Genomic DNA, 52,387 nt, shown 5'->3' with positions numbered 1-52,387 from the left:
TCTTCCCTGTGCGGGTTAGCTGATTTGGAAAAGTCAACTTGAAAAGTAAATCAAATCAAAAGATTAAGATTTTAAATGTATTTGATGACTTTTCTTAATCTGTGGTAAATAATCTTAACTATTTTCCTTCCATGGTTAAATGTTTTTTCGTCCCCTGTAGAACAAAACATCTGAGCTGTCCTAGGCTTTTGTGATCTTGTCTTAAGATAGAAAAAAGTATTCAGAATTAAGTGGCAGGCATTAATCCACTAGGGAATTAGGAAATATTAATCTCTAAGAAATTCATGGGCCAAGTACATTGCAAGTATCTCCACCTCATTTCCACTCTCTCAACATAAAAGTAAAAATTACATAGCTTTCCTATTACAAATAAAGCACTAAGTTGTTTTTAGATAGATAGATCCTTTATTGTCATTCAGACCTTTCGGTCTGAACGAAATTACACCTTGAAAACGTAACAAAGGTCTTTAAAGAGTAAAGTAAAACTATTATCTGATGGTCTATTATTAAAAGAATTGTAATGCTTAGTTGAAGACAAAATTCCACTGCAATGGTTGTGGAACAGATATAACTGTTCTGGGATAAAGTGAATAAATCAATTCATCAATTAATCGAATTCATCGCAAAGAATTGCAATACACCAATGCAATTATAGAAAATAATAACCCTCCATCACTGAATTTTATATTTACTGCAGATGTTAAATTAATATAATTTGAAAAGAGTGGCTGGCCTACTCCATGACGCCAACGGCATCGCTGATCATACCTTTTCCGATTCTTGTCAGAACAATTTTTTTTTGTTTAGATTAATCTTTCTGAAAATAAGACAAATGCTGTTAACTAATGGCAACATATGCACAGAAAAATAACATTCATTTCCCACCAGCTGAAAAAACTGCTTAATACTGTTCATGTTATAATTTAAATTGCTGCTGACAATATGTTTGCAATGAAACAATTTCATAAGTACAAGCTAAAAAAAACACACTGGAATTTAATTTCCCCCCCCTTTACTTACTTGTAAGACAATATTAGAACGCAAAGGGTAAAAAAAGCTGTTCCAGTGTGGAATCCACTTAATTCATGATGGGGAACAAAGTCTCAAATGGCACCAATTCAAGTCTCTCAACATGGAAAAATCAGAATTTGTAGTAGCAACTTGGTGGAACAATACAAAAAACCCAACATCCACATTGGAAATATTCATAAATTGTTTATTAATTTGCATCAGGCTTACATTTGGAGGAAAAATTGAGTGAAAATGGAGAAAAAGATTCCAAACTGAGGAAAACTCCTTTAGGAAGCCTGTCCAATACTTCCAAATGAAAAATTGCAACTGAAAAGGTATCAGGTGAAGGAAGATACTCAATTGCTACTCTGGACTGTGTATAAAGGGATCGTGGCATTTCAATTTTGCGTAAATATGCGCAAAGTTAAATAATTACATGGACAAATAGGTGAAACACAACCAAATCACACACATTGAATTTTATTATACAAAAAAAACAAAAGTAAAAAGAATAAAGCCCCTAATGCATTTCCTGCTGATTTCTGGCAATGCCAGGTACAGCTCAGAAATACTAGCAATATCCACAAATGTTCTTGCCAGAGGTAGATGAGAAATCAGAAGTATACAGTAAAAAATATAAAAAGGTGCAAAACTACCACAGTGCACCAGCTGACACAATAATAATGTTCTTGATAAACTATGGAAAAGATTTTCTAAGTTTCCTTACCTGTCTAAACAAAATGTGTGATCAAACCAAAATAAACTCCAAGCTTCTGCACAAAATTTGTTTCACATGGGAATTATTATTTGGTGCTCAAGTAGATCGGTACAAGGAGCCATGACATTCAAACCCGTCCTAGATTAGAGAAGCTATTGAACAAATTGAATGGAGAATATAAAATTTCCAGTCTTTTAAAATAAACTTATTTCCTTCAGCCCGTCATCAATTTCAAAAAAGCAGCAACCAGCCAACTTCAATATTTCATGCAGAACAGCAATTCCCCCAAACCCTCGGTTCAGCAGAAGTTTCAATTATCCACATTCAAGCTCTTATGGTTTTTTTAGTGGTGTAGGGTAAATCTCTTGGGATTTTCTTTTGTTGAACAGTATGTAGAAAAGTCAGCAACAGAAAGATGGAAATATGTGGCTGATTGGGGGGAAAAAATGTTTTAATGGTTACAAATTTAAATTTTGTAACTTATTTGCCAAGATCAGTGGTCCCAAACTACTAAAATATCTAATTGAACTTGTATTTATCTTCAAGGGACATCAACCATTGTGATTCCTGCTGTGCTTACAGAAAAAGCAAGTACCAACAATATCAATGCACTTCTGGCTTCCAAGTATCAGGAAGTCTCAGGAAAATTAGCAAAATGCAATGGTGTAAAATGATAACATAAAACCATTGATAGCATTAAATCACACAGAGAAAGTTCTTAATGTCAACATCTCCAATAATATCAGTTTTCATTTTTGAAATTGAAATATTTTGAAATTACCTAGAAATGATTAACATTGCCCCACCCCATCTGTACCTTAACTATTCAATGACCTGATGGTAAAATTGCCTATTTAAAATGCAAATGAAATCTGACTGGTGAAAATACTGGGTAGACACAAAATGCTGGACAAACTCACCGGGTGAGGCAGCATCTATGGAGAGAAGGAATTGGCGACGTTTCGGGTCGAAATACTGACAGGAATATCGCACTAACATGTTCAGAGATTCACATTTTAAGTTTAACCAAGTGTGAAACAACCACCCCACTACATTTAACAAAGCCCACAATGACTAGGGATTATCTAAACTTTTTTTTAAATTGTTCACAGAACAAATGCAAGCAACTCTACATGTGAACTAAGATGAGCATCACTCGGACTCAACTGGCATTCAAAATAGCCCCAAACAGCCTCTTTCTTCTATTACTGTAAATTGGAGAAATATAAAATTCTGCTCCATTCAGAATGATATCACTGCATAGATACTTATACTAGACGTTTCTGGCACTTGCAGTCTGAAATTTAAATCAGAAGTGGAATATCTTAAATTTCTGCAATTAGTTCTAATAACCCATAGGTTTAGAACTCTCAGTTGCTTCTCACTGCAAGCTAAAGCATGACATATTTAGCTTTAATCAGGTTGTATTGTTATAAGATGCAAACTAAAATTAACAAATGGGCCTCAAGTTTCAGGCAGATATGTTAAAAATATAAAAACTATGCTTGGTGTGCCAAAGATAGCTTTAACAGTTCTTTTAATTTAAAGCAGACAGACACTAAGAAATATGAAATTATTTAAGTTTTATCTAAATTGTGCCTTTAATATAAATCACTTACAACATTGGTAAATACATTCAAGTCATGTCAATGGAATTGTATGGAAATCAGTCATAGGCTAAAATAAGTACATCTTAGCACATTTTGACCATTTTCTTGTATCCCTTATAACCAACTTTTCTGAGTTGTGAACTACGGTACAGAACCTCACGGAATTAGAAGAGAGATTTGCAAGTGATAAAGGAAATTAATGAAGCTAATAAATACTATTATATCTGTTTTGAAACTTCAAAGGTTAATCTTGGATTGAGATATTGACTTTCATATAGCACATGCACGAAAATCATTTTCTTCCTGTTGAGGATTGATAACTGATGTGGCAAGTAAGAAAATTAAATAAATCCACAAACCTTTGGTGGCCCACAATAGTTTGGACTATCACAAAACTATATTGCTCAGTAATGCTCTAAATAGTTTCTAATAGTGCTCACTTTGTTACTCACATTTAACAATTAATATGAAAAACCATTCATGGACATAAAGGATTAGATCCTTAAAGGAAAATGATATACAATGTCTGATTTAGAAATCAGGACAAGCAGGTTTTGTGAAGAATGTTTTTCTATGTAAAAATAAACAATTTTGCAAACGTCTTTGCATCTAATTCTTTGAGAAGACTTAAACTCCACCTGGTGATAAATATGTAACATTCAATGTAAATATTCAAGTTCAGTCCTCGATACTGCTCCATGGAAGATTTGAAGAACTGCAGTGTGGTCACAAAATAAATGGATTCTTGTTAGAAAAATGTGCACTGTAACAGAAAGAAGGTGGCTAAGCAGCCTGTAACCATTTTTTGTTTAAATGGAAATTTATTTGGACCTCTAATCAAACTACGTCTAGAGTTTTCCACCCATTCTTGAACATAATGCAAGGCCATGTTCAAACTCAGTGGCGTGAATCTTTTACGATAAATACAGAAAAATATAGGTTCTTCTCGGATGTGGAGTCTTTCATCACAACTAGGCATTCATTTTAGATATGGGAAACATTACATATACACCAATGGATGGAATTCCCATATCAAAATCTGAATCATCTTAGTAAACTTAACTGAATTAATTCCCTCTGGTGCAGAATGCATAGAAATGATAAAAGATAATTGATTCACACAGCCAAAAAGCCAACCTCTTCATTATCAGTGCAAACAAACTGAATGGGAGGTGTCGCTGCTGAAATATACATTTTGCAGATTCACTACTGTCCTCCATTATATGCATAATCAGCCTTGTTGTGCATGATCAACTTGCCATCAACAAAGTAAAAACTGTCGGATCGTGACTCATAAGGATTGTCCACCATCTCTTGAACTGCAAAGAAAGAGAACGCACACATTAGCAACGTAATAAAAGTTCATTGAATACATTAAACCCCCAAATGAAAATAATAATATTTTGAACTATTTAGAAAGCAAATACTTATTGTATAATTAAAAAAAGGGTATTTTGTCCTCTTATTAGCATTCTGCTACAGAGAATCCAGGATCCATCCATTGTCTCTGCACCTTATTGCCATTTTGGGCTGCAGGGTAGCACTACACTGTTCCCATAGCTCCAGCAACCCAGGTAATTTCTGACCTCCAGTGAGGTGTGTGGAATTTGTATCTTCCTCCTGTCCCCCCTTGGCTTTCCCCCTGGGTATTCCAGTTTTCTTCCACATCCCAAAGGTTAACTGGCTGCAGTTAAGAGCACCTAGTGCAAAAAATATGGACCAATAATAGTGCGCGGGTTGTAAATGGGCATGCGTGAGGGGATACATTACAGTGGGAATGGGACTGATGGGATTGGTCTGAAAGCCATGATTTTAACTAGTGGATCTACAGTAGACCAAGCTTGAACAGCAGAAGCGCTGATGCATCAAATACACTAAATTCACAAATCGAAGTTACGAAATAATAAAAGTTATTCCAGGTCATTGAGTCTATGTACTTGCAATACTGCTGCAAGCAAGACCTGTTGTACCTGTACCTCGCTGCATATGTCAATAAGCATGACGTGACTTAAAGATTAAAAAACAGTTCTGCGATGAAAATTAATGTCAGATTTTTCCCCCCATAATTTAAGGTCAGAATAAGATCACATAACAACACTTAATGCAAATTAGAAGATGAAATTTAAGGTAAAAATCTAGTAAAGGCACCGAGTCAAACCATTCGTTATCTTGCCTCAATGAAAGAGGGCGGCATGGTGGTGCAGTGGTAGAGTTGCTGCCTTACAGCGCCGAAGATCTGGGTTCGATCCCGACTACGGGTGCTGTCTGTACGGATTTTGTACGTCCTCCCCGTGACCGCGTGGGTTTTCTCAGAAATCTTCAGTTTCCTCCCACACTCCAAAGACATAAAGGTTCGTAAGTAATTTGGCCCGATGTATGTGTAAATTGTCCCTCGTGTGTGTAGGATAGTGTTAAGCTGTGGGGATCGCTGGTCGGCGCCGGACTTGATGGGCCGAAGGGCCTGTTTCCACACTGTCTCTCTGAACTAAACTAAACTAACAGATGAATTACCCACATCATAACTTTTTTAAACAGACACCCGATATTTAAATGTTTTCTATAAAACACAGGTAAAAGTTGCAAAGTTGCAAAGGTTTTTAGAAACTAGGAATACATACTGATTTCTTCAGAAAGTTGAGGGAATTCATATATGTGCTCGCATGTGTTTCTGCTGTTAGGAATACAGAATCCAAAGTCAAAATCGAAACTCTTCAACAGCTTCTCCCTGAAGTAATGTCTTTCAATCATTCTGAAGCTATTCACAGCCTTATCCCCAACAGTAAATTCTACCCTGTGAAAAAGGAAAAGGCAAAAAAAATACATAAGGAATGCAAGAACTTTGTAGAAAGCTAAAATGAAACAGTAACTACACGCATGTAAACAATACTGTTTTGATCACAAATAGATTTTTCAATACAATTATAATAAATCTGGGGTACAGGAGCTTCTGGAGAGACATGGGTGTGGAAAAAGGAGGAGGGGGGTTGCATTGTTGGTTAAGGAGAATGTCACGGCTGTGTTCAGAGGTGACATTATGGATGGTTTGGCCAGTGAGGCTATATGGGTGGAGCTGAGGAACAAGAAAGGGATGATCACCTTGTTGGTGTACTACAGACCCCCGAATAGTCAACGGGAATTAGAAGAACAAATGTGCCGGGGGGGGATTGCAGACAGCTGCAGGTCAAATAAGGTTGTTGTAGTTGGAGATTTTAACTTTCTCAATATAGACTGGGAAAATCATAGCGTAAAGGGTTCAGATGGGGTGCAATTCCTCAGAAGTGCTCAGGAGAGTTTTCTTAAGCAGTACGTGGAGGCCCCCACACGCGAGAGGGCAATGCTGGATCTAGTATTGGCAAATTGGGACGGGCAAGTTAATGAAGGGTGTGTGGAGGATCCTTTAGGGACCAGTGACCACAGTTCGATTAGGTTTAAGATAGTTACGGATAGGGACAGAGAAGGTCCACGTGTTTAAAATGCTCAACTGGGTAAGGCCAACTTTGAGGGTATGAGAGAAGATCTCGCTCAAGTTGACTGGAGCATGTTATTAGAGGGGAAAGGAACATCGGCCAAGTGGGATGTTTTTAAAAGTGTACTGAAGAAAGCTCAGGATGTGTTCGTCCCTGTTTAAGTTAAGGGAAAAGCAGGCAAACGTGAGGAAGCTTGGCTGACGAGGGAAATTGAGATGTTAGTCAAAAACAAGGAGGATGCATGGGATAGGTATAGGCAGCTGGGATCAAGTGCATTCCTGGCCAAGCTTCAGGAACTAAGGAGTAAACTAAAAAAGGAAATCAGAAGGGCAAAAAGGGGCCAGGAGATCGCTCTGGTTGGTAGCATTACGGACAATCCCCAAAATTTTATGACTACATAAGGGTAACTAGAGAGATTGTGGGACCTCTCAAGAATCAAAGTGGTCACCTCTGTGTGGAGCCACGGGAGATGGGCAAAGTCCAAAATGAGTATTTCTCCTTTGTATCTACCGAGGAGAAAGACAGTAGGATGGATGAAATTATAGCAGTCACTGGAAGCGTCTTGAGAGCAGTCAGGGTTACTGTCATAGAAGTAATGAAGGTATTGTCGTGTTTGAAGGTAGTTAAGTCTCCAGGGCATGATCTGATATATACGAGGACATTGTGAATCACTAGAGAGGAAATTGAGGGAGCCTTGGTTGAAATTTACGAGTCGTCCTTAAATACAGAAGAAGTGCCGGAAGACTGGAGGGCGGAAAATGTTGTACCTCTTTTCAAGAAGGGCTGCAGGTAAAATGCTGGGAGCTATAGGCCGGTGAGCTTAACATCTGACGTTGGTAAGTTACTGGATAATATTCTGCGGGATAGGATATACAGGCATTTGGATGGGCTAGGGCTGATTAGGGATAGTCGGCATGGTTTTGTACGTGGAAGGTCGTGTCTCACAAATCCATTTAAAAAAAAAGATTTGACGAAAAAGGTTGATGAGGGCAGAGCTGTAGATGTTGGCGTTCGACAATGTTCCGCATGGTCGGCTGCTCTGGAAGTTTAGATTGCATGGGATCCAAGGAGAGATAGTGGAATGGATAGCAAATTGGCTCCATGGAAGGAAGCGGGGTAATGGTGGAAGGTTGCTTCTCAGACTGGATGCCTGTGACCAGTGGTGTGCCTCGGGGTTTGGTGCTGGGTCCGTTACTGTTTGTCTTCTATATCAATGATTTGGATGACAACATACAGGCCAAGATTAGCAAGTTTGCTGATGATACAAAGTTAGTGGTTTTGCAGATAGTGAAGGTGGTTGGATTGATTGACAAGGTGAGCGGAGGAATGGTTGATGGAATTTAATACAGAGAAGTGCGAGGTGTTGAATTTTGGGACATCGAACAAGGGCAGGACCTACACAGTAAATGGTAGGCCTCTGGGGAGTGTTGTAGAACAGAGGGATCTGAGAGTGCAGGTGCATGGTACCTTCAAGTTCAAATCGCAGGTAGATAAAGTAGTCAAAAAGGCTTTTGGCACTTTGGCCTTCAACAGTCAGAGTATTGAGTATAAATGTTGGGAGGTCATGTGGCAGTTGTTTAAGACGTTTGTGAGACCGGATTTAGAATATTGTGTTAGGTTCTGGGCACAATTTTATAGGAAAGATATTGTCAAGCTTGAAAGGGTTCAGAAAAGATTTACGAGGATGTTGCCAGGACTAGAGGGTGTGAGCTATAGGGAGAGGTTGAGTAGGCTGGGTCTCTATTCCATGGAGCGCAGGAGGATGAGGGGAGATCTTATAAAGGTATATAAAATCATGAGAGGAATAGATCGGGTAGATGCAGAGTCTTTTTCCCCAGAGTAGGAGAATCGAGGACCAGAGGACATAGGTTCAAGGTGAAGGGAAAAGATTTAATAGGAATCCGAGGGGTAACTTTTTTACACAAAGGGTGGTGAGTGTATGGAACAAGCTTCCATGGGGAGATAGTCGAGGCTGGGAGTATCCCATTGTTTAAGAAACAGTTAGACAGATACATGGATTAGACAGGTTTGGAGGGATATGGACCAAGCGCAGGCAAGTGGGACTAGTGTAGCTGGGACATTGTTGGCTGGTGTGGGCGAGTTGGGCTGAAGGGGCTGTTTTCACACTGTATCACTCTCTGACTTACTAATCAGAATGCTTCTTAATTGAGTACCAATATGCTGCACAGGAGCAATAAAATCACAAAGCATCACCCTTGATTTAATCAAGATTAAGTTTTAATGTGACTGCTACAAATTATACTATATTTTGAAATTAAAGACTTTTTAATATTGAATGCATATTCTGAGAATCAGGTGGACCAAAATAACTTCAAGTACCCCCAGAAACAGCAATTTGAACAACTTTAAGCATAAATAACACATTGTGCTCCTGGCAGGCAGAGAAGAGGGGTTTGATGTTGTTAGTGGAGAAGATGGGCATTATCCTTGATCTCCATAAATAATATTTGAATAAAGGAAAGCTTTTGGCAAAGATGTGCAAGGCTTGTTTAATGAACATCAGTCAGATTTAATTATGAATTCTATGCAACACTTGAGAGAAGAGATAAACAGCTTTGATTAAATATTTAACGGTAGAATCTATGATTAGCATTGTGTATATATCACTATCTTTCAATCTTCAAACATGACATTGACATCTCTCATCTTGTATTTATGTACAGTACTATGTGATCTGTTTGGATAGCTTGCAAAACAAAGCACTTCTCTGTAACTCGGTACAAGTGGCAGTAATAAACCTCTGGCAGTTCCCACCTCCCAAACTAGCTACACCAGAAGAAACTCACCACGACTTTGTCTGGGACAATTAGGGATAGGATATACACGAGGACCTTGCCATCAATGCCTATATTGCAAAACTGAATAAACTCAGCCAATTTGTTTTATTATTTTAGATTTCCAGCATTTGCAATCTTTTTTTGATTTTCAGACCATGATAAATGGTTGTTTTTTTACAAATTGGAGGATGGAAGGCAGTGGTGTTCCCCAATGGTTAGTGAGTCTGTTTTGGGCATACAGAATGACATTTCAAATGTCCGATGATAGCAAACAGAGGGAAAGATGATACAAATAAACTGCAACAGAACGCAAAAGCTGGTAGAGCAGCCAGGAACATGGCAAATGAGGCGATGTATTTTGGCAGAAGGGATTGGTGTAAAGGTGATATGAACTAAAATGGTGCGGCTCTGTTAAAAGGGGGAAAGCAATGTCACCAATGGCTTAAGTTTGCTGCAAACAGATTTGAACTGGCAGTGGCTGGACTACAAAACCTAGATGCAATTGATTGAGAGCTATTTCATCGTTGTCTGAAACGTGTTTTAGCATACCTGTAACTCATGGTGCAGCTCTCATCAGTTTTGCAGCTCAGTTTTAGCTTCACTTACTGTTGTACACTGCACATCCCTTTGCACTCCCCATTGAAATAAAACTAGTCCCAAGGTTTGTGGATGATGACAGAATAATGGATATGCCACACATTACCAATCGGTGTGGAAAACAATTTTGTCCACAGGGTCCAATTCTGAGCTTCCAGTTCTGTTTTAAACCTATTCCATTAAGCATTGCAGCAGTTCCATTCAGTAGAATAATTATTCCCTCAATTTAAAGGCAGCACTGAGCATGACAATATATATTATCTTCCATAGTCAGGATTGTGAGGTCAACTCTTCTGCCAAATCTACTTTAGCTGTGTAAGAAGGCAAGGTGGGTGAAGTATGCTTTTCCATCTCTCAACAATAGGCTGGAAAAGGAATACACGTACTCCAAGATGGTGCTGGATATTTTCCCTACTCGCTGATATCACGCTGCAAACAGTCCAAACACAACTGTATGCATATGCCACAAGTAATTCTGACTCAATCTTAAGTGTGCAAAAAAAAGTGAACAACTCACGTTGCACCAACTGTTCTCAGTCTCAAGAAGGCAGGAGTGAACTGGTAACGAACAAACCGTCCAGAACTAGAATCCGTTCCGCCATTTTCATCGTCCTCATCTTCCAGCTCTGACAAAGTAAATTTGAAATTCATAAAGTACAGTAACATTTTGTAAACGCCCTGCTGCAAATTTAAAAAAAAAATCTATGACAAACTGATTATGACAAATTACAATGCGATACAAGTAGGCCACTGATTTTCCAGCACCCTTTGTTCCTGACCCGTGCCTGATTATCTGTCTTGCCGGATCAACGGTCACATAATAATACTTCAACAATATTCTAACCCACTAATTATATCCCCCCCCCCCCCCCCCATGTCTCTAAAGCACCATGAACTGCTAGAAACGTATATAATTATAATAATTAAAAACAATTAACTCTTTCGATACGGAGGCGGCATGTCTGTAAACTCATTTACAGGTATACGTGAAAGAGCGCACGTCACGTGCAATGTCATCTGTGGTCGCCCAATGAACAAGTCTGGCAGTGGTGGGAATTTCAAGTGCGCTCTCCTAATTAAAGGAAGTGCCGGACCACCAATTGACAGAAAATCGGTGGTGGACCCGTAGTCGTCATTTTCCCTTCATTGATTTTTAAGTACTATTTCAGAAATGCATGAACACTTATCCATAATTGCAAAATGAAGAATAATTTGTTTTTGCCATTTTCCCTGCAAATATTAACGTGCTAATTAAAAACAAAAAAATATGCCCTGGTCATATTAATAACTGATTCCAGTTGTCTCAACGAAATAGTGATGGTGCTTTGCCAGACAACAAATTGATTGATTTGTAACAATCAAATAATGACTGTAATCTACAATAAGATGACCAAAGAAAATTATCCCATCTGAAAGTAAGCTTTTGTGGTTTTATTGTGATACCAGATCAAGAGTTACTTTATTTACTGAATTGAGTTTCATTTATTGCCACAGAGCAGTAGAACATTTGCTTTTCCTACAAATTTTCTAAGAGATTAGTTTTACAGATTATAAAAACTTTCCATTGCCAATGTGGATGGCTATTGCGTGACATTTGAAAACAAATATTTGAGAGCAAGGATGCGACTGAGATGGGTAAAAATCAACTATGTCTTCATTGGAAATGTATGCATATTTACTTCAGCAAGATGTAATCAGAGCTTTTCTCGCCACCACCCTCTATAAAATTTAAAAACACATGTTGAGAGCAAATTGTTTTAATTGTATGCAAGTCTCCACACCCCTAAGGGAGATCAGCCCATTTGGAGCAAATTTAACATTAAACTTGTATCATTTCCAAATAACCCAAGATTACTCTCCAATAATCAGCCTCACAATCAAATTAAATTTCACCCATGTTCTAATTTAGGCACTTTATTCCTAGAAATATATAATCCGTCTTCGTAATAGTCTGTTTAAACATTAAAAATTGGAACTGGTATAGGCTGTGTGTAGCCCGTTGAATCTGCTCCAACATTCTGTCAGTTCATGGTGGGATTAATGGCTGGACATGATTCCACTTTCCTGCCCTATTCCCATAATCAAAATTTCAGGTCACTGACCTCTCACCAGAACAGATGAAAGGTCATCAACCAACACTTAAACTCTTGCCCTATTCCATGGCTGCAGCCTTACACAGTGTTATACTGCATTTCTCGGTTTTATTTAACAGTGTCACATCACTTAAATCTTATTACCATTGATTCATGTAAGACGTATAACACAGAATGAGGCCATTTAAACAACTACATCCACTCTGGTGTAAGGTAAAGCTTCCTCACCTCATTCTTCAAGAGAAACGCTTAGTCCATATCGCTTCAATTCTCAACACTTCAAATACATATCCACTTATCTTTCAAATGTAATGAGGACATCTGCACTAAAAACCCTTCAAGTCAGAGAGTTCCAAACTCCTACGCCACCCTCTAAGAATTATTCCCTTCCTAATATTCTTTCTACAAATAATTTAAAAACTATGCTCCCTAGTAATATATAATCCATCATTGTAATAAACATGTCTTAAACATTAGAAACTAGAGCTGATATGGGCTGTGTGTATATCTATGGAAAACTGGTAGTTCGTATTTATTTGATCTTGATCCCTCAATTTGTTTTTAAAACACATCTACGTCACCCTTGAAAAGAAAATAGCAAACGATCAGACGTTTCCACACTGCAGCAATTTTACAGTCCTGACATCACTGTGCTGGGACTTCTGCTGTTCATGATACATATAAAAATGACTTGGATGTAAACGTACACAGGTTGGCTGGTAAGTTTGCAGATGACACCAAGATCACTGGGGTCTTGGACTATGAGGAACGCTGCCAAAGTATACAGCAGTATATAGATTAGCTGCAGAAATGAATGGAGAAATGGCAGATGGAGTTTGATCCAAGGAAGTATGAGATTATTTAATCTTTTGAATGCTATTGGGCACATCTTATCGCTTATAAACTAGCAGAAACTAGGAAGAGGTGGGAAAAAATTTAAACATTAAGATTGAAAATACCTGTACTAAAATACTAAAACATAAGTATATTGAAGGAGAAAAACTGGACATGAAGTGATTATATTTACATATTTAAATAAGATCCAAAATTCAAAGCATATATTACAGCAATCGGATTGCTACCAATTTCCAAACAGTTTTGTTATATTTATTTTTCACCATCAATTTGGCAAAGTAGAACATAAAAACTTTCATCAAAATGTCAAATGCACTGAAGCCAAAAGTGCCATGTATGTAAAGGTGGATAGACACATCATGCAAACAATGAATAAAACTATCACTATCAAAACTGGCACCATCAAACTCAAATAGTGAATTACATGAAAGAAAGCTATCAACAATCTTTTGGCTTTAAAGATTGTAGGAGCGCTCTCACGTGTGTTACATACCAGAGGATGGTGGCTTGGCAATTTCAAACAAAACGGTCCCAGTTTCCATATCTCGAATCTTAAACCGTGTGAAGTCAATACCATAAATGTTGTCTTCGGGCTTGCACAAGTAGGCTGGAAAATAATTTTAGTTGAAAGTTTGTCTAATGTAACAAAGTTACCCGAACTTGCAGCACAAATGAAAAGTATAAAACATTTTGTTAAACCTAATTACTCAGCTCAATTAATTAATATTTGTCAGAGGAAATAGTCAAGGCAGGTATAACATTTAAAAGACATTTGGACAGGTACATGGATTGCAAAAGTTTAGGGGGGCATGGGACAAACAGAACTAATTTAGATGGGGCATGGACGAGTTGGGCTTAAAAGCCTGTTTCCATGTTCTATGACATAATTAAAATGACTTTGATCATGCATGGCAAATTCAAACCAGTATGTACAGCACCCGCACCCTCCATAATATTTGGGACAAAGACCCATCATTTATTTATTTGCCTCTGTACTCCACAATTTGAGATTTATAATAGGGAAAAAAAAAAAAATCACATGTGGTTAAAGTGCACTGTCAGATTTTAATAAAGGTCATTTTTATACATTTTGGTTTCACCAAGTGTTTATACATAGTCTCCCCATTTCATGGCACCATAATATTTGAGACACAGCAATGTCATGTAAATGAAAGTAGTCATGTTTAGTATTTTGTTGCATTTCCTTTGCATGCTATGACTGCTTGAAGTCTGTGATTCATGGACATCACCAGATGTTGGGTGTCTTCTCTGGTGATATTTTGACAGGCCTGTATTGCAGCCATCTTTAGCTTATGCTTGTTTTGGGGGCTAATCCCCTTTCAGTTTTCTCTTCAGCATATAAAAGGCATGCTCAATTGGGTTCAGATCAGGTGATTGACTTGGCCACTCAAGAATTGACAATATAACAATTACAGCATGGAAACAGGCCATCTCGACCCTTCTAGTCCGTGCCGAACACATAATCTCCCCTAGTCCCATATACCTGCGCTCAGACCATAACCCTCCATTCCTTTCCCATCCATATAACTATCCAATTTATTTTTAAATGATAAAAACGAACCTGCCTCCACCACCTTCACTGGAAGCTCATTCCACACAGCTACCACTCTCTGAGTAAAGAAGTTCCCCCTCATGTTACCCCTAAACTTCAGTCCCTTAATTCTCAAGTCATGTCCCCTTGTTTGAATCTTCCCTACTCTCAGTGGGAAGTTTGAATCTTCCCTACTCTCAGTGGGAAATGATTGCTTTGAAAAACTCCTTTGTTGCTGTAGCAGTATGTTTGGGATCATTGTCTTGCTGTAGAATGAATTGCCGGCCATGAGTTTTGAGGCATTTGTTTGAACTTGAGCAGATAGGATGTGTCTATCCACTTCAGAATTCATTATGCTGCTGCCATCAGCAGTTGTATCATCAATGAAGATAAGTGAGCCAATACCTTCAACAGCCATACATGCCCAGGCCATAACATCCCCACCACCGTGTTTCACAGATGAAGTGGAACGCTTTGAATCTTGGGCAGTTCCTTCTCTCCTCCATACTTTGCTCTTGCCATCACTCTGATTTAAGTTAATCTTTGTCTTATCTGTCGACAAGACCATTTTCCAGACTGTGGTTGCTCTTGAGTACTTCTTGACAAACTGTAACCTTGCAGTGTAGCCTTTGTATTTATGTTCATGAAGTCTTCTGCAGACAGTGGTCATTAACAAATCCACACCTGACTCCTGAAGAGTGTTTCTGATCTGTCGGACAGGTGTTTGGGGATTTTTCTTTATTATAGAGAGAATTCTTCTATCATCAGCTGTGGAGGTCTTCCTTGGTCTGCCAGTCCCTTTGCGATTAGTAAGCTCACCAGTGCGCTCTTTCTTCTTAATGATGTTCCAAACAGTTGATTTTGGTAAGCCTAAGGTTTGGCTGATATCTCCAACAGTTGTATTCTTGTTTCTCAGTCTCATAATAGCTTCTTTGATTTTCATTGGCACAACTTTGGTCCTCATGTTGATAAACAGCAATAAAAGTTTCCAAATGTGATGGGAAGACTGGAAGGAAAGACTAGGTGCTGAGAGCTCTCTTATACCTGCATGAATGAGGCAATTAAACACACCTGAGCAATTACAAACACCTGTGAAGCCACGTGTCCCAAACATTATGGTGCCCTGAAATGGGGGGACTATGTATAAACACAACTGTAATTTCTACATGGTGAAACCAAAATGTATAAACATACCCTTTAATAAAATCTGACAATGTGCACTTTAACCACATGTGATTTTTTATATTACAAATCTCAAATTGAGGAGTACAGAGGCAAATAAATAAATGATGGGTCTTTGTCCCAAACACTATGGAGGGCGCTGTACTTCAAACCCTGGATCAGGCTGGAGAAAAATTGCAAAAGCATTATTCAAGAGCTTTGTGCTAACTATGGGAACAATTTTTGTCATGACTATTTTTCTGCAAATTACTTTTGAGGTTTGCAGGCTACAAATACGACTGAACTCTTAAATAAAAATGGAATTACTGAGGTAGGGAGGTTGGACAAAATGTAATCAGTCATGTTGTGCGCACTTTCGGTACAATGGAATAGATTTGACCAAAGACAATTCCTATCATAGGTTTCGTGCAGGAAAATTTTACTAAAAAAGATTGGCAATGATTTTATTGAATCTTACAGCTGGAAAAGAAGCTTCTATTTCAAATGTTCTCATTTCCCAATAAATGGCAAGGCACTCTTCATGAGTTGCATTCAATTGAGAACACATATTTCCTGCCAGCATCTCACTGTGTGCAAACACCCTGGCAGTATTCAGCTCCAAGCTGAGGTGCAATTTTTTTTTTGCATGGTGCAAACTAATCTTTCAACATTCCAAGAAGTAAAGCAAGATACTGCAGATGTTGGTCACAAAACAAGCTATAATCTTAATGAACAGAAGAGCGGGCATTTAGGCTGAATCCTCAGGAGCTCCAGTTTCCTCCCACATTCCAAACACTTGCAGATTTGTAGGTTAATTGACTTCTGTAAATTGGCCCGAGCGTGTAGGATAGAACTAGTATATGGATGTTCGTGGTCGGCCCGGATTTGATTGACCACTGGGCTTGTTTCCCCACTGTGTCTCTAAAACTAAAAAAAAAAAAATTTAATTGCAGTAAGGCCATGCTGTTGTTGAGAAAGTCCTCTTTATGGTTTAGTATTGCACTCACAACACAAGTTAATAGTTTCCAGATTCTTTTGAGTCATTTCTTACATAACTCTTCTCACTGTACTCTATGATCCATGCTTAATACTGTCTGAAAGATCTCTCACTTCAGCAGTAGTGACTCACTTTTTCAAAGCTGACCTAGTTGTCCATAAGACCATTTCACCCTCCACTTTCAGAAGAAAAAAAATCCTTTTAAACATAATTTTAACATTTCTAATGCAGACCATTCACCCCCTTTACTATATACAAATGTTTCACCTACTAATCTATTATGCCGCTATGTACTGCACCATTGGTTCAAAACAGCCAACAAATGTTACAGCAGCAAGTAAAATGACTACTGAGTGGAAAAAGAGAACTCTAAGCAAATGCAAACACAGAGGATGTTATGAGCCCATTTTTACTGACATTTATAACTATAAAGAAGCATGTGCTCCAAAACTGCTGTCAAAATAATAGGCATTACCAGTCAGTGTACCGACTATAATTAAGCCTTGCCTCCACCCCTTTACAGCAGCTTTAAACTACATTTATACTGCATGCACCACAAATACATCATTCCCAAAGTGGAAGCCACATATCTTCAGTCAGAACAATTTGAAGATTGGTTCAGAGCAACTTCCACCTGATGACACCAATGAAGTTTTTACCCCTACCCCCACTCAAGATAGTAAGGAGGTGCCAATTATAGTGGGGATTGTAATATCAAGTCCCATAAGCTCAACTGAACAGAACCATTGTCTGAATCACATGACAGATTTCTATTGTTAGTTAGGGGAGCTGAAAATAAACTTCCTGTTGAATGAAATTTGAAAGCTTCACAATTACTGGAAATATTTTGGCACCATTGTAATGATTCAATCTTTTTTTTTGATGTTTGACATTTGCAAACTTGCCATTACAAGGGATCAAAAGTATCTGAATTCCAATGTGATAATTCCAGCATAATTGAAATCACTGGACTGATTTTGCTTCAATGTATAGATAGAAGACTTGGATGAAATCAATTCACTTTGCATCTGCAATTACATTGCATTCAACAGTGCATATAACATTAAAAGGCACATATTAGTTCCATTTTCATGTAAAAACTTACCAAATCCATCTAATTGCTTCACCAGAATATTAATCGTCAGTATTCTCCAGCATGAAAGCTGGTTTATTTTGTTTCAACAGTAAATTTGGATTATAGCGTATGAGCTACCATAATTTGTTATATTGCATTCAGGACCATGGCAGAGACAGCATTTTTCAAAAGATGATTTAATATTTGATTCAGATGATATTTGTAGAAATCCCAGGAAATATTTTATCATGAAATGTACAAATAAACATTAAATTTCAGCTTTAAATCTGATGACTAAACCCATTAATAATTGCTGACACCAGGCTCCCATGCCAAGATATATTAAATACATTTGACAAAACATGGAAATGCCTTTCTTGGTACAAAGCATAATTCGTTATATTTCCTGCTTGGTACAGAAAGTATATTTTCTTCAGGTACAAGAATCCTGCTTTTTTTAAAGAATCTATTTTCTGCAACCTTGTGTGTGCACCTGATTGTGAACATACGTTATATATTTCCTCAGCATCAAATATTATAGTGGTTTACCTTCCAAAGCAATCCTGGTATCAAACCTACCCAAGAACTGATTTCACAAGACTATTTTGACTGTAAACTGTTACGGTTAATGGAGTTCTACAAAGGGGGAAAAGGCATTAATTCTGCTTCTACAAATTAAATGACGATTTGTTCAAAAACAGCTTGCATGGCAGGTGTCTCTTTAATTAGAGCAACTTTATGAATGGCACATTTTCGGGGGAACCAGCTCAATCACCAAACAACTCAAGTTCTTTTTATTATGAATTCTCTAAGCTACCCAATCATTTGCTGTATTTACAGCCAAATCCAAATACACCATTCTGCAAACTTAACTTTACTTCATTTCTCCACAAGGACCACTTTAAAAAAAAAAATCTAGTTTATTCTATTATATGGTGGACATCCAAGACTGTTCAGAGCTTTTGTTTAAATGCAAAATAAAAAGGTCTGGATTAAAAATTCATAATTACAATACAGGTACTTATGTTTCTTTACCCAGTTAACCATGACAATGATAATAATAATAATAAATTTTATATTTAATGGGCGCCTTTCATACAAAATCTCAAGGACACCTTACATAGTAATCGAAATTAAAACATATAATCGGAGTAAAACAAGTAATTAAAGACATCACAATGACACAAATTAAAAACAGAATTCAATCCAAAAACAGAAAATCAAAAACACAGTGTGAAGAGAGAGCAGCGGCAACCAATTCGTGCCAGCGTCCACTCTCCCTTCACGGCAGCCATCTTGGACACAGACTTACAGGACTACAGTTAGACAAAAAAAAAAAAAAAATGATGATCATTTATGCTTCATTACAAAGTCCAGGTTCTTATGGCGGATGGGGAGCGATATCATGAGAGAAGACGAACGACAGTATGTCCAACATCCAGCATTCATCGAATGCTACAGAAAATGTCACAACTATTTTCTGCCAAATAAATGTTGCTACTTCCCATAAAAATCACCTAGAATTTGTACATAGGTTAATTGGCTTCTGTAAATTGCCCCTAGTGTGTAGGATGTGAAACTGGGATCACCTACCTTCACTCATCATACCTTTTCAACAAAATTATTTAATTTCATTTCCTCACCTGCAACAATCCATCTTACCATTCATGAAAAGCACCACATAAATTCCATTAATATCTTTTTAAATGATTAAAACAGCTTATCATTGCTCAAAAACAATTTACAGTGAGGAAACATGGCTCACAAAATAATATCACCTATAAAATAAGAAAAACTTGCTCCAATGTTCCAATGAAATTGAATTCTCTTAAATCATGACACAATGTGGCTCACGTTGCCTACTTCATTGTGGTGTGTACAGCTCAAAAAATGTATTTTCCGATGCGCAAACCTGTGAATGGGTGATATACATAATTGCACTGCAGGATACCTTTCAGTTTGTGGAGGCATTCTATAACCACAATTGTGCTTTACTGAAATTGCACATAAACGACTGGTTTTGTTAACCATTAAATTGTCATGACCCGAGTCAAGGCTGATTAATATCACAATGGATGACAACATAGGGCACTGAACTGGAGCTTTCTCTTGCCACCCAGCGAGATTGCAGCAGGTATTTGGAGTGACCTCAAACACTTACTGCAAGGTTATGTTCAGTACTGATAGGGAATCAAGGCTCATCAGACAAAGAGGATTTCTGAAATCCCAATTAATCAGCATCAGGTTTTTAGTTTAGATTAGAGTTACAGCATGGAAACAGGCCCTTTGGCCCACCGAGTCTGCACCGACCAATGATCACCTGTACACTAACTCTATGTTATCCCAGTTTCACATCCTACACACTAGGGGCAATTTACAGAAGCCAATTAACCTATGTACAAATTCTGTACTGACACCACCCATCCCGGGTCTCTGGCATTGTGCAAACATATTACAGGTACTGACTGTACCAAAAATAAAGCTCTGTGATGGATTCAGATACAAGGTTTTGCAAATTTTTTTGCAAGAATTTCAACATAATAGAAATTGACATCAGTTTTCTCGTTCCAACTTTGCCCAATTCATTAAAAGAATACACCACAAACTGAAGTTACTTTGCACAGAGCATTGTTTAAAAAATGTAGAAACATTTTCTTCTGTTCTGTTCTCCGGAGATGCTGCCTGATCTGCTGCGTTACTCCAACCTTTTGTGTCCTATTGTTTAAAAACAGTTACCTTACCAGTAGATGGACCTCAGCAATCAAAACATTAAAGACCACAGATGTTGGGACATCTGAAATAGTAAGAGAAAACACTACAAACACTCAGTAGGTCTACCAGCATTTGACTAAAGGTCTTCAACATGAAACATTAAGTCTATTTCTCTTTACACTGATATCATCTGACATTGCATTAATATTCCTTTCAAACAGTTAGTTACAAGGATTGATGTACATAGAATGAAAGTAGATTAAAGATAGATAAGGAATGGGTGACGTTTCGGGTAGAGACGTCAGACTAACAAAGGCAGATTCGGGTCTCGACTCGAAACGTCACTCATTCCTTCGCTCCAGAGATGCTGCCTGTCCCGCTGAGTTACTCCAGCTTTTTGTGTCTATCTTTGGTTTAAACCAGCTTCTGCAGTTCCTTCTTATACATGAAAGTATATCATCTGGTTCAGGAAGTGAATGAACAAGACATCAAAAATTACTGGTCACTTGCTGAATGCGTGAATGTTGCATTAGTTTTAATTATAGAATAGTATAAATTTGTTCCAATGTGTTATGCAAAGTTACATATTTCTGCTGTGAATTTTCTTGTTGGAACATTGAACCTCAACCTCCAATTTAGCTTCTCAATGGAATGGAACAACTCAACAGGACTAACAGAAAACTGTTCACCCTATGTCACCGCTACTCAAAAGTGAAGGACACACCAACCTCTGTGGTAGAGCAGCAGTAGAAACATTGCAAGTCATTGGTGGCTCGATCACTGAAGCAAATGAAGGATTGTACAGCATCTGCAAGCAAGGCCCTTCACCATTAAGACCTTGCTGTACAGTGACAATAACTGCCCTCTGACAATAACTGTTCATGCCAAGACCCTGGAAACAGTCCTCTTCCCATACATCAGGAGCTGTCCCGCTGAGTTACTCCAGCTTTTTGTGTCTATCTTTAATCTGCAACGGCAGATTCAAATTAGCATACTGTCTAACATACCATACACAGAATACAATTAAATTCCTTGTTCACACACACCTCATAGTAAACAGTACACATAAAGTAAAGATAAATACAAAAATAAAAACAAGTGCAAAACAGCAGAGTAGTTCAAGTTTACAGAGTGAAAAATATTAATGTATAATAATGGACTAACTGAATGAGGTAGAGTTGAGTAAAAGTGGCAGCTCCTGAAGAAATGGGGTGTGAAAGTGGTGATTGGTTCAAGAATCGGATAGCTGTGAGCTGTGACGCTATTCCCTAGATTGATGTCTGAGCTGTTCTGTAATTCTCAGCGCCCCGAAAGTCATACCAATATCAAACTTGACTTTTTAGTATACTGAAGGTTATTCTTGAAACCTCAGATCTGGACTTTAACAGAGTGGGAGTTTCCCTAATCATCCAAGGTTTCTGGTTAAAATTGACCTTAACATACCAAACTGAAGAAAAATGCACCAATATGTTGAACTGATACATTTCTTTTGATTTCCAATGAATCCACATAAATACCAGACAATAACACATTTAAAAATCAGGCCAGAAAATGAAACTCAAGCTTCAAATTTTAAAACTTTTATCTCACAGGGTAAAGTTAATTATTATACTCTATTAAATGCTAAAGGTAAATCGTTAGCAATTTAGGAATGCAGAGCCTTTTAATCTGAAACAGAGCTTCCTTTCTCTCTCATCCAGATTAATTTCACCTCCTGGTTGCTAATCATTTTACCTCCCCTTCCCATGTTGACTTTTCTGTTCTTGGCCTCTTCATCGCCAGAGCAAGGCCACACGCAAACTGGAAGAACAGCGCCTTGTATTGTGCCTGGGTAGTCCACAACCCAACAATCTGAACATTGAAGTCTCCAATTTCAAGTCATTCCCCATCCTCCGAGGAACGCATAGAATTATAAAAGGACTGGACAAGCTAGGCGCAGGAAAAATGTTCCATATATTGGGGGAGTCCAGAACCAGGGGCCGCAGTCTAAGAATAAAGGGGAAGCCATTTAAAACTGAGATGAGAAAAAACTTTTTCACCCAGAGAGTTGTGAATTTGTGGAATTCTCTGCCACAGAAGGCAGTAGAGGCCAATTCATTGGAGGAATTTAAAAGAGAGTTGAATAGAGCTCTAGGGGCTAGCGGAATCAAGGGGTATGGTGAGAAGGCATGCACGGGTTACCGATTGTGGATGATCAGCCATGATCACAATGAATGGCGGCGCTGGCTCGAAGGGCCAAACAGCCTCCTCCTGCACCTAATTTCTATGTTTTTATGTTTCCTAAGCCAGTGCACACACATTTCTCCCAATATCCTGCTCCCTTTCCCTCCTCTAGACACTCATCTCCCACCCTTGGCATTGCCAAGACCCCATTTCACTTTTATCCCCCTCAATCACCTTCCACCCATATCCCTCCTTCAGCTTCTTTTCCACCTCCAGCCTTTGTCCACCAACACCATCCATCTCCCCCCCATCATTTGCTAAGATCTGCCCCATCCCCACCTCTCTTTTTCAGCTTTCACCCCAACTACTCCATCAGTCTGAAGAGTCCTGATCCGAAACGTCTTCTGTTCATTCCCTCCACATATGCTGCGTGACCCACTGTTCCCTCACTTTGCTTTTTGCTCAAAATTCCGACATCTGCAGTCTTTTATGTCTCCACATAGTGTGCATTATTCTCTTGATTCCAAGATAGGATGCAAGGGGGAAAATGGTCACAAGTGGCAATTATATTGGTACATTAAGTGTACAAAAATCAAATTTTAAAAAGTCTGCAGTCAATAAATTAATAATACATGAATATAATAATGCATAAAATTGATTTACAGTTGAATTTCCAAACTCCAAAATTTACCTAGGTAAATGTACTAAAGCCAACTCCGTGACTCAATATTCAACTGACAGCCCACAATACTATGCCTTGAAAAGTGTAAGCTGCTTTCCAAATGTTACACTTTATTGCAAGTGGTGGCATAGGCTTACTTTTACTTATTGCAGTAATATTGATCCAAGTGTTCTTCAACCCTCATAAAATCTTCCTGTGCCATGGACTTTTTGCACTAATATTGGGGTTTCCAATGTATTGGGTTTTGTTTATTATGTTATCTAAAAGCACTGTATTTATTGATCTGTTGTACTGCAACAAGTAAGAATTTCATTGTTCCATTGTCGGCACATGACAATTAAACACTCTTGACAAAAATTAAGCTTCAATTTTTTTTTTTTAAATGGACCAAAGAATGCCCTTCAAATTTAAAGAATTCATCTACTAACTTCAATACGAATAAAATGTTAAAAACTAATAGAAAGTATAGGGGAAGGAAGTTTGGTTGTGCTAGCCATCTCTTCCTCTCTCAATTGATTCAAATCAATTGCAATGGAAAGTTTGCATCTCATTCCCACCTACTGGAAGATTTTAATGGAGCTACTGTATGATTTATTCTATAAAGTTCCAGCAAACAACGCAAACCTCTGCCAATCTCATATTCATTGGCAATCTTCTTCATTAAGGCATATCAGGATGACAAATGCGAGGCTCTTTTTCCATCCCCAACCTTGACAGATTTCACTCTGAAGATAAAAAAAAAAAGCTTATAAAACATTCCACCTTTTCTTCAAAAAGACACACAAAGTGTGGCACAATGTTAAAGATAACAATATAGGAAGGGACTGCAGATGCTGGTTTACACCGAAGATGGACACAAAAAGCTGGAGTAACTCAGTGGATCAGGCAGCATCTCTGGAGATAAGGAATAGGTGAAGTTTCGGGTCAAGACCCTTCTTCAGACAGAGTCAGGGGAGAGGGAACCGAGAGATATGAAAAGGTACTTAGAACAAATTAATGAAAAAATTGCAAAAAGGCAGATCAAAGCCAACAACGATGATCAAGTAAAGATAGAGCCCACAATGGTCCATTGTGGGCTGTGGGAAAGGTGATGATGAGTAATAACTGGGTTTTGAGTTCATCATGTTAGCAAAATCACTGAAGGTAAAGTTCACAATTTAAAGATTACATCTGGTACTAAACCACTTAATGGTTTGGTTGAAACGCAAGAAGCAATTGGGTTATTTTAAACATGGATGCAAATATCAGGCAGGTTTCATTGGTCACTTTATATTAAGAGCTATTAATGTTTAAAGTGTAATTAAGATTTTAAGATATCAATTCTGCCACGTTGGCCAAGATCAGTTTAGAAGAGTTACTCATGTGCAAGCTATATTTCAACTGATGCCATCATTTATGTTGTATAAACATATTTAGGATATCGGCTTACAGAACACAAAGCTGGCTTTCAGTCATTGTGCGGAGCAGAAGGATCCAGATAGCCAGACCAATGTTTTGCGGAATAGCTACCATTTACAATGTGAGTTGACTACAGATGACCTTTTGAAAAACAAAGAACACTTTGAACCAAAACAGAAAATGCTGGAAATTCACAGGAGGTCAAACCACATCTGTACATAGAGAAACTGGGTCAACATTTTAATTCAGAGATATTTTGTCTCCATTCGAAAAACATTGATGTTGTTTCTCTTTCCACATGCCTCCTGAACTTGAGTACTTCCAGCATTACCTGTTTCCGTTTTAGATTTCCAGCAACTGAAGTTGTTTTGATTAATGCTCAGAACCAATTGAGAGCTATCTTAAGTTTTTCTTCCAAAGTTGGTCCACAATTGAGCAAATTTTAAATCCTAAAAATTTTAAATCATGACTTGGTCTTCCACTCAATTCTATCATATGAGCTATTACGAGAGGTTGAGCAAGTTGTGAGTCTATTCCTTGGAGCACAGGAGAATGAGGGCTGATCTTAGAGCTTTTACAAAATCATGAGGAATAGATTGGGTAGACACACAGAGCGTCTTGCCCAGAGCAGGGGAACGGAGAACCAGAGGACATACCTTCAAGGTGAGGGGGGAGAGATTTAATGGAAACCAAGGGATAACCATTTCACACACAGGATAGTGGTTGTATGGAACAAACTGCTGGAGGATGTAGTTGAGGCAGGTACTATCACAACGTTTAAGAAACATTTAGACAAGTATATGGATAGGACAGGTTTAGAGGGATATTTGCCAAACGCAGGTAGGTGGGACTAGTGTAGATGGGATATGTCGGTCAACGTGGGCAAGTTGGGCCTGTTTTCACGCTGTATGACTCTATGATTCTGACACTAATAATACACCCACCCATGATGCTCCCTTAGCCAGAGTTCAAATAAATCCAAATCCTGAGATTTATTTGCTCGACAGAATCCCTCTGGGTCATTATAAATATCTACATTGACAAAATTGCAGTCAGAGTTGACACATTTTCTGTCAACTATTCAAATGGTTTGCAGGCTGCAGTTAAAATTGGAAGATATTTTAACAATCACTTACTGATCAGAGTTCAAGTCCTAGCAAAGCAGGTGTGGAATTTGAATAATCTAGAATTCAAAAGAAAATATCTCGAAGTAATGCAAAAGAAACCACCAGCCCGAATTATAATGTCTTCCTGCAGAGTGTGGTTGATCCCTGACATGGCTTCACATTTAGGGATGAGCAATAAATGCTGGATTTGCCATATTCTGAAAAGTAAATCATGCTGCTTCCAGAATTTAAAAAATACAGAAATATTGAAGGGTGGAATTGAAGAAAGTTTCCAAAATTGGGTATAAACATTGGTGAGATAATCTACAAGCAATTCTCAGTACCTGTACTCTCACTTGCTCTTATGCAAGCTATATTTCAACTCAGTCGTTTATTTTGTATAAACATATTCGGCATATCTGCTTTAATTACCTGAAGTACATAATCTAATTCTAGTGCATTCAATACTTTATGATCTCTGCTCTTCTGTATAACCTGCTTCATATTCTGCAGGGATAAGCTGAAGCACTCAATTCATGGATTAATAAAAACATGTCTTACATGGCATTCAATATCAACGTAAAGATCCGTCAAAATTATCTTCTCCAGGTGCTCTGTCTAAGACTGACATATCCAAGACTTGGCATTACATTAACATTCCTCTAGTCATAGTTGCCATGTAAACTATGTTTACAAGCCATAGCTTGCAATAACCATAAACTACAGTCTCATATGTGCTGTTTAATGGTGAATTTTATAGCCTTGCAGACACTGCTACACGTTCAATTGTAGATAAGCATACATCATCATACAGAAGTGAGGCAATAATTTAAGCTTAAGTTCATTGCAATCACTTTGCTGTTGCCTTAATGGCACTGATGTCTTCAAAAGGCTTCATGTGCATTATTATATGCATCTATTCATTGAATCCCAACAATTCATTACACCAATGGGCTTGTCAGAAGGAATCACACACAACGAAAAGGATGTCGATGAATAATAAAGTGTTTTTGAAACATTTACTGTACATAAGGATGTGTAGAGTGAAATATACTCTGTTTCAGCAAGTAATTACACAATGTTAAAGCTGATCCTCCGAAAGCATACTGGGACTACATTGCCAGTAACACCTCCAAGCTCCTGGACAGATGGGTCTGCCGCAGGATCCTCAATTTTCTGACCCGCAGCCCACAATCAGCCATGATTGGTGATATCCTTCACAATATTTGTCAACAATGGTACCTCGCAAGGATACGTTCAGTTTCCAAGTTTTCAGATAATAATAATAATAATAATAATAATAATGGATGGGATTTATATAGCGCATTTCTAATACTCAAGGCGCTTTACATCGCATTATTCATTCACTCCTCAGTCACACTCGGTGGTGGTAAGCTACTTCTGTGGTGGTTGGATCATGAACAATGACAAGATGGAGTACAGGAAGGAGACAGGAAGGAAACTTAGTAATATGGTGTTGGAAAAACAACATCCCCCTCACTGCCAACGATGAAGGAGCTAATCATCGACTTCATGAACCCTGTTGGAGTACATGCACGATTCAGCATCAATCATGCCAAAGTGGAAATGGTCGAGGACTTCAAGTGCCTTGGTGTAAACATTACCAACAATGTCGTGAACCTACGACATTGAAGTGACAGTCAAAAAGACACACCAACAACTGTACCTCCTCAGGAGTCTGAGGAAATATGCCATATCTCCAATACCTCTTATAAACTTTGACAGATGCACCGTAGAAACCATACCTTCAGCTTGCATCACAGCTTGGTTTTTAACAAGCTCTTCTCAAAATTGCAAGAAATTGCAGTGTTGCAGATGTATTCCAGGTTCTCACAGACCAAACTCCTCACCATTGACTCCATCTACACTTTACACTTCCTCGGGAATACAGCCAAAATAAAAGACTTCTCCCACTCCAGTCATTCCTTCATTCCCGCTCCCACTGAGCAGAGGACATAGAAGCTTGAAAGCAAGCAACACCAGACTCAGGAACTGCTTGTTCCCCTCAGTTTCAGGCTTTTGAGCAGTCCTCCCAGGGTGCAGTTCTATTCTCCTCAACCTCTGGGCAGACTGATTCTCTTCTGTCTCATTGCGGACCTTGTCTCTGGAACTGTTGCGTTACAACGCAGAGAATTATATTCTGCACTCTGTTTCTTTTCCGTCACTCTACCTATTGTACTTGAATTTGGCTCGGTTATATTTATGTGCACTATTTGCCTGGATAATAGGCAAAACAAAGATTTTCATTGTACACGTGACAATGATGAATCTAAACTGAGAATATCCACACATCAGCCAAGTGTAGTTTTGGATTAGCAGCATCAAATCATAGCGTGACTATTCTATTGAAAGGTCATCAGCCTGGAATGATAATCTTGTTCTTCTCTCCACAAATGCTGCCTGATCTGCTCAGTATTTCAAGCATTTTTTGTTTCCTCTCATAATTCTATTACCTACAGTATTTTGTTTGGGGGATAAAGTTTTGATAGCTTGACAGTAAACCGCGCATATCAAGACGATCAGCAATTGGCCTAGCAAGTGACCAAATTCACAGAATGCTACCAACAAAATTTGCAAACCATGCCAATAGCTGTGCTAACTATCTTCATAAGGTCCAACAGAACAAAATAGAGATATTTGCTGTGGGTATAACTGCTGTTGTTATGCAGCAATATCACCAGATATATGTTTTGATAACATAAACCACTGCTGAAATTGCTATAGTTTCACCTCCTGCAAGAATTTGTGTAAATTCATGACATTAAGAGTTATCTAGTCAGCTGCCAGCAAATGCAAACGTGTACATTAGGTTTCTATTACCTTCTGCCCTAGCCCTGTGCTTCTCCACAGCTGAATACGCGTGCTCAAGCTGGAGCCGCTCCCACCACACCAAACTGGTTGACACAGCCCTCAACGACACCTGCCGCATTATCACGGGATACATAAAGACAACGCCAGTCCCGTGCCTCTACTCCCTAGCTGGTATTGCCCCCCCCCCCCCCCCCCAATATCAGACGATCCATCGTCGCCCAAGACGAGCGGAGAGCACAGGAGATCGATACCAGGCACCCCCTGCACGGACACACAGCACCTCCACCTCGACTGAAATCCAGAGCCAGTTTCTTGCAGACAGTCCCACCTCTCCAGACAACCAAAGAAACAGCAAGGACCAACATCTGGAAAGATGAATGGAACCAGCTCAACACACGAGCCCACGACTGGATGGAGAGAGGAATCACTCCGACTGAATGCCTCGCCAGCGGGCACGACCTCCCATGGCCAACCTGGAAGACCCTCAACAGATTACGAGTGGAGCAGGGGAGGTGCAAAGCACTTATGAAAGCATGGAACTACCAGGCAGAAGACACATGCAGCTGTGGAGCAGTACAGACAATGTCCCACCTACTGGAGTGTGACGACGCCCCCCAGTGCAGCCCCCAGGACCTGGCTGAACCGACCCGACCAGCTGTGACCTGCGCCAGATACTGGCAGAACGACATCTGAGATTGCAACGGACTCGAAGAAGATTACCTTCAGATTTGCCTGGCATTTTTAAGTACCCTTGTCTTCCAATCTTAATCAAAAGCATCTGACGATTATGAGCCTTTCGAAAGGCCTTCAAAATGCCTGGCTGTTTATGACATTTCCATTGAGCAGCCTCCTCATGTTAAATTTAATTTGCACAATTATTTTGCTCCCTTTAAACAAGTTATCAGGACTGCCAAAACTACAAATGGACTTACCACAGAAATTTAAGTGCAAACACACTTCGACTTTATATTTGTTTAAAACCCATAACTATACATACTTCACACCAATATCAAAATAAAAATGTGTTTTCAATCATCGGTAAAAATTCTCATTTCCTAAACAGGACTACCACTTAGGAAGTTAGGTGTGTGAGGGTTGAAGAATCATATCAATGAATCATAGCATATTTGTCACATTAGGCAACAAAAAAAGGGCTTACTTTTCAATAACCAAATATCAAAAGATAGAACAAGAATTAGAACAAAAATCATAAGGGCAGGTTGTGTATGATGTAAGAAACTACATGGATTGTAGAGTGTTGAGCTGAAAGGACCAATGCTCAAAGAAAAGTACTAACTTTAAACAAAATCTCCTCTGCGGTAACTATAATCATCTGTAAGCACAACTTTCTCTTTGGTCTGAAGGCAATGCGTTTCAAGAACATGGTCTCCTGCAGAATTGATTCACTGATTCTGTGACCAATCACACTCCCACATTTAGCTAAATTTAGTTGAGCAGTGTTAATTCCATTGTGATCACTGTATTTTTAATTACAACCTGGCTCAGAATATTTGATAGCTTGCTATTTTATGGCATTCCAATTCTCTGACATTTAAAAATCCACTTAAATCAATCTTACGGTACTGTTAAATGACAAAATTCATGCTTCAGTGTAAAATATAGCCCATAAATGCAGTGACTCATTGTGGGTGATATTTCAATTAGCTACCAAATGTCAAGTTAAACTTGTCAGATGCTATCAATGAAAATAAGGCAAAATAAATAAACATTATTTTCTGAAGCCATGGGAAATCCATCAAGAGCTAATCCCAATTTCTTTACAATGTACAAAACCATCTTCCAACACTATACATAATGTGATAATATCTGTAACGTCTGTATTTGTAAGAGCTGATCAGAGATGATATCACATATAGAGGTTAATATCAATCTATTAAGAAAGCTGCCATATCCAACTCTCACATATAACATTAAACATTCCAATAAGCTACAAACCAAGACCTCATCCATCTCAGCATCAGAAAAATCAATACAAACTGATTTGTAGCTAACACAGGATTAATAGAGATTAATCATCAGTACAGCATGGTCAGAAAATATTTTAACCATATAAATTAAAGTTGGTAATCAAATTATCTCAGATGTAATTAGACTTTTCAGTACCAAGACATCAACAAGCAGATTTTACCCAACAAATCTGCAAAGATCAATGGCCTATTCAAGAACTGCATTATTTTAATTTAATTTTCTCACCTCTCCCAAAGCTGCATCATCATGGCAACTCATGATGCATCATCCAATTAACCTTTGTCTGTATGTTTAAGAAAGAACTGCAGATGCTGGAAAAATCGAAGGTAGACAAAAATGCTGGAGAAACTCAGCGGGTGAGGCATACGGATTTGTCTGTGTGTAATCCGTGTAGCAATTGTCAATGACTAATTAGCTAATTGGATATATCATCTGACCAAAAGCCTCCATCATATACAAACAGGTATTTTCTACAGGAACAACTACATTGCAATCAGAAGCGGATTTTCCCAAGTAACTAAAACACAAGCACACCCCTCCTCAAGATAAGTTTGGTAAACTGAAAGTAGGCCAGCAATGGATTCTAGCCTAAATGTCACAGATTAGGCAGCTCTGGAAAACATGGATAGGCAACATTTCAGGTCGGGATTCTTCTTCATACCGCATCTGCAGGTGAGGGGAGTATTTGATTGGCAAATGGTTGGACAAAGGCCAAAGATTTTTAAAACGTGAGAGATTATGTAGTTAGGAAAGATAATGCACAAAATGTGAAGCCACAGCAGGGAATGTAGGTGAAAGGGAATGGAAAGGGAAAAGGGTGCACATTAAGATGGGGCACGGGGAAAAGGGGAAAAAGGGGAAGGGAGGGAGGGTTGTTTGTAGGCCAGTTACCTAAAACTGGAGAATCCAATGATCATACCTTAGGGTTGTAAGCTACTGAGGAAGTGGATATGAGGAAGTGGAATAACCTAAATATCATTTGTTATCACGCAAATTGTATTTTCTAACCACCATTTAGGTACACAGCAACCATTCTACTCACTAAGAAATTTATTTCGGATTCAAAAATTAAAATCGAGATCACAGCAGTTAATCACAAATTGAACATTTACTCGGTTTTAGAAAGCATAAATGGAGCAAACGTTTAATTTGCAAAAATAAAAGCATTGTTGATCTACCTCCAATTATCACCAAGTAAACTATTGCAAAAGGATAGGCTCAAATTTGCTAACATAAATACCAATGAATGGATCACAATTATTTTTAACTGCTTGGCTTCACACTCTTGCATATATTTTATAACAAGCAGGTATTACAGGTACAAAACCACTTTCCAAAACTTAAATAATCAGATGCAAATTTCAACAATACATTGTTTTATATTTTTAGCATCATGTCAATATAACTACTTTTGCATATAAATTCCATAAAACCAAAATAAAATATGTTAAGAGTAAGCAGCGTGTACTGCTTTGTACAAGACATTGGTGAGGCTACACTTGAATAACGTGTTCATTTTTTGTAACCCTGTTATAGTAAAGTTGTTAAGCTGGAAGGGGCGCTGAAAAGATTTACAAGGATGTTTCCAGGACTCGGGGGGCCATGCTATAGGGAGTTTGAACAGGCTAGGACTTTATTCCTTGGATCGCAGAAGAATGAAGGGTAATCTTATAGCGGTGTACATGATCATAAAAAAATAGATAGGGTAAATGCACAGCCTTCTACCCAGAGTGGGGGAATTGAGAACCAGAGGACATAGGTTTAAGGTGAAGGGGGTAACATTTAATATGAACCTGAGGGGCAACTTTTTTGTTTACACAAAGGGCGGTAGGTGTACGGAACGAGCTGTCGGCAGAGGTAATTGAGGCAGGTACTATCACATGTTTAAGAAACATTTAGACAAGCAAATGGATAGGATAGGTTGAGGGATATGGGCCAAATGCAGGCAGGTGGGACTAGTGTAGATGGGACATTTTGGCCTGTGTGGGCAAGTTGGGCCAAAGGGCCTGTTTTCACATTGTATGACTCGCAGTTTTAGAAAGTGGTTCTGCACCAGTAACCATACCTGCTCATTAAAATAAATGCAAAAGTACGAAGCTAGGTAATTTATAAAAATATCGGGATCCTTTTTTATTGGATTTAGATTCAGATTCAGATTCAGATTCAGATTCAATTTTAATTGTCATTGTCAGTGTACAGTACAGAGACAACGAAATGCATTTAGCATCTCCCTGGAAGAGCGACATAGCAAATGATTTAAATAAATAATAATAAGTGATAATAAGTGTCCGGGGGGTGGGGGGGTGATTGGCAGTCACCGAGGTACGTTGTTGAGTAGAGTGACAGCCGCCGGGAAGAAGCTGTTCCTGGACCTGCTGGTTCGGCAATGGAGAGACCTGTAGCGCCTCCCGGATGGTAGGAGGGTAAACAGTCCATGGTTGGGGTGAGAGCAGTCCTTGGCGATGCTGAGCGCCCTCCGCAGATAACGCTTGCTTTGGACAGACTCAATGGAGGGGAGCGAGGAACCGGTGATGCGTTGGGCAATTTTCACCACCCTCTGCAATGCCTTCCGGTCGGAGACAGAGCAGTTGCCATACCATACTGTGATGCAGTTGTATAGACCAATAGGTTGTCATATCTGAATATATCCTTTTGCACTCTCTCTCGTTTACTAGATGGCAAATGGAAATAGATCAGCAATGCCTTTACTTTTGAAAATTGAGTGTCTTGGTAAAGAGGTTCCAATTGCCTTTCTGATCCTAAAGGCATGCTAGTATGTAGGTTATTTGGTGGGTGCAATGTTAATTGGCATGTGAGAGAATGGAAAATAAGTATAGGAATGGAGTTAATGGGAATGTTCTAAAAGCCAGTGCACATCTTATGTCCAAATGGTCTTCCTTTAGTATTATTTTTTATATTTATTTCTATTTTTTTATTGGGGGAAAAATAAAAATAAATATGGATACAGAAAATGTAAGTTTAGTTTAGAGATAAAACTAAAGACTCTGACCACAGAGTCCGGCAGAGGTAATTGAGACAGGTACTATCACATGTTTAAGAATCATTTAGACAATCAAATGGATAGGATAGGTTTGAAACAGGCCCGTCGGCCCACAGAGTCCGTGCCGACCAGCGATCCCCATACACGTTTACTATCCTATACACCAGGGACAATTTACAATGTTTTACCAAAGCCAATTTACCTACACCTTTAAAGTGTGGGAGGAAACGGGAACACCCGGAGAAGATCCACACGGTCATGGCGAGAACCTACAAACTCTGTACCGACAGCACTCGTGGTCAGGATTGAACCCGGGTCTCTGGCGCTGTAACGCAGCAACTCTGCTGCTGTGTCACCGTGCCGCCCCCATGTGACATGAACGTCTGACGCTCCATATCTCTTAATATTTGTTTGTATTTATGTCTACTATGAATAACCTTACATTTGATCTCCATTTGCTTTGACCATTGCATGCATTTATTCATTTCTTTATATTTTAATGCTTCCTTTACATTTGCCGCTTGGCTTTGAGTTTCTGACAAATTTGAATATTGGTTTCTCACCCATCTATTTGAGTATTCAGCAATTACCTCGTTATTCCATCCTGTCTCCTGCAAAGCCTAATCTAGTCAATCATTTTCCTTCAATTCTACAATCTTTAACTTTAGTTGATAGTTTGTTTTGAGCAAGAGGCTTTCTTTATCAAATTCCTTCTGAAACATGCTATAAATAACCATAGATGTTCCCCTGTTCATTTATATATTCATGACCATAGCACGATGGTGCAGTGGTTAATGCCTCACAGCTCGAGAAACTTATGTTCTGACACTCTCCGTGTATAGACCAATAGCAACTATGAGGAGTTGATGGAAATATGGGGGTAAACAAAATGGCATTAGTGCCGTACTGGTACAAATAGGTGCTCGAAGATCAGCATGGACTCAATGGACGAAGATCAGTAGGTCTTTACAAATGTGCACATTTCTCACAATCAGTGTTACAGAGTGGAAGGAAACCATTTGGCCTATTGTGTCCATGTCAGCTCTATGCTAGAGCAATCCAGTTTATCTCACTGCCTCACTCTCTCCCAGAGGCCTGCAAATGTTTTCCTTTCAAGCACTTTTCCTGCATCCTTAAAAAAAGTTGATTGATTTCACACATGCAAACTTTCCTTTGTAATTCTTTGTTGATTTTATTTACAGCAGAATTTTTTTCCAAGAGGTTTAGTCTTTAATTACAAACTTTCATTTCCCAGTAGCAACAAGTCTAACTGATCTACAATTCCCTGCTTTGCTTTTCTCTTTTCTGAAATCAGGAAAGTGGCATTACACAAATATCTAATAATAAAACAGCGAACAGCGCAGCCAAGGAACAGGCCCTTCGACTCACAATGTCTGTGCCGAACATGATGCCAAGATAAACAAATCTCATTTGCCTGTACATGATCTACATCCCTCCGTTCCCTGCATATCCATGTGCCTATCCAAAAGCTTCTTACACACTACTATCAAAAGAGAGCTCTAAAGAACTTCAGAAGATTATAAGCTTGGGTGCTTGCAATGTGCTCACTGACCCCAAAAAACAAAAGTATTTATATACTTTATAAACATAGCAAAGCATCCCTAGTCTTTTCTAAACTGCATAATCAAAATAAAATTTTACAGCAAACCACTAAAATGAAAACATGATTAAAAGTGTGGCCAGAAGGGTGACAATTAAGAAACAGCTTCAAGAAAACTACAGGTAGACACAAAATGCTGGAGTAACTCAGCGGGACATGCAGCATCTATGGAGAGAAGGAATGGGTGATGTTTCGGGTCAAGGCCCTTCTTCATAGGAAACTATGGAGAGAATCACATTTTTTTTAGATTATGGAAGCTGAATGAAATGCTACCAAAGTGAAACACTTAAATTTAGGAAAGCTCAGAGGGAGAGAGTTGGAGACAGCCGCCTCAGAGATGCATAGTGCTGGAAGAAGTGACCAACAAAAGGACTGCTCTCACCCCAACCATGGACTGTTTACCCTCCTACCATCCGGGAAGCGCTACAGGTCTCACCGTTGCCGGACCAGCAGGTCCAGGAACAGCATCTTCCCTGCGGCTGTCACTCTACTCAACAATGTACCTCGGTGACTGCCAATCACCCCCCCCCCCCCCCCCCGGACACTCCTCCCACAGGAAAAACACCATGACTGTATACATGTAAATAGATTTATTTATTGAAATCATATTCTATGTCGCTCTTCCAGGGAGATGCTAACTGCATTTCGCTGTCTCTGTACTGTACACTGACAATGACAATTAAAGTTGAATCTGAATCTGAATCTGAAATGGGAAAAACCATAGTGTCATTTGACGGCAAGTACAGGTATACAATCTTTCTCACTCAGGTAGGAACTCATGATTATGAATAAATGGAATGATAAATTAAATGAGGCAAGGAAAAGAGGATCATTGATGACATCAAGATGGCTGTGGATGGTATGAAGGAGGGGGGAAAGAAAACAAAGGAATATAAGGTACCTGTGGTGGTTTCTGGCAAATCAAGGGGATAAAATAAACAGACTTATTGATGGTGTGGTCCAAAGATCATCTAAATCTAAGGAGGAAATTTCAGCTCTCATGATTTAGAGGCAGTGGATGAATGAGAATGGGGTAGAGATAAGTTAGACAAAAATGCTGGAGAAGCTCAGCAGGTGAGGCAGCATCTATGGAGCGAGGGAATAGGTGACCTTTCGGGTCGAGACCATTCTTCAAGGTAAAGATAAGTATCATCAGCAGGTTTGTGGAACCTGATAATGTATGTGCTGGATGACTAAGATGGCCACTGTGGCAAAGAATACAACTGGACAAAAAAAGAGCAATATATATCCTGTGACAAACACCGTCAGTAGGGACTTGAGAATAGATTTAACAGTATGGTGGCAGAACGGAAACTTTATTTTGGAAGATAAAATTCTGGGAAAGAGGTGTTACATCACATTCAAAAACATTGAAGAAGCAGATATTAAAGGTGATGCTGTTTCTAAGAGAGTTCACAGGTTAATGGAGATGGGCTAAATGAAGAATGGGGGATTATAATTGATGAAAGAAAACTATTAATTATAATACCTAACATAGAAACCAGAGAAAAGTTGAATGGTTAGCAGTTTAGTGAGAATAATGTCAAAAGAATAACAGATCGATATGTGAACAAGATTAACTTGGAATGTAGCAGAGAGAGTAGGGAAAGTTACAGTAACCTCTTAATGTTTGGGACAAAGATCCATCATTTATTTATTTGCCTCTGTCCTTCACAATTTGAGATTTGTAATTTAAAAAAAATCACATGTGGTTAAAGTGCACATTGTCAGATTTTATTAAAGGGTATTTTTATACATTTTGGTTTCACCATGTAGAAATTACAGCAGTGTACATACATAGTCCCCCTAAGGCTAAGGAAGACCCCCACAGCTGATGACAGAAGAATTCTCTCTATAATAAAGGAAAATCCCCAAACACCTGTCCAACATTCAGAAACACTCTTCAGGAGTCAGGTGTGGAATTGTCCATGACCACTGTCCACAGAAGACTTCATGAACAGAAATAGAGGCTACACTGCAAGGTTAGTTTGCCAAGAAGTACTCAAAACAGCAACCATAGTTCTGGAAAAAGGACTTGTTGACAAATGAGACAAAGATTAACATATCAGAGTGATGGCAAGAGCAAAGTATGGAGGAGAGAAGGAACTGCCCAAGATTCAAAGCATACCACCTCATCTGTGAAACAGTGGTATGGGTGTTATGGCCTGGGCATGTATGGCTGCTGAAGGTACTGGCTCACTTATCTTCATTGATGATACAACTGCTAATGGTAGTAGCATAATGAATTCTGAAGTGTACAGACACATCCTATCTGCTCATGTTCAAACAAATGCCTCAAAACTCATTGGTCTGCAGTTCATTCTACAGCAAGCCAATGATCCCAAACATACTGCTAAAGCGACAAAGGAGTTTTTCAAAGCTATAAAATGGTCATTTCTTGAGTGGCCAAATCAATCACCCGATCTGAACCTAATTGAGCATGCCTTTCATATGCTGAAGAGAAAACTGAAGGGGACTAGCCCCCAAAACAAGCATAAGCCAAAGATGGCTACAATACAGGCCTGGCATTGCATCACCAGAGAAGACACCCAGCAACTGGTGATGTCCATGAATTGCAGACTTCAAGCAGTCATTGCATGCAAAGGATATGCAACAAAATACTAACTATGACTACTTTCATTTACATGACATTGCTGTGTCCCAAGCATTATGATGCCCTGAAATGGAGGGATTACAAGTATAAACACTGCTGTAATTTCCACATGATGAGACCAAAATGTATAAAAATGGCCTTTATTAAAGTCTGACAATGTGCACTTTAACCACATGTGATTCTTTATATAACAAATCTCAAATTATGGAGTACAGAGGCAAATAAATAAATGATGGATTTTTGTCCCAAACATTATGGAGGGAACTGCATTAGGTCAGGTTTAGAGTTGGTGTAATCTTAAAGTTTGATTCAGTATTGGTATCGATGATGCAGAGCAAGGGGGCAAGTGGCAGAAGCACTTGACAAGGAAGCTTCACATTTGGAGCAAAATAATGCCATTTTGCACATTATTGTGATGATTGGAGAATTCTGGTTCAGAAAGATTCAATAACAATTCTTCCTTCAGGGCCCTAGGATCTGAACCATCTGGGATTTGTTTCTTGTGTCATTATTTTCTTTATGACTTAAATATTTTAGCCATTTCCTTTTCCTTTTCCAACAGTATTTTCCATGAGATTTTCCTTTATGGAAAGGATAATTGTAATCTAATTTTTCAGCATGTCTGCCATTTCTTTGTTTTTCAAGAACAACATTACATCATTTATAGAGTATTTCTCCCTACTGCTCAATTTCCTCCCACATCCCAAAGACCTGCTGGAGTGTAGGTTAATTATCTACTAAAAATTACTCTTAGTATAGGAGGGTGGCAGGAGAGTTGGGAGATTTGACGGAATAGGGACAAAGTAGGGGAAACCAGACCAACAGCAATGCTCCAAGAACAGACAGAGATTCAATGTCCTGAATGCCATTCGATGTCATAAGAAATTATGGAGGACCAAACCACCTTTATTTTGTAAAAAAAAAATGTTTAAGATCATTGTATTGATTTTGATATTATCAATTTCCCTATTTTACTTTGATATCCATCCTCTGCTTCTTTGTAACTTTCAGGGTCCACATCATATTAAATTGTTTTTTGATTACACAATGCTGATCTGTTTCCTACATTAAGAGAGTTTTAGGGTAATTATGAATGGTCTTTATTCTACCAAATTAGAGTAAATTTTACTGAAATCCACAATCTTAGTACCTATTTTACCTTTACAAACATTAAAGTGAAGCTAATCATGAAGAAGTCAACTTTACCAACACCCAAAATATTGGTAGCCGTTTTATATTTTGTTTTCAAACACTAACTCCAGGTGCTAACCAGAGGATAAACAATATGCATAGCTGCTGAAACAACTTGAAAATGTAGTGAGATGCTACAAATTCTGCTTTCATTACTGTTTGTTCAAATGTTCAATTGTCATATCACCAACAGCCTGTGGCAGTATTAATAAAAAAGGACAGTGCTTAAATAACTTGTATTTTAAGTGTGTCAATTATGTCTAAGTGGAAGTTCTTCTATCTTTTATTGAAAAGGGGAGTACAAGAAACCATGCCTTGGTAAGATTCACAATAATTTGGCAGTTTCAAGTTTTGAATATGTACACCACTTTCCAACATTGAGCATAATACATAAAGTTCACTATATCTTGCATGTTAAACACCAAATTTGCAAATTAGGTTGAAGGTAATTTTGATGTATTGACCAAGGCCAATATTGTTCTTTGATACCATATTCCCTTGCACAATTGCACTTCCAGACTGGAGTCTGTAAACATTTTGCTATAAAATATTTTTAAAGAAACGAATTTTTCCACGTTATCCTAGATATCTACTATAGGTTAGAGTGGATGAGTATGATTAAAGTTACATGCAACGCTAATTTATCAGATAACCTGATGCGGAAATTTAATTAAAAACAAAAAAAACCTGGAAAGGGCTGATAGTGGGAAGGGGTTGTTGCTTCGTGGGTGTCTTCCAGAACGTTTGTATTACTACCTTCCCGGTAGTTACTGGGAATAACCAAATCTGAACGGAATATGTATGTTGAGCAGCAGCGCGCTTCATTTAATGGATCGGAATAAATTAATTAATGTGGATGTACATCAAGAGTGCCAAATGGTGAGGAGAACTGCGGCTACGTTACAAGCCATTTGGCATTGCTACCGAGTTTTAACGGGGATCTCCCCATGTCCAGGGCCTAATTGGGGATAGACCTGGACACCCGCACACACCCACACACCCACCCAGACACCACCCGCCAGGCTGAAGCCAACTCTTACACTCGGTGGCATTCTGTAGGCACAGTACGTTGATCGGGCTGATGCAGTCCTTCTGCAACAACTCGGCTTCGGTGACCGGAGTCATCACGCCGTCGGGCTCCGGGTTCTTCCTGCTCTTTATCCTATTGAGCACGCTGCCTCCTTGCTTCTTCATCTCGTTATCGTCCGTCTGGTTCTCCGAGTTACTCATCGCGGCGACGGCGGTGGTGGTGGCGATGGCCCAGGGAGGAGGGGAAAGTAACTTCGAAGCGCTGGCAGCCGACGCTCCGAGCTATCCCCTCCCGGCCCTTGTCCCTCCACGGCGCTCACTGCCCGTCCTGCTGCCCAGTCCAGCGGCCCCGGGAGCCCGACTGCAAAATGGCGGCTGGTCGGTAAGGCTCGGTATCTATGGAGAGGCGGCGCTGGGGTCGCCGAGGGGTCACTCTCGCCCAATCAGACGCCGATCCCGGCTCGGCGCACAGCAAGATAGGCAGTGGGGACCTGCTGGTTGCACAGGGCATCTGGCACTTTGCATCTTCCCAACACAACTACCTGCCTGCCTCTGTGCTGATTATTATTCTTCATTTTACTCTTAACTTTTACTCTGCTGGCTCAAGGATATACAACAAGCACGAGAGTAGCTAAAGTATGTGGAGAATTCGTTTCAAGAAAGGGGGAAATGACAGAAATGGTAAATCATTATTTTGGATCAGTCTTCTGTGGTGATACTACTTCTTCATTTTACTCTTAACTTTTACTCTACTGGCTAAAGAATATACAACAAGCACGAGTAGCTAAAGTTGTGGAGAATCAGTTACAAGAAAGAGAGAAATGACAGATTTTTTTATTTTTATTACTTTGGTTCGGTCTTCTGCAATGATTCTTCTTATTAATTTTACTCTTAACTTTTACTCTATTGGCTCAAGGATATACAACAAGCACGAGAGTAGCTAAAGTATGTGGATAATTCGTTTCAAGAAAGGGGGAAATGACAGAAATGGTAAATAATTCTTTTGGATCAGTCTTCTGTGGTGATTATTCTTCTTCATTTTACTCTTAACTTTTACTCTACTGGCTCAAGAATATACAACAAGCACGAGAGTAGCTAAAGTTGTGGAGAATCAGCTAATGGCACATTCATTTCACTTGCACTCTATGTGCAATGTGACGAATAAACCCGTATTGTATTGTATTGCTTCAAGAAAGAGAGAAATGACAGATTTTTTTAATTTAATTACTTTGGATCGATCTTCTGTATTGATTAGTCTTATTCATTTTACTCTTAACTTTTACTCTACTGGCTCAAGAATATACAACACCTCCAGTTTAAATTCCATTTGGAATATTTTGGAGGACCAAGAAACCATGAACCAAGAACAAGCACGAGAGTAGCTAAAGTTGTGGAGAATCAGTTACAAGAAAGAGAGAAATTACAGATTTTGTTTTAAAAATTACTTTGGATCGGTCTTCTGTATTGATTATCCTTATTCATTTTACTCTTAATCTTTACTCTTTGGTTCGTCAAGCAAGAAAGTAGCTAGAGTATGTGGAGAATTTGTTGCAAGAAAGGGGGAAATGACAGAAATGGTTAATACTTATTTTGGATCAGTCTTCTGTGGCGATTATTCTTCTTCATTTTACTCTTAACTTTTACTCTACTGGCTCAAGAATATATAACAAACACGAGAGTAGCTAAAGTGGACGATGACTAGAAAGTTAGTTATGAGAAAGAGAGAAGTGACAGAATATTTAAATAATTAGATTGGATCAGTCTTCTGTAATGATTAATCATATTAATTTTACTCTTAATCTTTACTCTTTGGCTCATCAGGCAAGAGAGTAGCTAAAGTGGTGGATGCGTGTGGAGAATTAGTTATAAGAAAGAGAAATGGCAGAAATTTTAAATAATTATCTTGTATCAACCTGTAATGATTATTCATTTTACTCTTAACCTTTACTATGCAGGCTCAAGAATATATAACAAGCAAGAGAGTAGCTAAAACGTTGGATGAACGTGAAGATTTAAATACGAGAAAGAGAGAAATGGCAGAAATGTTAAATAATTATTCATTTTACTCTTGACCTTTACTCTTTTGGCTTGTCAATATATAACAAGCAAGAGAGTAGCTGAAGTGGCAGGTGAACATGGAGAATTAAATAGGAGATAGAGAGAAATGTCAGATATTTGTAATAATTATTTTGGATCAGTCTTAGTACAAGACATAAAAATATCCCAATAATAATAATAATAGATTATCAAACCATATGATATGCTTGCCTTCATTGGTCGAGGCTTTCAGTATATGAGTCAGGATTTCATGAAGCAGCTTTACAGGGCTTTTGTTAGGCTGCATTCAGAGCATTGTGTGCAGTTCTGATCACCCCATTTCAGGAAGGATATAGAGCCTTTGGAGAGTTTGCAGAGGATATTTACCAGATGATACGGAACTCTCGTACGAGGTAGGGCCAAGCGCAGGCTAGACAATCGTTTCGCTGAACACCTCCGCTCAGTCCATCTAAACAAGATCTCCCGGTTGCTAAACACTTTAACTCCCCTCCAATTCCCACATTGACCTTTCTACCCTGGGCCACATCCATTGTCAGAGGCCCAGCGCAAATTAGAGGAACACCTCACATTTTGCTTGGGCAGCTTATGAAACAGCGTTATGATTTTGACTTCTCTAACTTCAAGTAACCTTGCTTTCCCTCTCTCCATCCCTCCTCCTCCCAGTTCTCTGACCAGTCTGGCTTTCCCTGATTACATTTTATCTCTGTTTGCTTTGTTGATGCTATGAGAGGCTATTGGGAACAAAATTCAAACAATTGGGGAATGAGGAGAAAATTACAAGCTAAAGGAATTGGGGTCAATGGCCTGGGCCTCCTGGCCTGCATCATTGACACTTAATGTAACTGGCTGCAGAGTTAGTGAATGCATTGGTTGTACTCAGTCAATGATGGAATCCATTATTAAGGACATATAGAAAATCATATGACAGATACATTTCATTTGACAAATTTGCTATAATTCTTTGAGGAAGTAGCAAACGGAGTTAGAGGGGAACTAGTAAATGTAGAGTTTGGTTTTGGTTTATAATTGTCACATATCCTGAAATACAGTGAAAAGTTTTGTTTGCACGCTATCTGGTCAAATCATCCCATATGGTGCACATGAATTGGTTCATATGTTTGCAGACAACACCAAATAACAACCCTTCAGACTGCTAAAAGCTTGTTGTTCTGCAAGTAAATAAGAACTGCCATTATTTTAACCTGCAGGAAAGAACTGCAGATGCTGGTTTAAATCAAAGATAGACACAAAATGCTGGAGTAACTCATGCAGCAACTCTGGAGAGAAGGAATTGGTGACTTTTTGGGTGGAGGCCCTTCATGTTGATTATTTAAACCTAATGAGTTTAGAGATCATGTTGGAGATTAATATTGCATGTGCATTATTTGTGATGCCGCATTTGGAAAAGCTGTGGGGATAAAGATACCAGCACAAACAAAAATCCTGCCAAAATATCAGGGTTGAATTTCCTGGTGAGTACTTAGACACCCAGAAATGGATACTATATTGCTGTACTGTGGATTAAGCCGATTTTCAACTGTTCAACACCTGTTTTTAGAATTCTGCAAATGACCCTTTCTATCCGCCCTCTCCTCTTCCATCACTGCCAATTTATATTCTACGACGGCAATATCTGTGCAATACAAAATAGCATCTCAATGGGTCTTACATAAAACGAGGATGTCACAATGTTGGTCTAAATTTTCGATCCCAAGCATGCTATTGCTCCAATGCATGATACTGCTGGACTATTATCCTAATAGAAGCACTGATTCTGAAATATTTAATTAGTGTTCTCCGAATCCAATGCTGTGGTTTCTTCTAATAATATTTTATGCCCCTCCCTCCATAATTTCCCCGGTGGGATGTCAAGCAAGTTCCACTCAAACCAGTGGTTTTCATTAAGTGCTTGTTTAGAAAAGGCTGGTTCATCCCCTCTGGGAGTCCATTAGTTAGGTGTTCTTTATAATACAAATCCTTAAGTGATTTCAACGCGACACACTGGTCCCTCAGCATCATCCACAACCGACTGTTGTGGTGATCATTCCTGGTGCTGATGAGAGTCACAGCAGGAATAAATATTTTGCTGAACAGCTCTTACTCAAGGTTGTTAATTAAATCACCCAGTTCGAGGATGTTTCTGTCAAAGATGCATTTCCAGGGATTTGGAAGGACAACAAAAGACTAATTAAAGCTATAAATAGAATAATGTTCCAATGCTTAGGTGGTTAATCAGTGGAACATTGTACAGACATGTGAGAACGACCAGTTATGCATTGGAATAGTCAGTTCAGGATGAAGCTGTGGCCTGCATGGGTGATTTCAACAGCAGTTGAGCTAATATAAGGCAGGGATGAGAGTTTAATTTAGCTTAGAGATACAGCATGGAAACGGGCCCTTTGGCCAGTTACTATGCTGGCTATTCTAACAATTTCCACATCCAAAAAAAATGTTTAAATGATTAATTATTAATTATTTTCTACAAGCATATATAAGATTATCAATTTCTCTGATAAATATGTGCATTGACATGTTGAATTTATAGATATAGATAAAATTGTAAGCACATTGTTGATGGAACATACAAGGTTCAAACAGCACTGAGCTAAGGAATTATCTTTGGTGATAATCGATAACAGATAAAAGCTGAACATGTTTTTTATATCATTACTTTGTCAAGTATTTTAACAGGTGTTAACTTGATCTCTGTTAAAATAACATACGGAAGAAACCTGGCGTAATATGTTAGCTAAGGGACACGAAATTGCTGGAGAAACTCAGCGGGTGCAGCAGCATCTATGGAGCGAAGGAAATAGGCGACGTTTCGGGCCGAAACCCTTCTTCAGACTGATGGGGGGTGGGGGGGGGAGAAGGAAGGAAAAGGGGAGGAGGAGGAGCCCGAGGGCGGGCGGATGGGAGGGTGGGAGGAGACAGCTAGAGGGTTGAGGAAGGGGAGGAGATAGCAAGGACTAGCAAAATTGGGAGAATTCAATGTTAATGCCATCCGGACGCAAGGTCCCCAGACGGAATATGAGGTGCAGTTCCTCCAATTTCCGCTGTTGCTCACTCTGGCAATGGAGGAGACCCAGGACAGAGAGGTCGGATTGGGAATGGGAGGGGGAGTTGAAGTGCTGAGCCACCGGGAGGTCAGGTTGGTTATTGCGGACTGAGTGGAGGTGTTCGGCGAAACGATCGCCCAACCTCCGCTTAGTCTCGCCGATGTAAATCAGCTGACATCTAGAGCAGCGGATGCAGTAGATGAGGTTGGAGGAGATACAGGTGAACCTTTGTCGCACCTGGAACGACTTGGGTCCTTGAATGGAGTCGAGGGGGGAGGTGAAGGGACAGGTGTTGCATTTCTTGCGGTTGCAACGGAAAGTGCCCGGGGAGGGGGTGGTGCGGGAGGGAAGGGAAGAATTGATGAGGGAGTTGCGGAGGGAGCGGTCTTTGCGGAAGGCAGACATGGGGGGAGATGGGAAGATGTGGCGAGTGGTGGGGTCACGTTGGAGGTGGCGGAAATGGCGGAGGATTATGTGTTGTATTTGCCGGCTGGTGGGGTGAAAGGTGAGGACCAGAGGGACTCTGCCCTTGTTGCGAGTGCGGGGATGGGGAGAGAGAGCAGTGTTACGGGGTATGGATGAGACCCTGGTGTGAGCCTCATCTATGGTGGCGGAGGGGAATCCCCGTTCCCTGAAGAACGAGGACATTTCCGATGCCCTGGTATGGAATGTCTCATCCTGGGAACAGATGCAGCGTAGGCGGAGGAATTGGGAGTAGGGGATGGAGTCTTTACAGGAGGCAGGGTGGGAAGACGTGTAGTCCAGATAGCCATGTGAGTCAGTGGGTTTGTAATGTATGTCGGTCAGGAGTCTGTCCCCTGCGATGGAGATGGTGAGGTCAAGGAATGGTAGGGAAGTGTCGGAAATCGTCCAGGTGTATTGGAGTGCCGGATGGAAGTTGGTGGTGAAGTGGATGAAGTCAGTCAGTTGTGTGTAGGTGCAGGAGGTGGCCCCAAGGCAGTCGTCAATGTAACGGAGGTAGAGGTCGGGGATGGGGCCCTGGTACGTCTCGAACAAGGATTGTTCAACGTACCCGACAAAGAGGCAGGCGTAGCTGGGGCCCATGCGTGTGCCCATAGCTACGCCTTGTGTTTGGAGGAAATGGGAGGAGTCAAATGTAAAGTTGTTGAGGGTGAGGACCAACTCCGCTAAGCGGAGGAGAGTGTCAGTGGCTGGGTATAGGTTGTTCCTCTGGTCGAGAAAGAACCGGAGGGCTCCGAGGCCATCCTGGTGGGGGATGGAGGTGTAGAGTGACCGGACATCCATGGTGAAGATGAGGGGGTGAGGGCCCAGAGAGTGGAATGCATGGAGGCGGCGGAGAGTGTCTGAGGTGTCTAGAACATAGGTGGGGAGGGATTTGACCAAGGGGGATAGGATGGAGTCAAGGTATGTGGAGATGAGTTCGGTGGGGCACGAACACGCAGAGACAATGGGTCTGCCGGGAGAGCAGGGTTTGTGGATTTTGGGGAGAAGGTAAAAGGTAATATGGGGAGAAGGTAATATGTTAGCTGTTCATTCATTGATTCCACCAGCAGCAATCTCTAAATTGGTGACAATCTGGTGGTTAGATTGCCTATTTGTCAGGTGGAAAGTGGTTTTGTGGGGCCTTAGATAATCGGTGGGGTGGAAGACTGCAACCTTCACGTGGTCCGCCCTGTTTCGACGAATGCAATCAACCCGGTGTGCACAATCAAATAAGATCAAATAGAACAAGTTGTCCTACAACTTTAGGCTGTGCATGCCATACGCAAGAAGAAGAAGATGGTAATCGGTTCAAAGTTTAGTTTAGATATACAGTGCGGAAACAGGCCCGTCGACCCACCGAGCCCACGCCGACGAACGATCCCTGTACACTAGCACTATCCCGCACACGAGGGACATTTTACAATCTTTACCAAAGTCTATCAACTAATAAAGAAGAGTAAAGAAAATAATAAAGAAGATAGATTGGGCCATACAGGCTGAAAGATTACGAGCTAGTCCCTCTCCAAGCACTTCATCCGTTGCACTGCAACTGGTCCCCGACTAATGTAAGGGTTACGTCTCACAGACCTTTGCATAAGACAGATGTTATGTGTCAGAAACAGAAGTGCTCCTGTGCACATGTAAATGTGTGCATCAACAGAGGTTCTGCTTTAAAACCCCGAGCTCCAGCTTCTACCACTTACCTCAAAATAAAGAGGAAGTTACTGAGGCCGATAAACCTACCTTCACATAAGAAACTGGAGAATTTGGATATCAGGAAGAAGATACAGGAGCCTGAAAACTGTAACGTTCAGGTTAAGGAACAGCTTCTTTCCTACAACCAGGCTATTAAACATTAAACCTCCAGATAAGCTGAACTACATAGACTTGGGGGCATTGGTTTTGTCTTTTTGCACTATTATTGTTTGATTTTATGTATACACACTGACAATTTTCTCATTATATTGTTTACAGAGTACTATGTTTACATAATTTTCTGTTGTGCTGCTGCAAATAAAAACGTCATTGTTCTATCTGGGACATATGACAATAAAATACTCTTGACTCTCTAAAACCCATGCAGTCACAGGGACAGTGTGCACACTCTACGCATACAACACTGGAAGTCAGGAATGAACCCAGGTCACTAGATTTGGTGTGACAACAGCTCTATTAGCTGCCGTCTTGCTACTCCAAGCTTAGTTATTCTTTCTCTCTTAATGTACTTCTAAAACATTTTAACATTTTATTTAGAATCAAGGAACTGCCGATGTTGGTTCATACCAAAGATGGACATAAAGTGCTGGAGTAACTCGGCGGGTCAAACAGCATCTCTGGAGAAAAAGGATGGGTGATGGGTCAGGACCCTTCTTCAGACACAGGCACACAGACTTAAACAAGCACACAAAAACATAATTTATACATAAATCACAGAATTCTGCAAGACCAATAATAAAAGACTACAAAAAACAAGTCTACTTGATAAACGTAGCACTCTTTATCTGGGGAAATGGCCAGAGGAACAGCACCTCATTTTGCTTACATCTCAGGAGTATGAATATTGATTTCTCTAACTTCAAGTAACCCCTTTCATTTGCTCTCTCTCCCCCCCTCCACCCAAATCACACCAGCTTTTCGTTATCACCCAGCAAACAGCTAACAATGGCCTGTTACCTTTATCATTGTTACTTTTTTGCATTGCTTTCATTTGTTCTATATCTCTCTACATCATCGTCTATATCTTGTTTCTCTTTCCTGTGACTTTCATTCTGAAGAAGGGTCTCGGTCCCAAACATCACTCATTCCTTCTCTCCCGAGATGCTGCCTGTCCCGCTGAGTTACTCCAGCATTTTGTGTCTATCCTTGTATCTACAGAAATATATAATACTTTGGAAACATAATCATTGTTGTTATGTAGGAAACACAACAAACAGAAAATGTTGAAAGCTGATAAAGTACCCCAGAAATAGCAATGACTAATGACCAGATAACTTGTTCAATTGCAGATGACTGAAGGATAAGCAATCTATGATGAACTTGGACAGACTCCAATCCACCCATTTAAATAGAGCCTTTGCCCCTTTTACATCTGCCTAAGACAGCAGAGCAGGCCTTGGTAAACAAAAAGTTAGAAATGGGAAACGGCAACTTAATCGGCCTTGAACCCATCCCCTTTTGGTTTTAACAGAGGCAGAATATTGCTACCAAACTATGCACTGTAGTTGGGCCGACTCTTAAAGCCTTTTCATAGTCATAGACACTTTAGCACAAATAGTCCATGCTGACCAAGAAGTCTACTTGAGTTAGTCCCATTTGCCTGCATTTGTCCTCACAAACCTTTCCTATACCTGTCCAACTGTCTTTTAAATATTGTAAAGGTACCTGCCTCTAAAGCTTCATCTATCACCTTGTTCCATATACCCATCACCCTCTGTGTGGTAAAAGCCCCTTGTCTCCTTTTTAAATCTGTCCCCTCTTACCTTTAATCTATGCCTTTAAGTATTAAATTCCCCCATTCTGGGGGAAAAAGACTGTGACCATTAATTCACCTTCTGTACGTCCCTTGTGATTTTATAAACCTCTATAAGGTCGCTCTTCAGCCTCCTATAAAACAGCCGCAGCCTCTGCAGCCTCGTTTTATAACTCAAGCCCTCAACAACTGGTAACATCCTTCTAAGTCTTTTTTTGCACTTTGCTACTGCTCAGCGACCAAAACTGCACACAGTACTCCAAATATGGATGTGAGGTTATCCACTTTGGTGGCAAAAACAGGAAAGTTGACTATTATCTGAATGGTAGCCGATTAGGAAAGGGGGAGATGCAACGAGACCTGGGTGTCATGGTACACCAGTCATTAAAAGTAGGCATGCAGGTGCAGCTGGCAGTGAAGAAGGCGAATGGTATGTTAGCATTCATAGCAAAAGGATTTGAGTATAGGAGCAGGGAGGTTCTACTGCAGTTGTACAGGGTCTTGGTGAGACCACACCTGGAGTATTGCGTACAGTTTTGGTCTCCTAATCTGAGGAAAGACATTCTTGCCATAGAGGGAGTACAGAGAAGGTTCACCAGACTGATTCCTGGGATGTCAGGACTTTCATATGAAGAAAGACTGGATAGACTCGGTTTGTACTCGCTAGAATTTAGAAGATTGAGTGGGGGTCTTATAGAAACGCACAAAATTCTTAAGGGGTTGGACAGGCTAGATGCAGGAAGATTGTTTCCGATGTTGGGGAAGTCCAGAACAAGGGGTCACAGTTTAAGGATAAGGGGGAAATCTTTTAGGACCGAGATGAGGAAAACATTTTTCACACAGAGAGTGGTGAATCTCTGGAATTCTCTGCCACAGAAGGTAGTTGAGGCCAGTTCATTGGCTATATTTAAGAGGGAGTTAGATGTGGCCCTTGTGGCTAAAGGGATCAGGGGGTATGGAGAGAAGGCAGGTACAGGATACTGAGTTGGATGATCAGCCATGATCATATTGAATGGCGGTGCAGGCTCGAAGGGCCGAATGGCCTACTCCTGCACCTATTTTCTATGTTTCTAAATGTGGTCTTGCCAATAACTTGGGCAGTTCTATGAAGTCCCAACTCCTGTAGACAATCCCTGACTGATTAGGCTCACTTAAATAAGCTCATTTTAAATAAACGCACAAGATTAGAAACCCTCGCCTTCTGCTACCTCCACTCTGTCTAATGATAATGCTAATATCTCCACCAGAGCTTCTGCAATTTCTTCCCAAGCTTCATACAATGTCCGAGGAAACACTTGATCAGGCCCTAGGATTTATCCACCTTAATATGCCTTAAGATTTCCAGCACGTCCTGTTGTAATGTGGATATGTTCCTATTTTAGTAGGTCCTTTGCCTTCTTGTAACATCGCTTCTATTTTTAACACTTGTTAGTCGGTTTCCCAAGTGTTTGTGGGTCTGAAAGATCAAAATGTATTCTTGTAAATCATAGAATTATTCACACTCATTTACTTACAGAAATCTTTCTGCTGCTCCATACACCACCACCAACCCCACAACTCCTTTTAGGAAATTTGAAAAACCATACCGATGGCACATTTGTATATAATTCCTCTGTGTCTCACCATATCTGCTCTTTTGTGTATTTCTATATTTTTTTTAATAGTTTGACGGTATTTAGTTAAATTTGCAGAAAACCTGTACTGTGCTTATCTGTCCAGAGGCATTTCATAGTGTGCTACATCAAAGTCTTTATGGAAAATAAAGCTCATGGTGTAGGAGGTAACATATTAGCTGAATAGAAGATCAGATGACTAACTGGAAAAGGTGAAGAGGCATAAATGGACCTTTCTTTCTGTTCAGTTTCATTTAGAGATACAACGCAGGCTCTTTGGCCCACCAAGTCCACGCCGACCATTGGTTCCCACACACACTGGGGACAATTCACAATTATACTAAGCCAATTAACCTACAAACGTCATTGGAGTATGGGAGGCATCCGGAGATCCCAGAGAAAATGCACGCATGTCATGGGGAGAATGTACAAACTCCGTACAGACAGCACCCGTAGTCAGGATCTAACACTGGTCTTTGGCGCTGTAAGGCAGGAACTCAATGTCTCAATCTAAAAACGTTGACGGTCCATTTCGCTCCATGGATGCTTCATGACCCCCTGAGTACCTCCAGCAGTTTGGTTTTTTTTGCAGACTATTATCCTCTTTTGTTAAGGGAATTGATTAAAAAGGTAGGAATGCTTTGCTTCAGATATGTCGGGCATTGGTGAGACCATATTTGGAGTACTGCAACACTATTGTTCTCCTTGTTTAAGGAAGGATACTAATGATTTTTTTCTGCTGTTCAGAGGTTTACCAGACTGACATCTGTAGTTTACAAGACAGAGAGGAGGACGAACCTTTGCTGGCACTAGGCCTGTGCTCACAGTAGTTTAGAAGGATGAGGGGAGACCACATTGAAACTTGCCATAATAATGACAGGCCTGAGAGGGTGTTTCCACCAGTGGGATCGTCTACGAGGGCACAGCCTCAGAATTAGAGGACGTACGATTAGATAGGAGATGAGGAGGAATTTCTTTAGTCAGAGGGTGGTGAATCTGCAGAATTAATTGTCACAGAAGGCTGTGAAGGCCAGGTCTGTCGCTGTTTTTAAAGTGGGGATTGACAGATTCCTGATTAGCAAGGGTGTCAAAGGTTATGGTGAGAAGGCAGGAGCATGGGGTTGAGAGGGAAAGATTGAATGGTGGAGGAGACTCGATGGGCTGAATGACGTAATTCTGCTCCAGTGATTTATGAACTTTATGAAGTTATGAGACTTGACTGAAAGATACGTGATCCTGAGGACATTTGACACGGTGAAGATATTTCCTCTTGTGGTTAGATTCTACATCTTGGGGTCACTGGGAGGAAGTAATCAGCGAAAAGGCAGGGATACGTGGACGTTATTCCTCCCCCAACAAACAGGATGCTGATTACTATTGAAAGTCGTGGTGAACTGTGACTTCATATCTGTGCGGTTCCACCACATGGTGTTTCCCTTGGGTATCGGCTT

General features: G+C 39.7%; 1 protein-coding gene across 1 annotated transcript; it reads right to left on the bottom strand.

Moving 5' to 3' along the window:
• Positions 1-802: 802 nt before the first annotated feature.
• Positions 803-40,674, bottom strand: unc119b (unc-119 lipid binding chaperone B). The gene is made up of 5 exons (XM_033043670.1): positions 40,284-40,674; positions 13,643-13,756; positions 10,719-10,827; positions 5,958-6,130; positions 803-4,658 (listed from the first exon to the last, which is right to left on the bottom strand). Exons 1-5 carry the CDS (start codon positions 40,471-40,473, stop codon positions 4,546-4,548), a joined length of 699 nt encoding a protein of 232 aa, XP_032899561.1. The 5' UTR covers positions 40,474-40,674; the 3' UTR covers positions 803-4,545.
• Positions 40,675-52,387: the final 11,713 nt, after the last annotated feature.

Source organism: Amblyraja radiata, chromosome 25, assembly GCF_010909765.2.
Source record: "Amblyraja radiata isolate CabotCenter1 chromosome 25, sAmbRad1.1.pri, whole genome shotgun sequence".
Taxonomy (NCBI): domain Eukaryota; kingdom Metazoa; phylum Chordata; class Chondrichthyes; order Rajiformes; family Rajidae; genus Amblyraja; species Amblyraja radiata.
The sequence above is the reverse complement of the archived record's forward strand: the minus strand, read 5'-3'. Positions and strand labels throughout refer to the sequence as shown.

What these genes read in the sequence shown, in the direction of transcription:
- unc119b (XM_033043670.1), bottom strand. Translation starts at nt 40,473, where the DNA reads ATGAGTAACTCGGAGAACCAGACGGACGATAACGAGATGAAGAAGCAA. An exon ending in CTGAGAACAGTTGGTGCAAC is followed by an intron (nt 6,131 to 10,718) that starts GTGAGTTGTTCA and finishes CCTTTTTCACAG; the next exon opens with GGTAGAATTTACTGTTGGGG. An exon ending in TCAACTTTCTGAAGAAATCA is followed by an intron (nt 4,659 to 5,957) that starts GTATGTATTCCT and finishes CTTTCTTTGCAG; the next exon opens with TTCAAGAGATGGTGGACAAT.